Source organism: Vigna unguiculata, chromosome 1 (assembly GCF_037176805.1).
Source record: "Vigna unguiculata cultivar grain cowpea cultivar isolate G323 ecotype 2 chromosome 1, ASM3717680v1, whole genome shotgun sequence".
Classification (NCBI taxonomy): domain Eukaryota; kingdom Viridiplantae; phylum Streptophyta; class Magnoliopsida; order Fabales; family Fabaceae; genus Vigna; species Vigna unguiculata.
The window spans coordinates 37,922,662-37,983,609 of NC_140792.1; the positions used below are offsets into that span (position 1 = coordinate 37,922,662).

The window sequence follows — 60,948 nt, forward strand, 5'->3', positions numbered from 1 at the left end:
AAAGTATCACAACATTAAAATCGAAAATATTTTATTGCTTACAAAAGAGCAACAATACGTAACTATTTTATATGATTTCATCGACAAAAGCAAATGATTTTAAGCAAAGAAACAATTATATACATTCGTTTAAAAATTCAAAAGAGGAAATACCGACTAAAAGTATAAAACTCCTATCTATACATTCGTTTAAAAAATAAGAAAAGAAAATTAGAGTTGACTCAAAATGAAAAAAGTTGAATATAAAGCATCTATACTAAACAAACAAGTAAAACCTATATTACATTGAATATAAATAACAGTGCTTAATTACATAAATTATCTTTTAATTTATTTATTCATTTTATTTATACTTATCACAGGTTAATGCATTTTCATAAAAAAAATAAAATAAAGAGAAAAATGGTCAGTGTTTGAACCAGAATAACCCTGTCCTAATATATAATTTTTTCTACCTCGAACAGAATTATTTCTCATAAAGTATACCTAAAATTTACCAAAAGATACCATTTAACTAAATAAGTTAAACCGGACACGAATTAATTCATTTATCTAAAACTTTAAATTAAGTCAATAAGATAAAAATCACTTCAAATATTTTCTGTCGGAGCAAGAAGAAAAAAACATTTGTAACAGAAAAAAAGAAGTATGTATGTGCTCCGAAACATTATGAGAGTGCTCGAATTGGGCCGCACGAATATGACGGGTCGGTGTCGGGCGCCCATTCTAAAACCCTCGCTCTTTGCACTCACTGCTCTTCGCTTTTGTCTTCCTTCTCCTAAAACCCTCGCCTCTGTACTCCATAGTTAGGGATTTTCATTCTCCTCATCACTTCTTCAATGGCCACTCTTCTTCTCAGACACTCCTCTTCCACTTCTCGCCGCCTCTTCCCCTTAGCCTCTCAAATCCACTCTTCCGTATCTCGTTCTCCTCTCTCTACTCCCAATGACTCCACCTCCACCTCCTTTTATTCTTTCAATTCCAATCCATGGTGGAGATCCATGGCAACTTTCACCAGAACGTAACACTCTCGCTTTCTCTTTTTCGTCGCAAAATTTAAAATATACAAGTAACAGTAATCGTTATTAGTATGTCTTTTACTTGTTTTGTTCATCTTATTGTTATACTTTGCAGGAAGCCTCACGTTAATGTCGGAACTATTGGACGCGTGGATCATGGGAAGACCACGCTAACTGCGGCAATCACCAAGGTCTTGATTCACTCTTTGTTTAAATGTGTGTTGAGGTGGATGTTTTGGTGTTTATTACTCAATTAGGTTTGATCAGGTGCTTGCGGATGAAGGGAAGGCTAAGGCTGTGGCCTTTGATGAAATTGACAAGGCTCCTGAAGAGAAGAAGAGAGGAATCACCATTGCAACGTTATGGAATCGCACTCTTTTGGTCTTGCAATCGATTGTGTTATTTTCTGTTGATATGTATGCTTGCTCTATATTTCGGTTTTCAGGCTCATGTGGAGTATGAGACTGCAAAATGACATTATGCGCATGTGGACTGCCCTGGACACGCGGATTATGTTAAAGTAAGCTTTCGAATTTGGTTTAGTTTCTCTAAGAATGTTTTTTTTTTATTGGAGTTATCAATTACCTAACGGAAGCTGGGTGGCTAAGTTGTGGCGAACAAATTTAAGCAATTTTACCTTGTATAATAGTTAATTGTGGAATTTAGCATATTTTGGTGCTTGTGTAGCCTGACCTTCTTTTCAAAATGAGATGGAAAATTTATGCTAGGAATTTGGAAGTAGATTAGTTTGTAACAAAATATATTTTATAGGTATTGATTAGACTGTATATTGGCAACAACTGCATTTGTCAGATTCCTATTTTCCATGAATGCTGGTGGGTTTAGCATTCCAGCTTGCCTTGATGTACTTACTAGATGGTTTATCTAATGGTTTTATTTAGTTTAAATAACAAATTAATTCTTGTTCACTGTATGCTTTATAGTTGTCTGTTTTTTTTTTCAGAATATGATTACGGGAGCTGCCCAGATGGATGGTGGTATACTTGTTGTATCTGCACCTGATGGACCAATGCCTCAAACCAAGGAGCACATTCTTCTTGCTCGCCAAGTAGGTATTCTACTGATGTGGTTTGTATATATATACCTAGAACGTCTACACCTTTCTCCTTACTTATAGATTGACATATTTTATCTTTAAATGTATTATGCAGGTTGGTGTGCCATCTCTTGTTTGCTTTCTAAATAAAGTTGATGTTGTTGATGATCCAGAGTTGTTAGAGCTTGTAGAAATGGAGTTACGTGGTAGGGTGTTTCTCTAAGGCTTCTCTTCTCTTGTCCATGCTCAGAAAATGAATAAACCTGCTTAAGTTTCTGTAATCTTTGTGTTTGCTAAAATGTGTTTTTATGATAATGTTTTTTGCAGAGCTACTGAGCTTCTACAAGTTCCCTGGGGATGAAATCCCGATCATTAGAGGTTCAGCGTTGTCTACTTTACAGGGTACAAATGACGAGATTGGAAGACAGGCCATTCTAAAATTAATGGATGTTGTAGATGCATACATTCCTGACCCTGTTCGCCAACTTGACAAGCCCTTCCTAATGCCAATTGAAGATGTGTTCTCAATTCAGGTAAAAGGACCTGAACTTTATTTTTTGGGTTAATTTTTGAAGAAAGCAGATTCATTGAAGTAAAGATGGCCTTAGTTATAAAATTGTTACAATTTGTAATGTAAGTCTTGTGTTTTTATCATGTTCTATCACTTTCCATCTGCTCCAGTATAAACACCGTTTAGGTAACGACACTGTTTAAGAAGTACTATTTATTACTATTCTGTTTACGTTAAAATTGCTTTAAATTCCTTATATGCTCCTTCAGTTCACTCAAACTACAGCAATTATTGATGTGCTTAACATCATAAGCAGATGGGATTATGAACACTGGAGCATATGTGGAATAGATGTTTATAATACCGGTCATCTTTGTAACTGTGGTCACTTTAACAAATTCTTTCTTGTTCTTCTAAATCTCTAGTTAGGTGAAGGATAAAACTTCAAAATCTTAAATTTCAAATTCTTAATTCGGTCTAGGGTTTTTGAAGAATAAAAAAGGAAAGGAGGTAGCATTTGTTACGGCCTTACTCTTTGTAATGATATGACGCAGTGGTAATTTAAATCTTAACATAGTGCTTTAAAAACTATTGTCTCATATAATTGTTTTTTTTCCCTTAAAGAGAATATTAAAATTTCTATTTTCAACACTTAGTTCTCTCAAAATCTGCATTTGTTTCATTACATATATTGGATTGTATGGACATAAATAAATATGGGGGCAATGGTTTCCATCATTTCAGCTGCTTTATATTTTTCATTTGTGATGAAGGGACGTGGAACAGTTGCCACTGGCCGTGTTGAACAAGGCGTCATTAAAGTCGGTGAAGAAGTAGAGGTGTTGGGTCTAATGCAGGTATGTATGTTCATTGAGTCATTTCCTATATATAGCTGCCCTCTGATCCTTCCTGTTAATAAACTGATATTAATTATTCTTTCAATAAAAACACTACAGATTAATCAGAAACCTTTCATTAAAGACAAAACATCAATGTATATTAATTTCTTACAAACAAACAATAAACCAGTCGAAATTATTCCCCCCAAATAAACATTTCACATTTACTGTGCTTGAAATAGAAAAAAATGTAAAGTATAATAATGCTTGCATGGCTTAGGATCTTATTTTCATGTAGTATATATAACAGAATATTGGATGGACCCACATGTCAAATCACTCTCTTTGAGGTTCCCTGGTTTATCAATGGTCACCGTCTGTTGAAGGAACCATGCTTCCTCATGCTTGATGTACTTCTCAACTTCTTCTTCGAACTCTTGATAAAATTCGAAAACTGGTCGTTTAGGTTATCCCTAGCATTAGCCTCGTCATCATCTCGTAGTGGTACAGGTGTAACGTTGCTCTGCTCCCGACCGATGTGGGACACGGTTCTAAGTTTACCCTTGGCACGTCGAATGAAACTGTTGAAAGTTTCATCGTTATCAAGTGAGGTGTTATCTGAGTTCGCCGCACGACCATGTTGTCCCTTCCAAGCGCGTGTGGTCTCTACTGCTGGATTAACAGCACACCACCTCATCCTTGGATCATATCCAGCTTCACTTGAAGCAACTCTTGTTGCCTTTCCATGAACCTTTGAACATGATGAGTTCCTGTTCCATGATGCAGGTTGGTTTGAAAAGTGTTCGATGCAAGGTATATGGTTTCTCGACAAACTTGGTTAAGCTAAAATGATTATAAGTTGAGTTGGTGTAACTTGTTTTATAGTGTGTTATGAGGGTGTAAATGGAAGATTATGAACTAAAATAAGAAAGAAATAGTGACATGTTTTGAATAGGTATGTGTATGAGGACTAATTGTTTTTCGTAGGAGCTATCCAGTTAAGATTCTGAACAGCGATTAAGAAGAGCTTTTTCTAATTTTCCACGGAATATAATGGTGTCAAACTCCAAAACAACCAAGTACTGATGTATATACAGTAACATTGAACCATGGCCAAAGTTGACGGCTTAGTCCTAATCTTCTCAAGGAAATAAAATAAAAGGAAGAGATTTTCTTTAAGTACTTGATAATTCTATGGTTAGTATTGTATACTATTGTTTTAATTATCTGTTATTATCATAATAAAAAGCAAAAAAAAATAAACATAAACATTTATCTCTTTCATCAAAAATCAGTATCTTCCTCTCCCACCCTCACAAACATGAGAGTTTTCCATGGAGCAGCTAGATGGTATCAGATTCCAAGAGGACCCTTCTTCAGAATTAGCGAAATAAACAAAAGTTTCAGTTGCAGCTTTCAAGAATCACGTCATTCCCTATAAGATGCTTATGTGGTTATGGGTAATTATTATTCGTGTGTCTTTATGTGGAAATTAAACAACTCATCGCACTTGTTGAATTTTAAATTACGATCAGAGAGCCAGAATGTAAGTGGCTCTTACTATACCAAACATTAAAACGAATATGTTTCTGGAATTTTATTTTTGCATGTTCATGGTGTAGTGTATCAACCGTAGTTAAATTTATCTCAATCTAACGTTGCTGGTTGAGTATTGCTTCCACATTTATCTCAGTTAATAGATAGTTTAACGTTTTCATGTTCTTTCACAAAAGACAGAAAGAGAGGGGGGGAAAGCGAGTCCAAGTCATGCAGCTCGAAAGAAACAAAGTTCTAATTTTCAACTCACGCTAAAGATTTCTTCTTTCTTATACCATTTACTCTTCCCGGTTCCACCGCTGATTTATGTCACTACCACCATCTTTTAGAAAACAAACCATTATGTACAAACTTGACACTAAGGTTCGAAACTACTTTATTACACCTAACAATCACATGCAAGAACTTATCTGCTTTTTCATAATAGTAATGGGGTTTTGAATTTACCACCATTAATAAAACACTTGAAAATTAGTTCACTATGTAACCAAGTAGAGTTAACAATAAACTATACTTTGAAATGGCGTATTTTAGAGACTAGAAGAAAAAAAATTTCTTGCGAATGTTACTGTATTATAGTTAATGGGCTCCCTCTATTTAGAGAAGTAATATTTTTTTTTTGTTTTATTATTATATTAAATTTATAATTTTAGAATTTATAATTAGTTGGTCATTTAATAAATTATTAAAGAATATATTATGTTTAAAGTATTACTTCTCTGAATAATTATTTTATTCATTTGATTTATTATTAAACTGATTTACCGTAAAAATAAAAATATATTTCAACTCTAACCTTTAATATCTAATAAATTATTATTTTAGTTCTTAAATAGTATTATTAGTTTTTTAAATTTAAAATCTTCATACAAATCTCTAAAATGCTCGAATTCTATATTGAATCGATTTAACCCACGGTATGTATTTCTAAAGATTATTTTTAAAATTATTTGATTTTTAAAATAAATAGATAATTATTTCTTTTAATGTGTGTCCTTATACACATATGTTGTCTATTGTAATATTTATCTATTATAATATAACAACCCTGCAGAAGAGTGATACAAAATATCATGAGACGGACCTTCAAAGATAATGCATCAGAATTAATATACAAAATATGAACTCTTCTTTGATTGTTTTCAGGTTTAGCTGTTGAGTCAGGAAATCATAAGACGGGGCTGGAGGGCCACTGCAAGGTGACAAGATGAAACTGTCACAGCAAAGAATGGTCCATCTTGTAAGGGAAAGAGATTGTAAGAAGATTTGTTGCAGCTGCAGTTGAAGGGATTATATTTTGGCATTTTTTAGCTTAGTTCAAATACTACCAAATATATTCCAGTGATAAACAAGTGAAAGCAGTGATGCATACCTTTAGTCCCTCATTGAAAAGCCGTTAAAAAAAAAGCAGTCTTAAACGTTGACAATAAAGCAGCATAATAATGTCTCAATGGTTTCAACTTTCAAGTACCACCTAAGATTTACTAATGCAACCCACGTTCTTCTTGATTTTTTCTCTCTTAATAGTAGAAGGTGGAAGGGAGTAAAAGGAAACTCGATATCAATCCTACTTACGCACATACAAATTTGACTAATCAAATTAACTTACATAATTCACAACATAGAAACAGTCTAATTAATGCTCAGCGATTTAAAAGCTAAACAAGGCTGCTGGAAGATGAATACAGGCTAATTTTACAATTCAACGTTGGAGCATATCCCAGTTGGGGAACAAGTCAACAAGATCAAGAAAAGTATACTCTGCATACCTCTTTAAAGGAGCAGTCAAAGTGGATTGCTTATTTTCGTGTGGATCTTCCAAGGTTCTTATGACCACCAAATTACCATGGGAAAGAAAGATGCATAATCAAGAAACAGATACAATAAACGAGCCATCTTCATTACTACAATGAGACATTCCATGGTTATGCACAACACTATCTAAATAATTTCAGTATTAGAACCCTGTGGAAGAGTAAAAAAACAGAATTGAAGGTATGGTTATGCCTCCAGATAATGACCCTTGTATGCTACTAATAACTCCTATGCATTTTCTCTGAACTGTGATATATACTTGTCCAAGAACATCTCCTCAGACAAGCACAACACGTGAATATAACTGGGGACTTTCTTGCAGAGATTTTTTGATTTCAACAGTTGGAAGACTTTATATCGAGGAAGCACGCGATCCTCCATGCTGTACATTAAAATCTTAGGCTGGTGAATAAGGACTGACTTGGGCAGCATAACTGTATGCAAGAAGAATTTCATTCCAACTTTCAACTTCTTCTCTGATGTTCTAAACAAAGTCGGGGTTCTCTTGAACATTTGCAGGCCCTCATCCTTCGAAAAACCAAAACAATTAATTAGTTTCAACTTTCTCTCAAATGTTTTATCGCTCAAACAACTTAATGTATGAATTGCATGGACAAGCATTCTTGAATTTTCACGGAAACCCAAGTCTACAGCTCGAGAAACATTGTTTTCAATAGTAGACCGCTGTGCAACGAAAAGCCTTGGATGAAGTTTGAGTAGCAATGAAAGATGAGTCCCAAGAATGCCACAACTCTCCAAGAAGACGACATTCTCCATAATTCTTTTGTACTTTGGGAGTATCCAGGCACATCTGTGCAAAACAAGAATAAAATCTTTCTGGTCGTAGACAATTTTCCTAATAGCTTCAACTGAGGGGACCAATGTTTTCTTCAAGCTCTGAGTCAAAATGGAGGGATTCTTTGAAATGAAGCTGCATAACTCGTAACCCTGGAATCCAAACATCTGAAAGAGCTGAATTTTGGGTCTCAAGATTTTCTCAACGTTTGTAAACAGTATCTGGGGTCTTTGACGAATCAGGGAGAGAATCTGGCTTTGGGAAAAGCCTATTTGTTTGAAGAAAGTGAGCACTGATAAGGGGTTTTGAGGGAATCTGCACCCTGAAACACGTTTGGAGACATAAAGGGATTGGGTTCTGGAGAACTGCAAGTCGGAATTCAGGTAATCAATTATTGAAGTGGTTTCGTTGAAGTGTAGGCAACGGCTTTTGGTTGAGAAAGATAGGAAGAATGTCATAGACTGATAAGAGAATTGATTGAAAAGAGAAGATGAAACAGCATGGTGTGACTTGAGAGACTGCATTAGTTCTGTGATCGTAGATGAATGAATGCTTTGTTTAGAATCAACCAAAAAACAACGTATTTTTTAGGTTGTCTATTTCGAATTTAAAGTCACCAAACGTTGGCAGCCCTAATCAAGATAATCCCCAAATCTGATTCTCAAGGGTTTCGAAGAACCCTAAATCCCCAATTTCTTTAACCTTTCGTCTCTCGCTTGGATTTCAAACCCTTCTTCTTCATTGAGCACGGCCAAATCACGATGAAGAAGACTGAACCCTTTCTTGAAGTTGCGTTCTCGTTGACGGTGGGTTGCTTCGCGGGGGTCTGTCTGGTCTGGTTTTTTGCAGGTACCGTGGTGGCTGTCGCATTGGCGCAATCGACATCGATTTCTGTCACGGTGGCCTGCGGTTCTGTTTGGAACGGAGGTGGAGGATTCTCGCAATGTAGGTGTGTTCGCGTCTGGTTTCGCGTCTTCTCCGGGCAGCTTTTTTCGTCGCAGGTGGCTGCGTGGTGGCCGGCGCCGCAATGATGGGGATTTCGCGTCAGAAAGTGCCCTCGTCGTCGATCTGATTCGCAGTGGTTCTGCAACGCGTGGCTTCGTCAACGTGTGGTGGTTCGTCGTGGCAGCCTGGTTTCGCGAGACATATGCTGGCTCTGGTTTCGTCGCAACGGAGGTGGCTCGCAACACCGATCTGGTTGTGTTCGCGTAGGTGGCTCGCGACGGCGGCGATTTGGTTCGGGACGGCGGCTTCGCAAGCGGCAATTTGATTTTCCAGGCCCTTTTTTTGGCCGTCAATGGCTGTGGTTTGCTCTAAAGTGTTCCGGCAGAGATTCCGTTTAGGGGTTAGTTCATGCGCGTTGGAGAAGATAAAAACCTGATAAAATTTTTGTATTAAAATAAATACCTATAAATATTTAGTTTCAGTATAAATAAAATATTCAATGTTTTGGTAGTTTAATATTTTTTGTGAGTAAATTAAATCAAGAAGTTAACAAAATATTCAAGTTTAATACTTTTTGCATTTAATGATCATAGTTAGTGAAAAATGTTAAACATCAGTGTTTATGTATATCATGCGAATATTGGTTGTTCCAAAAGAAAATTAATATTTGGCCAGATTACATACATGTGATGGTAAAATGTGATAATTAGAAGGTTTTGTTTTGGTTGATGATAAATCAATCCAAAGATGAATAAGATGGGTTTGTTGTTTGACATACTTCATTATCAATGTTTAGTCGTTACAACAAAATATTCTTAGTAGTTAATATTATTTATATTGTTGTCCAAAGAATATTGATGATGCATTAGATGTCTTGAGATGTGTTAAACCATTATTTAAATATATTTATAATTATTTATTTTTATGATGTGACATGGGTGTTTTACTTTTTTAATAATATTTGCTTTATTAGGAGTTAGTCACTTTTATGGTTTATGTTTTATGTTTAAGTTTGTGTATGCCTACATTGTATTTATGCTTTCATAAACTAGCATGTTTGTCTCCTAAATTATTAAGCTTTCCAAGTTTATGCAAGGATCAAATGTGTTGGATTGATAGAAGACCAAGGAACAAACAACAAAACCCTAAGTTCAGCTCTGCACCTAGAGCTAAGCAACATTCGGGTTTGGCTGGATTCAGCCCAACCGGATTAATCGAGGATATGGGTAATTTCGGACATCACACAAACGTAAGCCAGCCCACACTTCACCGGAAGAAGACAACACCTTTGTGTGATAGGTAAGCGCAACACCTTCCAATGAGCACGAGGAATGAGCAAATTCTGAAGAAAAGAGAGAAGTTGTAGATAAAAGGTGAAGAGGTCGGGGGAAGAGAATATTATTTTTTTTATTCTTAAAGACATCATTTGTCCCAAGTTTCGTTTCTCTTTCTTCGATTTGGTCATATTTTTATGAAGGACAATGATATTTTGACAATTTTCTCTTATAATCTGATGTGACTTTTTTTATGTGTTAAAATATCATTTTATTTTTTTAAGTTAAAAAAATATTAATTTGTATAAATTATGATCAATTTGATTATTTTTTGTGACGACATTTAAATTGTTAACCAAAAGTGAACAACGACAATCATGTGTCATTTCGTTATTTTTTTTATTTTTTAAATTTTTTAAAAAATTTTAAAAAATTGTTCACATCCAAGTCAACATTATGACACATGGCAGTGTCATATGTCAAGCAAGTGTCATTACCACATACAAAGTCAGTATTATTGTCACATATTTTATATTTAATTCATACAAATTTTCGTTAATTTTATTCAAACAAATTGAATTGAATTGTCTTTTATTCTAACAAACTAAACTGAATTTAGTGAACCGAACAACGATATGAACCAACTGTTATGAACCAAACATTTTTTCTAATTACACTTTTGAATCAAACTATATTAATTTTAATTTGGACTATACTATTTTAACCGAATTGTACAATATCAATGTTGTTCATAAAGTGTTTTTAAAAATGATAATATTAATTTCAATTCACTGTCGTGCTAAATTTAAATGTATAGTCAAAGTGATTAACAGTACGAAGCAAAACTATTACATTTTATAAATTGTTTTCTACTTTTAATTTGTTTCATGTTTTCAAAGATTCGTATGAAAGTCAATTTCTCGAAGGAATTGGCTCAAAATAACAAATCCAACCAGCAAAGTATATGCTCAAATGAATCGAGAACAAATAGCTATACACAAAAAACAAAAACAAGAATAGTTATTTTCACCATCATATAAAATAAAAATCATATTAAAACGAGATAATAATTTTGTAAATTAAAAGGAAAAAAGAAAATATAATAGAAAAATACAGGTAAATATAGATTTAAGTTATATAAAATAAATATTAAATATGTTTGTACACCTAACACAATTTTTTGCATGATCAAGGTTCTAGTTAGAAGCTTTAACCTTTATTTATTTATTTATTAATATATATATATATATATATATATATATATATATATATATATATATATATATATATCCGAATTCAATTTTAACCATTTTTTCTAATATATAATATTATAAATAATCCATAGTTCAATATAAGTTGATACATTATATCAAGTTTTAATTTGTAATTTAATAACTTATAATATTTTTGTTGATATTGATATTTATTACATATTTTTTTGTATCATACATATTAATATGTATGATAAGAAAATATACAATAAAAATTAACATCAACAAAAATATTATAAATTATTAAATCTTGAAGTCTACCAAAATAATAGTGCAAAAATATGAGCACTTAAGTTTTGTAGGAACATGTCTAAAACTAAATCTTAGAAGTATAAGATAGTGATTGTCCATCATCAAGCAACTTCCCATCATTAAATTTTTCTTTTTTCTTTCACCATGATATTTCCATCAACCAATGGAGAGTTTAAAATAGAAATTGAATCATCCAATCAACCATTAGGCTCCCTTCAATTGAAGTCAAAGTATACTAATAAAGATTGATAAGGAGTAAAAGATGCAAAGAGAACATTGTCCTTTAAAAGTTTCTTAAAAAACAAATTTAATTGAAAAGTATCACAACATTAAAATCGAAAATATTTTATTACTTACAAAAGAGCAACAATACGTAACTATTTTATATGATTTCATCGACAAAAGCAAATGATTTTAAGCAAAGAAACAATTATATACATTCGTTTAAAAATTCAAAAGAGGAAATACCGACTAAAAGTATAAAACTCCTATCTATACATTCGTTTAAAAAATAAGAAAAGAAAATTAGAGTTGACTCAAAATGAAAAAAGTTGAATATAAAGCATCTATACTAAACAAACAAGTAAAACCTATATTATTTGAATATAAATAACAGTGCTTAATTACATAAATTATCTTTTAATCTATTTATTCATTTTATTTATACTTATCACAGGTTAATGCATTTTCATAAAAAAAAAAATAAAGAGAAAAATGGTCAGTTTTTGAACCAGAATAACCCTGTCCTAATATATAATTTTTTCTACCTCGAACAGAATTATTTCTCATAAAGTATACCTAAAATTTACCAAAAAGATACCATTTAACTAAATAAGTTAAACCAGACACGAATTAATTCATTTATCTAAAACTTTAAATTAAGTCAATAAGATAAAAATCACTTCAAATATTTTTTGTCGGAGCAAGAAGAAAAAAACATTTGTAACAGAAAAAAAGAAGTATGTATGTGCTCTGAAACATTATGAGAGTGCTCGAATTGGGCCGCACGAATATGACGGGTCGGTGTCGAGCGCCCATTCTAAAACCCTCGCTCTTCGCACTCACTGCTCTTCGCTTTTGTCTTCCTTCTCCTAAAACCCTCGCCTCTGTACTCCATAGTTAGGGATTTTCATTCTCCTCATCACTTCTTCAATGGCCACTCTTCTTCTCAGACACTCCTCTTCCACTTCTCGCCGCCTCTTCCCCTTAGCCTCTCAAATCCACTCTTCCGTATCTCGTTCTCCTCTCTCTACTCCCAGTGACTCCACCTCCACCTCCTTCTATTCTTTCAATTCCAATCCATGGTGGAGATCCATGGCAACTTTCACCAGAACGTAACACTCTCGTTTTCTCTTTTTCGTCGCAAAATTTAAAATATACAAGTAACAGTAATCGTTATTAGTATGTCTTTTACTTTTTTTATTCATCTTATTGTTTGACTTTGCAGGAAGCCTCACGTTAATGTCGGAACTATTGGACACGTGGATCATGGGAAGACCACGCTAACTGCGGCAATCACCAAGGTCTTGATTCACTCTTTGTTTAAATGTGTGTTGAGGTGGATGTTTTGGTGTTTATTACTCAATTAGGTTTGATCAGGTGCTTGCGGATGAAGGGAAGGCTAAGGCTGTGGCCTTTGATGAAATTGACAAGGCTCCTGAAGAGAAGAAGAGAGGAATCACCATTGCAACGGTATGGAATCACACTCTTTTGGTCTTGCAATCGATTGTGTTGTTTTCTGTTGATATGTATGCTTGCTCTATATTTCGGTTTTCAGGCTCATGTGGAGTATGAGACTGCAAAATGACATTATGCGCATGTGGACTACCCTGGACACGCGGATTATGTTAAAGTAAGCTTTCGAATTTGGTTTAGTTTCTCTAAGAATGTTTTTTTTTTATTGGAGTTATCAATTGCCTAACGGAAGCTGGGTGGCTAAGTTGTGGCGAACAAATTTAAGCAATTTTACCTTGTATAATAGTTAATTGTGGAATTTAGCATATTTTGGTGCTTGTGTAGCCTGACCTTCTTTTCAAAATGAGATGGAAAATTTATGCTAGGAATTTGGAAGTAGATTAGTTTGTAACAAAATATATTTTATAGGTATTGATTAGACTGTATATTGGCAACAACTGCATTTGTCAGATTCCTATTTTCCATGAATGCTGGTGGGTTTAGCATTCCAGCTTGCCTTGATGTACTTACTAGATGGTTTATCTAATGGTTTTATTTAGTTTAAATAACAAATTAATTCTTGTTCACTGTATGCTTTATAATTGTCTATTTTTTTTTTCAAAATATGATTACGGGAGCTGCCCAGATGGATGGTGGTATACTTGTTGTATCTGCACCTGATGGACCAATGCCTCAAACCAAGGAGCACATTCTTCTTGCTCGCCAAGTAGGTATTCTACTGATGTGGTTTGTATATATATACCTAGAACGTCTACACCTTTCTCCTTACTTCTAGATTGACATATTTTATCTTTAAATGTATTATGCAGGTTGGTGTGCCATCTCTTGTTTGCTTTCTAAATAAACTTGATGCTGTTGATGATCTAGAGTTGTTAGAGCTTGTAGCAATGGAGTTACGTGGTAGGGTGTTTCTCTAAGGCTTCTCTTCTCTTGTCCATGCTCAAAAAATGAATAAACCTGCTTAAGTTTTTGTAATATTTGTGTTTGCTAAAATGTGTTTTTATGATAATGTTTTTTGCAGAGCTACTGAGCTTCTACAAGTTCCCTGGGGATGAAATCCCGATCATTAGAGGTTCAGCGTTGTCTACTTTACAGGGTACAAATGACGAGATTGGAAGACAGGCCATTCTAAAATTAATGGATGTTGTAGATGCATACATTCCTGACCCTGTTCGCCAACTTGACAAGCCCTTCCTAATGCCAATTGAAGATGTGTTCTCAATTCAGGTAAAAGGACCTGAACTTTATTTTTTGGGTTAATTTTTGAAGAAAGCAGATTCATTGAAGTAAAGATGGCCTTAGTTATAAAATTGTTACAATTTGTAATGTAAGTCTTGTGTTTTTATCATGTTCTATCACTTTCCATCTGCTCCAGTATAAACACCGTTTAGGTAACGACACTGTTTAAGAAGTACTATTTATTACTATTCTATTTACGTTAAAATTGCTTTAAATTCCTTATATGCTCCTTCAGTTCACTCAAACTACAACAATTATTGATGTGCTTAACATCATAAGCAGATGGGATTATGAACACTGGAGCATATGTGGAATAGATGTTTATAATACCGGTCATCTTTGTAACTGTGGTCACTTTAACAAATTCTTTCTTGTTCTTCTAAATCTCTAGTTAGGTGAAGGATAAAATTTCAAAATCTTAAATTTCAAATTCTTAATTCGGTCTAGGGTTTTTGAAGAATAAAAAAGGAAAGGAGGTAGCATTTGTTACGGCCTTGCTCTTTGTAATGATATGACGCAGTGGTAATTTAAATCTTAACATAGTGCTTTAAAAACTGTTGTCTCATATAATTGTTTTTTTTCCCCTTAAAGAGAATATCAAAATTTCTATTTTCAACACTTAGTTCTCTCAAAATCTGCATTTGTTTCATTACATATATTGGATTGTATGGACATAAATAAATATGGGGGCAATGGTTTCCATCATTTCAGCTGCTTTATATTTTTCATTTGTGATGAAGGGACGTGGAACAGTTGCCACTGGCCGTGTTGAACAAGGCGTCATTAAAGTCGGTGAAGAAGTAGAGGTGTTGGGTCTAATGCAGGTATGTATGTTCATTGAGTCATTTCCTATATATAGCTGCCCTCTGATCCTTCCTGTTAATAAACTGATATTAATTATTCTTTTCAATAAAAACACTACAGATTAATCAGAAACCTTTCATTAAAGACAAAACATCAATGTATATTAATTTCTTACAAACAAACAATAAACCAGTCGAAATTATTCCCCCCAAATAAACATTTCACATTTATTGTGCTTGAAATAGAAAAAAATGTAAAGTATAATAATGCTTGCATGGCTTAGGATCTTATTTTCATGCAGTATATATAACAGAATATTGGATGGACCCACATGTCAAATCACTCTCTTTGAGGTTCCCTGGTTTATCAATGGTCATCGTCTGTTGAAGGAACCATGCTTCCTCATGCTTGATGTACTTCTCAACTTCTTCTTCCACTACGCCAAAATTGTCAATAGACAGCATTTTTTATATTAATAGATAGCGTTTTTTAAGCGCTGTCTATTAGAGCGGTGTCTATTAATAGATAGCGCTTGTAAAAAAGCGCTGTCTAATGACACCTTATACACAGCACTTGTTTAGACAAGCGCTATCTATATAATTTCTAACAGATAACGTTTTCTACAAAAAGTGTTATCTATCGGGACTGTTATAGACAACACTTGACTCAACAAGCGCTATCTATAAGAGCACTTTTCCATTAATAGATAGCGCTTTATTAATGGGAGGCGTTTTTAAATTCATCAATAGATGACGTTTTTTGAAACAAGCCCTCTGTATTGGTTTGATTTTTTTTTATTTATAATTATTTAACTTTTGTTCATTCCTTCTCATTATAATGTTACCTGTAGAAAAAATTTATGACAGCTATAACAACTAATAAAAAACTAACCAAATGTGATTCAGATTATAGAGTAACTAAAATGAAGGAGAATTGAAAATTCTCACACAGTTACACAAAACATAATGAAATTTATATATTTAAAAAAAAGTATGAACTTATTACATGAAAAAATAAGGAAGAGCTAAAATTTTTGGTTCTCATCCATCATGTCCCATTTTTGGCAGATTGTGGGGCCAAAATACTACATACAAAACATTGTTCCTAAACTTCCCTATTTAGGTATAAGGCAATATACAACTAACCTATAAACATTTACTAATGAGATAAAAACACCAATCTTCCCTGACTTCAATGATTTGGTTGTCAGAATATTGTTGACATCTGCAACTAGGAAAATACTACAACAAACAAAAATAAAATTACATTAGTCAATCAAAATCACCCCATTATCAAGAAATATACTCACTATTTAAAATTACACTGTGATTTGTGTGTACCAAAGTCAACAACTACAAATTTAAAACAAGAATAAGAATACAATTAGTAAAAATGAAAAACGGAAGAAGATAATACTTTCTGTTCGTATGTTTAGAATGTTTAAGCATTTGGTCAAATTATATTTTTAAATGCACTATCCATATAGTATTTACAACTAATAACTCACACATGAAAAAACAACACATTAACGGAAGAAATTTTAGTTTAAATATATATTAGTGTTGAATACATTTTAGTTTAAATATATATTAGTATTTAATACATTTTAGTTTAAATATATATTAGTACTTTAGTTAATTTTAAAAGTAACGTTTTATTATTTTAATTAGTTTATTTTATTATTTTAATTAGTCTTTTAAAATACGATTAAATTTAAAAGTAAAGTGTTCTTTTATAAATATAAGAAATAATACTTTAAATTTAATGATGTAATTAATACTTTATGTGGCTATAATTGCAAAAAAAGCACATGGTTGGATTGTGTCATAACTTAATTATCTCCGCTTATCACTGACAACTAACAACTTAAAACATATTTATGTACTACTTGAATATTACCATAGAAATTTGGAACCATTTTTGCCACATTCCTTTTACAGATTTCCTAAAAATGAAATGAAACTTGAAAATGGGAGAAAATAAAATTAAAAGTAAATTAAGAAAAGAATTAAGAAAGAAGATGAATAATTTATTTAATCAAAAGTTAAACTAAATGCATGATCAAAACAAGAATGGATAGCTGCCTAAATGAATGAATTTTCTTCACGGATAGAATGCACCTACCACTAATTCATATGCATGAGAGTAACCCAATTTCTACTGGAGAACTGAATTCACATGTTAAGCATCCCATCATGAATGGAATAAATTTGAAGTGCTGTCATGCAATTATGAATGCAAGAAAATTATGTGCACCCATTGGAATTCCTTTGAGATTAATTTCTTGATCAAACTGATATAAAATTCAGAATGAATGTGTAAACATGAGTTCAATATACTGGACAAAATTTAGACTTAACTACAATCCCAACCTACCTAATCCAATTCATATCAAGACATAATACAAGAGCCATGACAGATTCGGGATTCAAATCACAACAGCAAACCAATTCAACTCATCCACTTCTAGATGCAATGTTAAAGCTTGATATGCCATGTATATGAATTAAGTGGTATGCATAGAAAGCTCTAAAATAGAAACTCACAGTGGTTAAACTGCATAAACTTATCAAACTACTTGAAATATGGTGGTGTGGATGCAGAATGTGAGTGCAGATTAAATAGCATGAATGGATTATGAATGTAAATATTAAAATGAATTTAAGTACTGCGTGACAACAATAGATGAAATTATAGCAAAGTGCTACATGATAAAATGCAGAATATTAATTTCACCAGGAATGTCGTGTGAAATTATAGCAAAGAGTGTATATAACATATAGCAATAACAATTAAGCACGTGACAACAACAAAATACCATATTAAACTCACTATGCATTATTAGATTTGTTGTGATAAAGTGCTACTACATGACAAGAAAATCAAAGTCCATATTTTATATGCTAGCAGAGAATCAAATTTTGGCAGCAGAGAAATAATTAAATTCAGAACCAGATTTATGCATCAACATGATAAATGGAATGCTAAATGATGGAAGAAAAATGAAAAGATGAATTAAACTAATTGAGAAGAAGATTAACCTAGATGTAGTGCTAAGCTAAATAAGAAAATGCTTGGAATGTCATGATAGTATTCAATCAGTGCAAGATAGTGGCAAATAACACAAGACAATAGTGAATTTATCACATTACAGCAGCAGAGCACTCCCCATTAATTCATACCAGACCGTAGCATATGCAAAATGAGTTCAAAACAAATCATATGCAATTAAATAAACATTCCAACACCTAAATGAATAAATTTTTTTCACAGATAGAATGCACCTCCCACTAATTCATATGCATGAAAGTAATCCAATCTATGCTGCAAAACTGAATTCATATGTTAAGCATCCCACCGTGAATGGAATAAACTTTAAGTGCTATCATGCAATTATAAATGCAATAAAATTATGTGTACCTATTGAAATTCTTATGAGATAAATCTCTTGATCAAACTAATATGAAAATCAGAATAATGGTGTGAACATGAGTTTAATCAACCAATTCACAACAACAAACCAATTCAACTCATCCACTTCTAGATGCAATGCCAAAGCTTGATATACGATGTATGACTTAAGTGGATATGCATAGAAAGCTCTAAAAAGGAAACTCGTTTTGGTTAAACTGTATAAAGTTCCTAAACTACTTGAAATATGGTGGTGTGGATGCAGAATGTGAGTGCAGGTCAAATAGCATGGATAGACTATGAATATGAATATTAAAATGAACCTAAGTACTCTCAAATGAAGATGGATGCATTGATTTGAATATATATTTGATTTCATATAATCAAGCTTTCACCTTTCTTATACACTAATCATGAGAGTACGATCATATAATTACTTTTCTTTTCCCCCTTCTCTGATCATAATGAGTCCCCTAAGAATGGTTATTCGCTCCTCTCATTCTTCCTTCTAATTTTTATGCTTTTCTTCCAATTTTTGCCCTAAATTACAAAGTTTGGTATCCAAGTTTTTCTTCCAACGATGGCCAAAATAGATAAAAAGGAATAAAGAATGAACAAAATAGGAGGTAGAAGGAGAAAAATAAGAGAGTTTGGTACTCACTGCAGTGGTTGTTGGTCGTCGTCGTTCGTTCGCTGCCAGAATACGAGAGAAGTCGTCCGCCGCTGCAAAAATTGATGGAGAGCGCCCACTCGCTGTCGCAACACGGAATACTTTCCCAAACCCTTAATCGACAACACCCGCTTGAAGAATGAAAGCTATTGTGGTTGGAAAGGGATATGTTCTTGTGGTTGGAGAACGCAAATGCTACTACAGTAGGAGTCGCGGGTGCTGTTGCGTGAGGGTTGTAGAAGAGAAAACACGAAGTTATTGCGCAGGAGAATAATTTTTTTAATACATATGATGCGTGAGGGTTGTAGAAGAGAAAACGTGAAGTGTATGGCGCGGGGAAAATTTTCTTTAATACATATACGTGCTATTATACTTAAGCGCTCTCTGTTTTGAATACATAGAATACACTTTTTTATTTAAACGCTCTCTGTTTGATCTATTTAAAATGTTTAATTTTATTTTTAAAATAATTAAATATAAATAGCATTTATTTAAAAAGGCGCTATCTATGGGTATTCATTTAGACAACATTTATCTAATAAAGCGTCGTCTAATGTTCCACATTTCCATTTATAGCGCTTAATTAAATAAGCGTTGTCTAAAATGCGCTGTCTATTGTTAAATTTGGCGTAGTGTTCGAACTCTATATAAAATTCGAAAACTGGTCGTTTAGGTTATCCCTAGCATTAGCCTCGTCATCATCTCGTAGTGGTACAGGTGTAACGTTGCTCTGCTCCCGACCGATGTGGGACACGGTTCTAAGTTTACCCTTGGCACGTCGAATGAAACTGTTGAAAGTTTCATCGTTATCAAGTGAGGTGTTATCTGAGTTCGCCGCACGACCATGTTGTCCCTTCCAAGCGCGTGTGGTCTCTACTGCTGGATTAGCAGCACGCCACCTCATCCTTGGATCATATCCAGCTTCACTTGAAGCAACTCTTGTTGCCTTTCCATGAACCTTTGAACATGATGAGTTCCTGTTCCATGATGCAAGTTGGTTTGAAAAGTGTTCGATGCAAGGTATATGGTTTCTCGACAAACTTGGTTAAGCTCAAATGATTATAAGTTGAGTTGGTGTAACTTGTTTTATAGTGTGTTATGAGGGTGTAAATGGAAGATTATGAACTAAAATAAGAAAGAAATAGTGACATGTTTTGAATAGGTATGTGTATGAGGACTAATTGTTTTTCGTAGGAGCTATCCAGTTAAGATTCTGAACAGCGATTAAGAAGAGCTTTTTCTAATTTTCCACGGAATATAATGGTGTCAAACTCCAAAACAACCAAGTACTAATGTATATACAGTAACATTGAACCATGGCCAAAGTTGACGGCTTAGTCCTAATCTTCTCAAGGAAATAAAATAAAAGGAAGAGATTTTCTTTAAGTACTTGATAATTCTATGGTTAGTATTGTATACTATTGTTTTAATTATCTGTTATTATCATAATAAAAAGCAAAAAAAATAAACATAAACATTTATCTCTTTCATCAAAAATCAGTATCTTCCTCTCCCACCCTCACAAACATGAGAGTTTTCCATGGAGCAGCTAGATGGTATCAGATTCCAAGAGGACCCTTCTTCAGAATTGGCGAAATAAACAAAAGTTTCAGTTGCAGCTTGCAAGAATCACGTCATTCCCATATATATAAGATGCTTATGTGGTTATGGGTAATTATTATTCGTGTGTCTTTATGTGGAAATTAAACAACTCATCGCACTTGTTGAATTTTAAATTACGATCAGAGAGCCAGAATGTAAGTGGCTCCTACCATACCAAACATTAAAACGAATATGTTTCTGGAATTTTATTTTTGCATGTTCATGGTGTAGTGTATCAACCGTAGTTAAATTTATCTCAATCTAACGTTGCTGGTTGAGTATTGCTTCCACATTTATCTCAGTTAATAGATAGTTTAACGTTGTCATGTTCTTTCACAAAAGACAGAAAGAGAGGGGGGGAAAGCGAGTCCAAGTCATGCAGCTCGAAAGAAACAAAGTTCTAATTTTCAACTCACGCCAAAGATTTCTTCTTTCTTATACCATTTACTCTTCCCGGTTCCACCGCTGATTTATGTCACTACCACCATCTTTTAGAAAACAAACCATTATGTACCAAACTTGACACTTCTAGAACCAGTTATTTTGACTCAAATTCAAAATACTGGACCAGCTTTTATGATTCCCGTAAGTGTTTTTTTAAGGTGGGACGGTTGTTATTAGAGAGAACTTTGACTACACTAAGGTTCGAAACTACTTTATTACACCTAACAATCACATGCAAGAACTTATCTGCTTTTTCATAATGGTAATGGGGTTTTGAATTTACCACCATTAATAAAACACTTGAAAATTAGTTCACTATGTAACCAAGTAGAGTTAACAATAAACTATACTTTGAAATGGCGTATTTTAGAGACTAGAAGAAAAAAAATTTCTTGCGAATGTTACTGTATTATAGTTAATGGGCTCCCTAAATTTAGAGAAGTAATATTTTTTTTTGTTTTATTATTATATTAAATTTATAATTTTAGAATTTATAACTAGTTGGTCATTTAATAAATTATTAAAGAATATATTATGTTTAAAGTATTACTTCTCTGAATAATTATTTTATTCATTTGATTTATTATTAAACTGATTTACCGTAAAAATAAAAATATATTTCAACTCTAACCTTTAATATCTAATAAATTATTATTTTAGTTCTTAAATAGTATTATTAGTTTTTTAAATTTAAAATCTTCATACAAATCTCTAAAATGCTCGAATTCTATATTGAATCGATTTAACCCACGGTATGTATTTCTAAAGATTATTTTTAAAATTATTTGATTTTTAAAATAAATAGATAATTATTTCTTTTAATGTGTGTCCTTATACACATATGTTGTCTATTGTAATATTTATCTATTATAATATAACAACCCTGCAGAAGAGTGATACAAAATATCATGAGACGGACCTTCAAAGATAATGCATCAGAATTAATATACAAAATATGAACTCTTCTTTGATTGTTTTCAGGTTTAGCTGTTGAGTCAGGAAATCATAAGACGGGGCTGGAGGGCCACTGCAAGGTGACAAGATGAAACTGTCACAGCAAAGAATGGTCCATCTTGTAAGGGAAAGAGATTGTAAGAAGATTTGTTGCAGCTGCAGTTGAAGGGATTATATTTTGGCATTTTTTAGCTTAGTTCAAATACTACCAAATATATTCCAGTGATAAACAAGTGAAAGCAGTGATGCATACCTTTAGTCCCTCATTGAAAAGCCATTAAAAAAAAGCAGTCTTAAACGTTGACAATAAAGCAGCATAATAATGTCTCAATGGTTTCAACTTTCAAGTACCACCTAAGATTTACTAATGCAACCCACGTTCTTCTTGATTTTTTCTCTCTTAATAGTAGAAGGTGGAAGGGAGTAAAAGGAAACTCGATATCAATCCTACTTACGCACATACAAATTTGACTAATCAAATTAACTTACATAATTCACAACATAGAAACAGTCTAATTAATGCTCAGCGATTTAAAAGCTAAACAAGGGTGCTGGAAGATGAATACAGGCTAATTTTACAATTCAACATTGGAGTATATCCCAGCTGGGGAACAAGTCAACAAGATCAAGAAAAGTATACTCTGCATACCTCTTTAAAGGAGCAGTCAAAGTGGATTGCTTATTTTCGTGTGGATCTTCCAAGGTTCTTATGACCACCAAATTACCATGGGAAAGAAAGATGCATAATCAATAAACAGATACAATAAACGAGCCATCTTCATTACTACAATGAGACATTCCATGGTTATGCACAACTATATCTAAATAATTTCAGTATTAGAACCCTGTGGAAGAGTGAAAAAACAGAATTGAAGGTATGGTTATGCCTCCAGATAATGACCCTTGTATGCTACTAATAACTCCTCTGCATTTTCTCTGAACTGTGATATATACTTGTCCAAGAACATCTCCTCAGACAAGCACAACACATGAATATAACTGGGGACTTTCTTGCAGAGATTTTTTGATTTCAACAGTTGGAAGACTTTATATCGAGGAAGCACGCGATCCTCCATGCTGTACATTAAAATCTTAGGCTGGTGAATAAGGACTGACTTGGGCAGCATAACTGTATGCAAGAAGAATTTCATTCCAACTTTCAACTTCTTCTCTGATGTTCTAAACAAAGTCGGGGTTCTCTTGAACATTTACAGGCCCTCATCCTTCGAAAAACCAAAACAATTAATTAGTTTCAACTTTCTCTCAAATGTTTTATCGCTCAAACAACTTAATGTATGAATTGCATGGACAAGCATTCTTGAATTTTCACGGAAACCCAAGTCTACAGCTCGAGAAACATTGTTTTCAATAGTAGACCGCTGTGCAACGAAAAGCCTTGGATGAAGTTTGAGTAGCAATGAAAGATGAGTCCCAAGAATGCCACAACTCTCCAAGAAGACGACATTCTCCATAATTCTTTTGTACTTTGGGAGTATCCAGCCACATCTGTGCAAAACAAGAATAAAATCTTTCTGGTCGTAGACAATTTTCCTAATAGCTTCAACTGAGGGGACCGATGTTTTCTTCAAGCTATGAGTCAAAATGGAGGGATTCTTTGAAATGAAGCTGCATAACTCGTAACCCTGGAATCCAGACATCTGAAAGAGCTGAATTTTGGGTCTCAAGATTTTCTCAACGTTTGTAAACAGTATCTGGGGTCTTTGACGAATCAGGGAGAGAATCTGGCTTTGGGAAAAGCCTATTTGTTTGAAGAAAGTGAGCACTGATAAGGGGTTTTGAGGGAATCTGCACCCTGAAACACGTTTGGAGACATAAAGGGATTGGGTTCTGGAGAACTGCAAGTCGGAATTCAGGTAATCAATTATTGAAGTGGTTTCGTTGAAGTGTAGGCAACGGCTTTTGGTTGAGAAAGAGAGGAAGAATGTCATAGAGTGATAAGAGAATTGATTGAAAAGAGAAGATGAAACAGCATGGTGTGACTTGAGATACTGCATTAGTTCTGTGATCGTAGATGGTAGATGAATGAATGCTTTGTTTAGAATCAACCAAAAAACAACGTATTTTTTAGGTTGTCTATTTCGAATTTGAAGTCACCAAACGTTGGCAGCCCTAATCAAGATAATCCCCAAATCTGATTCTCAAGGGTTTCGAAGAACCCTAAATCCCCAATTTCTTTAACCTTTCGTCTCTCGCTTGGATTTCAAACCCTTCTTCTTCATTGAGCACGGCCAAATCACGATGAAGAAGACTGAACCCTTTCTTGAAGTTGCGTTCTCGTCGACGGTGGGTTGCTTCGCGGGGGTCTGTCTGGTCTAGTTTTTTGCAGGTACCGTGGTAGCTGTCGCATTGGCGCAATCGACATCGATTTCTGTCACGGTGGCCTGCGGTTCTGTTTGGAACGGAGGTGGAGGATTCTCGCAATGTAGGTGTGTTCGCGTCTGGTTTCGCGTCTTCTCCGGGCAGCTTTTTTCGTCGCAGGTGGCTGCGTGGTGGCCGACGCCGCAGTGATGGGGATTTCGCTTCAGAAAGTGCCCTCGTCGTCGATCTGATTTGCAGTGGTTCTGCAACGCGTGGCTTCGTCAACGTGTGGTGGTTCGTCGTGGCAGCCTGGTTTCGCGAGACATCTGCTGGCTCTGGTTTCGTCGCAGCGGAGGTGGCTCGCGACGGCGGCGATCTGGTTCGGGACGGCGGCTTCGCAAGCGGCAATTTGATTTTCCAGGCCCTTTTTTTGGCCGTCAATGGCTGTGGTTTGCTCTAAAGTGTGCCGGCAGAGATTCCGTTTAGGGGTTAGTTCATGCGCGTGGGAGAAGATAAAAACCTGATAAAATTTTTGTATTAAAATAAATACCTGTAAATATTTAGTTTCAGTATAAATAAAATATTCAATGTTTTGGTAGTTTAATATTTTTTGTGAGTAAATTAAATCAAGAAGTTAACAAAATATTCAAGTTTAATACTTTTTGCAGTTAATGATCATAGTTAGTGAAAAATGTTAAACATCAGTGTTTATGTATATCATGCGAATATTGGTTGTTCCAAAAGAAAATTAATATTTTGCCAGATTACATACATGTGATGGTAAAATGTGATAATTAGAAGGTTTTGTTTTGGTTGATGATAAATCAATCCAAAGATGAATAAGATGGGTTTGTTGTTTGACATACTTCAATATAAATGTTTAGTCGTTACAACAAAATATTCTTAGTAGTTAATATTATTTATATTATTGTCCAAAGAATATTGATGATGCATTAGATGTCTTGAGATGTGTTAAACCATTATTTAAATATATTTATAATTATTTATTTTTATGATGTGACATGGGTGTTTTACTTTTTTAATAATATTTGCTTTATTAGGAGTTACTCACTTTTGTGGTTTATGTTTTATGTTTAAGATTGTGTATGCCTACATTGTATTTATGCTTTCATAAACTAGCATGTTTGTCTCCTAAATTATTAAGCTTTCCAAGTTTATGCAAGGATCAAATGTGTTGGATTGATAGAAGACCAAGGAACAAACAACAAAACCCTAAGTTCAGCTCTGCACCTAGAGCTAAGCAACATTCGGGTTTGGCTGGATTCAGCCCAACCGGATTAATCGAGGATATGGGTAATTTCGGACATCACACAAACGTAAGCCAACCAACACTTCACCGGAAGAAGACAACACCTTTGTGTGATAGGAAAGCGCAACACCTTCCAATGAGCACGAGGAATGAGCAAATTCTGAAGAAAAGAGGGAAGTTGTAGATAAAAGGTGAAGAGGTCGGGGGAAGAGAATATTATTTTTTTTATTCTTAAAGACATCATTTGTCCCAAGTTTCGTTTCTCTTTCTTCGATTTGGTCATATTTTTATGAAGGACAATGATATTTTGACAATTTTCTCTTATTATCTGATGTGACTTTTTTTTTGTGTTAAAATATCATTTTACTTTTTTAAGTTAAAAAAATATTAATTTGTATAAATTATGATCAATTTGATTATTTTTTGTGACGACATTTAAATTGTTAACCAAAAGTGAACAACGACAATCATGTGCATTTCGTTATTTTTTTTATTTTTTAAATTTTTTAAAAAATTTTAAAAAATTGTTCACATCCAAGTCAACATTATGACACATGGCAGTGTCATATGTCAAGCAAGTGTCATTACCACATACAAAGTCAGTATTATTGTCACATATTTTATATTTAATTCATACAAATTTTCGTTAATTTTATTCAAACAAATTGAATTGAATTGTCTATTATTCTAACAAACTAAACTGAATTTAGTGAACCGAACAACGATATGAACCAACTGTTATGAACCAAACATTTTTTCTAATTACACTTTTGAATCAAACTATATTAATTTTAATTTGGACTATACTATTTTAACCGAATTGTACTATATCAATATTGTTCATAAAGTGTTTTTAAAAATGATAATATTAATTTCAATTCACTGTCGTGCTAAATTTAAATGTATAGTCAAAGTGATTAACAGTACGAAGCAAAACTATTACATTTTATAAATTGTTTTCTACTTTTAATTTGTTTCATGTTTTCAAAGATTCGTATGAAAGTCAATTTCTCGAAGGAATTGGCTCAAAATAACAAATCCAACCAGCAAAGTATATGTTCAAATGAATCGAGAACAAAAAGCTATACACAAAAAACAAAAACAAGAATAGTTATTTTCACCATCATATAAAATAAAAATCATATTAAAACGAGATAATAATTTTGTAAATTAAAAGGAAAAAAGAAAATATAATAGAAAAATACAGATAAATATAGATTTAAGTTATATAAAATAAATATTAAATATGTTTGTACACCTAACACAATTTTTTGCATGATCAAGGTTCTAGTTAGAAGCTTTAACCTTTATTTATTTATTAATATATATATATATATATATATATATATATATATATATATATATATATATATATATATCCGAATTCAATTTTAACAATTTTTTCTAATATATAATATTATAAATAATCCATAGTTCAATATAAGTTGATACATTATATCAAGTTTTAATTTGTAATTTAATAACTTATAATATTTTTGTTGATATTGATATTTATTACATATTTTTTGTATCATACATATTAATATGTATGATAAGAAAATATACAATAAAAATTAACATCAACAAAAATATTATAAATTATTAAATCTTGAAGTCTACCAAAATAATAGTGCAAAAATATGAGGACTTAAGTTTTGTAGGAACATGTCTAAAACTAAATCTTAGAAGTACAAGATAGATATTGTCCATCATCAAGCAACTTCCCATCATTAAATTTTTCTTTTTTCTTTCACCATGATATTTCCATAAACCAATGGAGAGTTTAAAATAGAAATTGAATCATCCAATCAACCATTAGGCTCCCTTCAATTGAAGTCAAAGTATACTAATAAAGATTGATAAGGAGTAAAAGATGCAAAGAGAACATTGTCCTTTAAAAGTTTCTTAAAAAACAAATTTAATTGAAAAGTATCACAACATTAAAATCGAAAATATTTTATTGCTTACAAAAGAGCAACAATACGTAACTATTTTGTATGATTTCATCGACAAAAGCAAATGATTTTAAGCAAAGAAACTATTATATACATTCGTTTAAAAATTCAAAAGAGGAAATACCGACTAAAAGTATAAAACTCCTATCTATACATTCGTTTAAAAAATAAGAAAAGAAAATTAGAGTTGACTCAAAATGAAAAAAGTTGAATATAAAGCATCTATACTAAACAAACAAGTAAAACCTATATTACATAAATTATCTTTTAATTTATTTATTCATTTTATTTATACTTATCACAAGTTAATGCATTTTCATAAAAAAAATAAAATAAAGAGAAAAATGGTCAGTTTTTGAACCAGAATAACCCTGTCCTAATATATAATTTTTTCTACCTTGAACAGAATTATTTCTCATAAAATATACCTAAAATTTACCAAAAGATACCATTTAACTAAATAAGTTAAACCAGACACGAATTAATTCATTTATCTAAAACTTTAAATTAAGTCAATAAGATAAAAATCACTTCAAATATTTTCTGTCGGAGCAAGAAGAAAAAAACATTTGTAACAGAAAAAAAGAAGTATGTATGTGCTCCGAAACATTATGAGAGTGCTCGAATTGGGCCGCACGAATATGACGGGTCGGTGTCGGGCGCCCATTCTAAAACCCTCGCTCTTCGCACTCACTGCTCTTCGCTTTTGTTTTCCTTCTCCTAAAACCCTCGCCTCTGCACTCCATAGTTAGGGCTTTTCATTCTCCTCATCACTTCTTCAATGGCCACTCTTCTTCTCAGACACTCCTCTTCCACTTCTCACCGCCTCTTCCCCTTAGCCTCTCAAATCTACTCTTCCGTATCTCGTTCTCCTCTCTCTACTCCCAGTGACTCCACCTCCACCTCCTTCTATTCTTTCAATTCCAATCCATGGTGGAGATCCATGGCAACTTTCACCAGAACGTAACACTCTCGCTTTCTCTTTTTCGTCGCAAAATTTAAAATATACAAGTAACAGTAATCGTTATTAGTATGTCTTTTACTTGTTTTGTTCATCTTATTGTTTGACTTTGCAGGAAGCCTCACGTTAATGTCGGAACTATTGGACACGTGGATCATGGGAAGACCACGCTAACTGCGGCAATCACCAAGGTCTTGATTCACTCTTTGTTTAAATGTGTGTTGAGGTGGATGTTTTGGTGTTTATTACTCAATTAGGTTTGATCAGGTGCTTGCGGATGAAGGGAAGGCTAAGGCTGTGGCATTTGATGAAATTGACAAGGCTCCTGAAGAGAAGAAGAGAGGAATCACCATTGCAACGGTATGGAATCGCACTCTTTTGGTCTTGCAATCGATTGTGTTGTTTTCTGTTGATATGTATGCTTGCTCTATATTTCGGTTTTCAGGCTCATGTGGAGTATGAGACTGCAAAACGACATTATGCGCATGTGGACTGCCCTGGACACGCGGATTATGTTAAAGTAAGCTTTCGAATTTGGTTTAGTTTCTCTAAGAATGTTTTTTTTTATTGGTGTTATCAATTGCCTAACGGAAGCTGGGTGGCTAAGTTGTGACGAACAAATTTAAGCAATTTTACCTTGTATAATACTTAATTGTGGAATTTAGCATATTTTGGTGCTTGTGTAGCCTAACCTTCTTTTTAAAATGAGATGGAAAATTTATGCTAGGAATTTGGAAGTAGATTAGTTTGTAACAAAATATATTTTATAGGTATTGATTACACTGTATATTGGCAACAGCTGCATTTGTCAGATTCCTATTTTCCATGAATGCTGGTGGGTTTAGCATTCCAGCTTGCCTTGATGTACTTACTAGATGGTTTATCTAATGGTTTTATTTAGTTTAAATAACAAATTAATTCTTGTTCACTGTATGCTTTATAATTGTCTGTTTTTTTTTCAGAATATGATTACGGGAGCTGCCCAGATGGATGGTGGTATACTTGTTGTATCTGCACCTGATGGACCAATGCCTCAAACCAAGGAGCACATTCTTCTTGCTCGCCAAGTAGGTATTCTACTGATGTGGTTTGTATATATATACCTAGAACGTCTACACCTTTCTCCTTACTTCCAGATTGACATATTTTATCTTTAAATGTATTATGCAGGTTGGTGTGCCATCTCTTGTTTGCTTTCTAAATAAAGTTGATGCTGTTGATGATCCAGAGTTGTTAGAGCTTGTAGAAATGGAGTTACATGGTAGGGTGTTTCTCTAAGGCTTCTCTTCTCTTGTCCATGCTCAGAAAATGAATAAACCTGCTTAAGTTTCTGTAATCTTTGTGTTTGCTAAAATGTGTTTTTATGATAATGTTTTTTGCAGAGCTACTGAGCTTCTACAAGTTCCCTGGGGATGAAATCCCGATCATTAGAGGTTCAGCATTGTCTACTTTACAGGGTACAAATGACGAGATTGGAAGACAGGCCATTCTAAAATTAATGGATGTTATAGATGCATACATTCCTGACCCTGTTCGCCAACTTGACAAGCCCTTCCTAATGCCAATTGAAGATGTGTTCTCAATTCAGGTAAAAGGACCTGAACTTTATTTTTTGGGTTAATTTTTGAAGAAAGCAGATTCATTGAAGTAAAGATGGCCTCAGTTATAAAATTGTTACAATTTGTAATGTAAGTCTTGTGTTTTTATCATGTTCTATCACTTTCCATCTGCTCCAGTATAAACACCGTTTAGGTAACGACACTGTTTAAGAAGTACTATTTATTACTATTCTGTTTACGTTAAAATTGCTTTAAATTCCTTATATGCTCCTTCAGTTCACTCAAACTACAACAATTATTGATGTGCTTAACATCATAAGCAGATGGGATTATGAACACTGGAGCATATGTGGAATAGATGTTTATAATACCGGTCATCTTTGTAACTGTGGTCACTTTAACAAATTCTTTCTTGTTCTTCTAAATCTCTAGTTAGGTGAAGGATAAAATTTCAAAATCTTAAATTTCAAATTCTTAATTCGGTCTAGGGTTTTTGAAGAATAAAAAAGGAAAGGAGGTAGCATTTGTTACGGCCTTGCTCTTTGTAATGATATGACGCAGTGGTAATTTAAATCTTAACATAGTGCTTTAAAAACTGTTGTCTCATATAATTGTTTTTTTTTTCCTTAAAGAGAATATCAAAATTTCTATTTTCAACACTTAGTTCTCTCAAAATCTGCATTTGTTTCATTACATATATTGGATTGTATGGACATAAATAAATATGGGGGCAATGGTTTCCATCATTTCAGCTGCTTTATATTTTTCATTTGTGATGAAGGGACGTGGAACAGTTGCCACTGGCCGTGTTGAACAAGGCGTCATTAAAGTCGGTGAAGAAGTAGAGGTGTTGGGTCTAATGCAGGTATGTATGTTCATTGAGTCATTTCCTATATATAGCTGCCCTCTGATCCTTCCTGTTAATAAACTGATATTAATTATTCTTCCAATAAAAACACTACAGATTAATCAGAAACCTTTCATTAAAGACAAAACATCAATGTATATTAATTTCTTACAAACAAACAATAAACCAGTCGAAATTATTCCCCCCAAATAAACATTTCACATTTACTGTGCTTGAAATAGAAAAAAATGTAAAGTATAATAATGCTTGCATGGCTTAGGATCTTATTTTCATGCAGTATATATAACAGAATATTGGATGGACCCACATGTCAAATCACTCTCTTTGAGGTTCCCTGGTTTATCAATGGTCACCGTGTGTTGAAGGAACCATGCTTCCTCATGCTTGATGTACTTCTCAACTTCTTCTTCGAACTCTTGATAAAATTCGAAAACTGGTCGTTTAGGTTATCCCTAGCATTAGCCTCGTCATCATCTCGTAGTGGTACAGGTGTAACGTTGCTCTGCTCCCGACCGATGTGGGACACGGTTCTAAGTTTACCCTTGGCACGTCGAATGAAACTGTTGAAAGTTTCATCGTTATCAAGTGAGGTGTTATCTGAGTTCGCGGCACGACCATGTTGTCCCTTCCAAGCGCGTGTGGTCTCTACTGTTGGATTAGCAGCACGCCACCTCATCCTTGGATCATATCCAGCTTCACTTGAAGCAACTCTTGTTTCCTTTCCATGAACCTTTGAACATGATGAGTTCCTGTTCCATGATGCAGGTTGGTTTGAAAAGTGTTCGATGCAAGGTATATGGTTTCTCGACAAACTTGGTTAAGCTCAAATGATTATAAGTTGAGTTGGTGTAACTTGTTTTATAGTGTGTTATGAGGGTGTAAATGGAAGATTATGAACTAAAATAAGAAAGAAATAGTGACATGTTTTGAATAGGTATGTGTATGAGGACTAATTGTTTTTCGTAGGAGCTATCCAGTTAAGATTCTGAACAGCGATTAAGAAGAGCTTTTTCTAATTTTCCACGGAATATAATGGTGTCAAACTCCAAAACAACCAAGTACTGATGTATATACAGTAACATTGAACCATGGCCAAAGTTGGCGGCTTAGTCCTAATCTTCTCAAGGAAATAAAATAAAAGGAAGAGATTTTCTTTAAGTACTTGATAATTCTATGGTTAGTATTGTATACTGCTGTTTTAATTATCTGTTATTATCATAATAAAAAGCAAAAAAAATAAACATAAACATTTATCTCTTTCATCAAAAATCAGTATCTTCCTCTCCCACCCTCACAAACATGAGAGTTTTCCATGGAGCAGCTAGATGGTATCAGATTCCAAGAGGACCCTTCTTCAGAATTGGCGAAATAAACAAAAGTTTCAGTTGCAGCTTGCAAGAATCACGTCATTCCCATATATATAAGATGCTTATGTGGTTATGGGTAATTATTATTCGTGTGTCTTTATGTGGAAATTAAACAACTCATCGCACTTGTTGAATTTTAAATTACGATCAGAGAGCCAGAATGTAAGTGGCTCCTACCATACCAAACATTAAAACGAATATGTTTCTGGAATTTTATTTTTGCATGTTCATGGTGTAGTGTATCAACCGTAGTTAAATTTATCTCAATCTAACGTTGTTGGTTGAGTATTGCTTCCACATTTATCTCAGTTAATAGATAGTTTAACGTTGTCATGTTCTTTCACAAAAGACAGAAAGAGAGGGGGGAAAGCGAGTCCAAGTCATGCAGCTCGAAAGAAACAAAGTTCTAATTTTCAACTCACGCCAAAGATTTCTTCTTTCTTATACCATTTACTCTTCCCGATTCCACCGCTGACTTATGTCACTACCACCATCTTTTAGAAAACAAACCATTATGTACCAAACTTGACACTTCTAGAACCAGTTATTTTGACGCAAATTCAAAATACTGGACCAGCTTTTATGATTCCCGTAAGTGTTTTTTTAAGGTGGGACGGTTGTTATTAGAGAGAACTTTGACTACACTAAGGTTCAAAACTACTTTATTACACCTAACAATCACATGCAAGAACTTATCTGCTTTTTCATAATGGTAATGGGGTTTTGAATTTACCACCATTAATAAAAGACTTGAAAATTAGTTCACTATGTAACCAAGTAGAGTTAACAATAAACTATACTTTGAAATGGCGTATTTTAGAGACTAGAAGAAAAAAAATTTCTTGCGAATGTTGCTGTATTATAGTTTATGGGCTCCCTATATGTAGAGAAGTAATATTTTTTTTTTGTTTTATTATTATATTAAATTTATAATTTTAGAATTTATAATTAGTTGGTCATTTAATAAATTATTATAGAATATATTATGTTTAAAGTATTACTTCTCTGAATAATTATTTTATTCATTTGATTTATTATTAAACTGATTTACCGTAAAAATAAAAATATATTTCAACTCTAACCTTTAATATCTAATAAATTATTATTTTAGTTCTTAAATAGTATTATTAGTTTTTTAAATTTAAAATCTTCATACAAATCTCTAAAATGCTCGAATTCTATATTGAATCGATTTAACCCACGGTATGTATTTCTAAAGATTATTTTTAAAATTATTTGATTTTTAAAATAAATAGATAATTATTTCTTTTAATGTGTGTCCTTATACACATATGTTGTCTATTGTAATATTTATCTATTATAATATAACAACCCTGCAGAAGAGTGATACAAAATATCATGAGACGGACCTTCAAAGATAATGCATCAGAATTAATATACAAAATATGAACTCTTCTTTGATTGTTTTCAGGTTTAGCTGTTGAGTCAGGAAATCATAAGACGGGGCTGGAGGGCCACTACAAGGTGACAAGATGAAACTGTCACAGCAAAGAATGGTCCATCTTGTAAGGGAAAGAGATTGTAAGAAGATTTGTTGCAGCTGCAGTTGAAGGGATTATATTTTGGCATTTTTTAGCTTAGTTCAAATACTACCAAATATATTCCAGTGATAAACAAGTGAAAGCAGTGATGCATACCTTTAGTCCCTCATTGAAAAGCCATTAAAAAAAAGCAGTCTTAAACCTTGACAATAAAGCAGCATAATAATGTCTCAATGGTTTCAACTTTCAAGTACCACCTAAGATTTACTAATGCAACCCACGTTCTTCTTGATTTTTTCTCTCTTAATAGTAGAAGGTGGAAGGGAGTAAAAGGAAACTCGATATCAATCCTACTTAGGCACATACAAATTTGACTAATCAAATTAACTTACATAATTCACAACATAGAAACAGTCTAATTAATGCTCAGCGATTTAAAAGCTAAACAAGGGTGCTGGAAGATGAATACAGGCTAATTTTACAATTCAACATTGGAGCATATCCCAGCTGGGGAACAAGTCAACAAGATCAAGAAAAGTATACTCTGCATACCTCTTTAAAGGAGCAGTCAAAGTGGATTGCTTATTTTCGTGTGGATCTTCCAAGGTTCTTATGACCACCAAATTACCATGGGAAAGAAAGATGCATAATCAATAAACAGATACAATAAACGAGCCATCTTCATTACTACAATGAGACATTCCATGGTTATGCACAACACTATCTAAATAATTTCAGTATTAGAACCCTGTGGAAGAGTGAAAAAACAGAATTGAAGGTATGGTTATGCCTCCAGATAATGACCCTTGTATGCTACTAATAACTCCTCTGCATTTTCTCTGAACTGTGATATATACTTGTCCAAGAACATCTCCTCAGACAAGCACAACACATGAATATAACTGGGGACTTTCTTGCAGAGATTTTTTGATTTCAACAGTTGGAAGACTTTATATCGAGGAAGCACGTGATCCTCCATGCTGTACATTAAAATCTTAGGCTGGTGAATAAGGACTGACTTGGGCAGCATAACTGTATGCAAGAAGAATTTCATTCCAACTTTCAACTTCTTCTCTGATGTTCTAAACAAAGTCGGGGTTCTCTTGAACATTTGCAGGCCCTCATCCTTCGAAAAACCAAAACAATTAATTAGTTTCAACTTTCTCTCAAATGTTTTATCGCTCAAACAACTTAATGTATGAATTGCATGGACAAGCATTCTTGAATTTTCACGGAAACCCAAGTCTACAGCTCGAGAAACATTGTTTTCAATAGTAGACCGCTGTGCAACGAAAAGCCTTGGATGAAGTTTGAGTAGCAATGAAAGATGAGTCCCAAGAATGCCACAACTTTCCAAGAAGACGACATTCTCCATAATTCTTTTGTACTTTGGGAGTATCCAGCCACATCTGTGCAAAACAAGAATAAAATCTTTCTGGTCGTAGACAATTTTCCTAATAGCTTCAACTGAGGGGACCAATGTTTTCTTCAAGCTATGAGTCAAAATGGAGGGATTCTTTGAAATGAAGCTGCATAACTCGTAACCCTGGAATCCAGACATCTGAAAGAGCTGAATTTTGGGTCTCAAGATTTTCTTAACGTTTGTAAACAGTATCTGGGGTCTTTGACGAATCAGGGAGAGAATCTGGCTTTGGGAAAAGCCTATTTGTTTGAAGAAAGTGAGCACTGATAAGGGGTTTTGAGGGAATCTGCACCCTGAAACACGTTTGGAGACATAAAGGGATTGGGTTCTGGAGAACTGCAAGTCGGAATTCAGGTAATCAATTATTGAAGTAGTTTCGTTGAAGTGTAGGCAACGGCTTTTGGTTGAGAAAGAGAGGAAGAATGTCATAGAGTGATAAGAGAATTGATTGAAAAGAGAAGATGAAACAGCATGGTGTGACTTGAGAGACTCCATTAGTTCTGTGATCGTAGATCGTAGATGAATGAATGCTTTGTTTAGAATCAACCAAAAAACAACATATTTTTTAGGTTATCTATTTCGAATTTGAAGTCACCAAACGTTGGCAGCCCTAATCAAGATAATCCCCAAATCTGATTCTCAAGGGTTTCGAAGAACCCTAAATCCCCAATTTCTTTAACCTTTCGTCTCTCGCTTGGATTTCAAACCCTTCTTCTTCATTGAGCACGGCCAAATCACGATGAAGAAGACTGAACCCTTTCTTGAAGTTGCGTTCTCGTCGACGGTGGGTTGCTTCGCGGGGGTCTGTCCGGTCTGGTTTTTTGCAGGTACCGTGGTGGCTGTCGCATTGGCGAAATCGACATCGATTTTTGTCACGGTGGCCAGCGGTTCTGTTTGGAACGAAGGTGAAGGATTCTCGCAATGTAGGTGTGTTCGCGTCTGGTTTCGCGTCTTCTCCGGGCAGCTTTTTTCGTCGCAGGTGGCTGCGTGGTGGCCGGCGCCGCAGTGATGGGGATTTCGCGTCAGAAAGTGCCCTGGTCGTCGATCTGATTCGCAGTGGTTCTGCAACGCGTGGCTTCGTCAACGTGTGGTGGTTCGTCGTGGCAGCCTGGTTTCGCGAGACATCTGCTGGCTCTGGTTTCGTCGCAGCGGAGGTGGCTCGCAACACCGATCTGGTTGTGTTCGCGTAGGTGGCTCGCGACGGCGGCGATCTGATTCGGGACGGCGGCTTCGCAAGCGGCAATTTGATTTTCCAGGCCCTTTTTTTGGCCGTCAATGGCTGTGGTTTGCTCTAAAGTGTGCCGGCAGAGATTCCGTTTAGGGGTTAGTTCATGCGCGTGGGAGAAGATAAAAACCTGATAAAATTTTTGTATTAAAATAAATACCTGTAAATATTTAGTTTCAGTATAAATAAAATATTCAATGTTTTGGTAGTTTAATATTTTTTGTGAGTAAATTAAATCAAGAAGTTAACAAAATATTCAAGTTTAATACTTTTTGCAGTTAATGATCATAGTTAGTGAAAAATGTTAAACATCAGTGTTTATGTATATCATGCGAATATTGGTTGTTCCAAAAGAAAAATAATATTTGGCCAGATTACATACATGTGATGGTAAAATGTGATAATTAGAAGGTTTTGTTTTGGTTGATGATAAATCAATCCAAAGATGAATAAGATGGGTTTGTTGTTTGACATACTTCATTATCAATGTTTAGTCGTTACAACAAAATATTCTTAGTAGTTAATATTATTTATATTGTTGTCCAAAGAATATTGGTGATGCATTAGATGTCTTGAGATGTGTTAAACCATTATTTAAATATATTTATAATTATTTATTTTTATGATGTGACATGGGTGTTTTACTTTTTTAATAATATTTGCTTTATTAGGAGTTAGTCACTTTTGTGGTTTATGTTTTATGTTTAAGTTTGTGTATGCCTACATTGTATTTATGCTTTCATAAACTAGCATGTTTGTCTCCTAAATTATTAAGCTTTCCAAGTTTATGCAAGGATCAAATGTGTCGGATTGATAGAAGACCAAGGAACAAACAACAAAACCCTAAGTTCAGCTCTGCACCTAGAGCTAAGCAACATTCGGGTTTGGCTGGATTCAGCCCAACCGGATTAATCGAGGATATGGGTAATTTCGGACATCACACAAACGTAAGCCAGCCCACACTTCACCGGAAGAAGACAACACCTTTGTGTGATAGGAAAGCGCAACACCTTCCAATGAGCACGAGGAATGAGCAAATTCTGAAGAAAAGAGGGAAGTTGTAGATAAAAGGTGAAGAGGTCGGGGGAAGAGAATATTATTTTTTTTATTCTTAAAGACATCATTTGTCCCAAGTTTCGTTTCTCTTTCTTCGATTTGGTCATATTTTTATGAAGGACAATGATATTTTGACAATTTTCTCTTATAATCTGATGTGACTTTTTTTATGTGTTAAAATATCATTTTATTTTTTTAAGTTAAAAAAATATTAATTTGTATAAATTATGATCAATTTGATTATTTTTTTTGACGACATTTAAATTGTTAACCAAAAGTGAACAACGACAATCATGTGTCATTTCGTTATTTTTTTTATTTTTTAAATTTTTTAAAAAATTTTAAAAAATTGTTCACATCCAAGTCAACATTATGACACATGGCAGTGTCATATGTCAAGCAAGTGTCATTACCACATACAAAGTCAGTATTATTGTCACATATTTTATATTTAATTCATACAAATTTTCGTTAATTTTATTCAAACAAATTGAATTGAATTGTCTTTTATTCTAACAAACTAAACTGAATTTAGTGAACCGAACAACGATATGAACCAACTGTTATGAACCAAACATTTTTTCTAATTACACTTTTGAATCAAACTATATTAATTTTAATTTGGACTATACTATTTTAACTGAATTGTACTCTATCAATATTGTTCATAAAGTGTTTTTAAAAATGATAATATTAATTTCAATTCACTGTCGTGCTAAATTTAAATGTATAGTCAAAGTGATTAACAATACGAAGCAAAACTATTACATTTTATAAATTGTTTTCTACTTTTAATTTGTTTCATGTTTTCAAAGATTCGTATGAAAGTCAATTTCTCGAAGGAATTGGCTCAAAATAACAAATCCAACCAGCAAAGTATATGTTCAAATGAATCGAGAACAAAAAGCTATACACAAAAAACAAAAACAAGAATAGTTATTTTCACCATCATATAAAATAAAAATCATATTAAAACGAGATAATAATTTTGTAAATTAAAAGGAAAAAAGAAAATATAATAGAAAAATACAGGTAAATATAGATTTAAGTTATATAAAATAAATATTAAATATGTTTGTACACCTAACACAATTTTTTGCATGATCAAGGTTCTAGTTAGAAGCTTTAACCTTTATTTATTTATTAATATATATATATATATATATATGAATTCAATTTTAACCATTTTTTCTAATATATAATATTATAAATAATCCATAGTTCAATATAAGTTGATACATTATATCAAGTTTTAATTTGTAATTTAATAACTTATAATATTTTTGTTGATATTGATATTTATTACATATTTTTTGTATCATACATATTAATATGTATGATAAGAAAATATACAATAAAAATTAACATCAACAAAAATATTATAAATTATTAAATCTTGAAGTCTACCAAAATAATAGTGCAAAAATATGAGCACTTAAGTTTTGTAGGAACATGTCTAAAACTAAATCTTAGAAGTACAAGATAGATATTGTCCATCATCAAGCAACTTCCCATCATTAAATTTTTCTTTTTTCTTTCACCATGATATTTCCATAAACCAATGGAGAGTTTAAAATAGAAATTGAATCATCCAATCAACCATTAGGCTCCCTTCAATTGAAGTCAAAGTATACTAATAAAGATTGATAAGGAGTAAAGGATGCAAAGAGAACATTGTCCTTTAAAAGTTTCTTAAAAAACAAATTTAATTGAAAAGTATCACAACATTAAAATCGAAAATATTTTATTACTTACAAAAGAGCAACAATACGTAACTATTTTATATGATTTCATCGACAAAAGCAAATGATTTTAAGCAAAGAAACAATTATATACATTCGTTTAAAAATTCAAAAGAGGAAATACCGACTAAAAGTATAAAACTCCTATCTATACATTCGTTTAAAAAATAAGAAAAGAAAATTAGAGTTGACTCAAAATGAAAAAAGTTGAATATAAAGCATCTATACTAAACAAACAAGTAAAACCTATATTATTTGAATATAAATAACAGTGCTTAATTACATAAATTATCTTTTAATTTATTTATTCATTTTATTTATACTTATCACAAGTTAATGCATTTTCATAAAAAAAATAAAATAAAGAGAAAAATGGTCAGTTTTTGAACCAGAATAACCCTGTCCTAATATATAATTTTTTCTACCTCGAACAGAATTATTTCTCATAAAGTATACCAAAATTTACCAAAAGATACCATTTAACTAAATAAGTTAAACCAGACACGAATTAATTCATTTATCTAAAACTTTAAATTAAGTCAATAAGATAAAAATCACTTCAAATATTTTCTGTCGGAGCAAGAAGAAAAAAACATTTGTAACAGAAAAAAAGAAGTATGTATGTGCTCCGAAACATTATGAGAGTGCTCGAATTGGGCCGCACGAATATGACGGGTCGGTGTCGGGCGCCCATTCTAAAACCCTCGCTCTTCGCACTCACTGCTCTTCGCTTTTGTCTTCCTTCTCCTAAAACCCTCGCCTCTGTACTCCATAGTTAGGGATTTTCATTCTTCTCATCACTTCTTCAATGGCCACTCTTCTTCTCAAACACTCCTCTTCCACTTCTCGCCGCCTCTTCCCCTTAGCCTCTCAAATCCACTCTTCCGTATCTCGTTCTCCTCTCTCTACTCCCAATGACTCCACCTCCACCTCCTTCTATTCTTTCAATTCCAATCCATGGTGGAGATCCATGGCAACTTTCACCAGAACGTAACACTCTCGCTTTCTCTTTTTCGTGCAAAATTTAAAATATACAAGTAACAGTAATCGTTATTAGTATGTCTTTTACTTGTTTTGTTCATCTTATTGTTTGACTTTGCAGGAAGCCTCACGTTAATGTCGGAACTATTGGACACGTGGATCATGGGAAGACCACGCTAACTGCGGCAATCACCAAGGTCTTGATTCACTCTTTGTTTAAATGTGTGTTGAGGTGGATGTTTTGGTGTTTATTACTCAATTAGGTTTGATCAGGTGCTTGCGGATGAAGGGAAGGCTAAGGCTGTGGCATTTGATGAAATTGACAAGGCTCCTGAAGAGAAGAAGAGAGGAATCACCATTGTAACGGTATGGAATCGCACTCTTTTGGTCTTGCAATCGATTGTGTTATTTTCTGTTGATATGTATGCTTGCTCTATATTTCGGTTTTCAGGCTCATGTGGAGTATGAGACTGCAAAACGACATTATGCGCATGTGGACTGCCCTGGACACGCGGATTATGTTAAAGTAAGCTTTCGAATTTGGTTTAGTTTCTCTAAGAATGTTTTTTTTTATTGGAGTTATCAATTGCCTAACGGAAGCTGGGTGGCTAAGTTGTGGCGAACAAATTTAAGCAATTTTACCTTGTATAATAGTTAATTGTGGAATTTAGCATATTTTGGTGCTTGTGTAGCCTGACCTTCTTTTCAAAATGAGATGGAAAATTTATGCTAGGAATTTGGAAGTAGATTAGTTTGTAACAAAATATATTTTATAGGTATTGATTACACTGTATATTGGCAACAGCTGCATTTGTCAGATTCCTATTTTCCATGAATGCTGGTGGGTTTAGCATTCCAGCTTGCCTTGATGTACTTACTAGATGGTTTATCTAATGGTTTTATTTAGTTTAAATAACAAATTAATTCTTGTTCACTGTATGCTTTATAATTGTCTGTTTTTTTTTTCAGAATATGATTACGGGAGCTGCCCAGATGGATGGTGGTATACTTGTTGTATCTGCACCTGATGGACCAATGCCTCAAACCAAGGAGCACATTCTTCTTGCTCGCCAAGTAGGTATTCTACTGATGTGGTTTGTATATATATACCTAGAACGTCTACACCTTTCTCCTTACTTCTAGATTGACATATTTTATCTTTAAATGTATTATGCAGGTTGGTGTGCCATCTCTTGTTTGCTTTCTAAATAAAGTTGATGCTGTTGATGATCCAGAGTTGTTAGAGCTTGTAGAAATGGAGTTACGTGGTAGGCTGTTTCTCTAAGGCTTTTCTTCTCTTGTCCATGCTCAGAAAATGAATAAACCTGCTTAAGTTTCTGTAATCTTTGTGTTTGCTAAAATGTGTTTTTATGATAATGTTTTTTGCAGAGCTACTGAGCTTCTACAAGTTCCCTGGGGATGAAATCCCGATCATTAGAGGTTCAGCGTTGTCTACTTTACAGGGTACAAATGACGAGATTGGAAGACAGGCCATTCTAAAATTAATGGATGTTGTAGATGCATACATTCCTGACCCTGTTCGCGAACTTGACAAGCCCTTCCTAATGCCAATTGAAGATGTGTTCTCAATTCAGGTAAAAGGACCTGAACTTTATTTTTTGGGTTAATTTTTGAAGAAAGTAGATTGATTGAAGTAAAGATGGCCTCAGTTATAAAATTGTTACAATTTGTAATGTAAGTCTTGTGTTTTTATCATGTTCTATCACTTTCCATCTGCTCCAGTATAAACACCGTTTAGGTAACGACACTATTTAAGAAGTACTATTTATTACTATTCTGTTTACGTTAAAATTGCTTTAAATTCCTTATATGCTCCTTCAGTTCACTCAAACTACAACAATTATTGATGTGCTTAACATCATAAGCAGATGGGATTATGAACACTGGAGCATATGTGGAATAGATGTTTATAATACCGGTCATCTTTGTAACTGTGGTCACTTTAACAAATTCTTTCTTTTTCTTCTAAATCTCTAGTTAGGTGAAGGATAAAATTTCAAAATCTTAAATTTCAAATTCTTAATTCGGTCTAGGGTTTTTGAAGAATAAAAAAGGAAAGGAGGTAGCATTTGTTACGGCCTTGCTCTTTGTAATGATATGACGCAGTGGTAATTTAAATCTTAACATAGTGCTTTAAAAATTGTTGTCTCATATAATTGTTTTTTTTTCCCTTAAAGAGAATATCAAAATTTCTATTTTCAACACTTAGTTCTCTCAAAATCTGCAATTGTTTCATTACATATATTGGATTGTATGGACATAAATAAATATGGGGGCAATGGTTTCCATCATTTCAGCTGCTTTATATTTTTCATTTGTGATGAAGGGACGTGGAACAGTTGCCATTGGCCGTGTTGAACAAGGCGTCATTAAAGTCGGTGAAGAAGTAGAGGTGTTGGGTCTAATGCAGGTATGTATGTTCATTGACTCATTTCCTATATATAGCTGCCCTCTGATCCTTCCTGTTAATAAACTGGTATTAATTATTCTTTCAATAAAAACACTACAGATTAATCAGAAACCTTTCATTAAAGACAAAACATCAATGTATATTAATTTCTTACAAACAAACAATAAACCAGTGGAAATTATTCCCCCCAAATAAACATTTCACATTTACTGTGCTTGAAATAGAAAAAAATGTAAAGTATAATAATGCTTGCATGGCTTAGGATCTTATTTTCATGCAGTATATATAACAGAATATTGGATGGACCCACATGTCAAATCACTCTCTTTGAGGTTCCCTGGTTTATCAATGGTCACCGTCTGTTGAAGGAACCATGCTTCCTCATGCTTGATGTACTTCTCAACTTCTTCTTCGAACTCTTGATAAAATTCGAAAACTGGTCGTTTAGGTTATCCCTAGCATTAGCCTCGTCATCATCTCGTAGTGGTACAGTGTAACGTTGCTCTGCTCCCGACCGATGTGGGACACGGTTCTAAGTTTACCCTTGGCACGTCGAATGAAACTGTTGAAAGTTTCATCGTTATCAAGTGAGGTGTTATCTGAGTTCGCCGCACGACCATGTTGTCCCTTCCAAGCGCGTGTGGTCTCTACTGCTGGATTAGCAGCACGCCACCTCATCCTTGGATCATATCCAGCTTCACTTGAAGCAACTCTTGTTGCCTTTCCATGAACCTTTGAACATGATGAGTTCCTGTTCCATGATGCAGGTTGGTTTGAAAAGTGTTCGATGCAAGGTATATGGTTTCTCGACAAACTTGGTTAAGCTCAAATGATTATAAGTTGAGTTGGTGTAACTTGTTTTATAGTGTGTTATGAGGGTGTAAATGGAAGATTATGAACTAAAATAAGAAAGAAATAGTGACATGTTTTGAATAGGTATGTGTATGAGGACTAATTGTTTTTCGTAGGAGCTATCCAGTTAAGATTCTGAACAGCGATTAAGAAGAGCTTTTTCTAATTTTCCACGGAATATAATGGTGTCAAACTCCAAAACAACCAAGTACTGACGTATATACAGTAACATTGAACCATGGCCAAAGTTGACGGCTTAGTCCTAATCTTCTCAAGGAAATAAAATAAAAGGAAGAGATTTTCTTTAAGTACTTGATAATTCTATGGTTAGTATTGTATACTGCTGTTTTAATTATCTGTTATTATCATAATAAAAAGCAAAAAAAAAATAAACATAAACATTTATCTCTTTCATCAAAAATCAGTATCTTCCTCTCCCACCCTCACAAACATGAGAGTTTTCCATGGAGCAGCTAGATGGTATCAGATTCCAAGAGGACCCTTATTCAGAATTGACGAAATAAACAAAAGTTTCAGTTGCAGCTTGCAAGAATCACGTCATTCCCATATATATAAGATGCGTATGTGGTTATGGGTAATTATTATTCGTGTGTCATATGTCAAGCAAGTGTCATTGCCACATACAAAGTCAGTATTATTGTCACATATTTTATATTTAATTCATACAAATTTTCGTTAATTTTATTCAAACAAATTGAATTGAATTGTCTTTTATTCTAACAAACTAAACTGAATTTAGTGAACCGAACAATGATATGAACCAACTGTTATGAACCAAACATTTTTTCTAATTACACTTTTGAATCAAACTATATTAATTTTAATTTGGACTATACTATTTTAACCGAATTGTACTATATCAATATTGTTCATAAAGTGTTTTTAAAAATGATAATATTAATTTCAATTCACTGTCGTGCTAAATTTAAATGTATAGTCAAAGTGATTAACAATACGAAGCAAAACTATTACATTTTATAAATTGTTTTCTACTTTTAATTTGTTTCATGTTTTCAAAGATTCGTATGAAAGTCAATTTCTCGAAGGAATTGGCTCAAAATAACAAATCCAACCAGCAAAGTATATGTTCAAATGAATCGAGAACAAAAAGCTATACACAAAAAACAAAAACAAGAATAGTTATTTTCACCATCATATAAAATAAAAATCATATTAAAACGAGATAATAATTTTGTAAATTAAAAGGAAAAAAGAAAATATAATAGAAAAATATAGGTAAATATAGAATTAAGTTATATAAAATAAATATTAAATATGTTTGTACACCTAACACAATTTTTTGCATGATCAAGGTTCTAGCTAGAAGCTTTAACCTTTATTTATTTATTAATATATATATATATCCGAATTCAATTTTAACCATTTTTTCTAATATATAATATTATAAATAATCCATAGTTCAATATAAGTTGATACATTATATCAAGTTTTAATTCTTAATTTAATAACTTATAATATTTTTGTTGATATTGATATTTATTACATATTTTTTGTATCATACATATTAATATGTATGATAAGAAAATATACAATAAAAATTAACATCAACAAAAATATTATAAATTATTAAATCTTGAAGTCTACCAAAATAATAGTGCAAAAATATGAGCACTTAAGTTTTGTAGGAACATGTCTAAAACTAAATCTTAGAAGTACAAGATAGATATTGTCCATCATCAAGCAACTTCCCATCATTAAATTTTTCTTTTTTCTTTCACCATGATATTTCCATCAACCAATGGAGAGTTTAAAATAGAAATTGAATCATCCAATCAACCATTAGGCTCCCTTCAATTGAAGTCAAAGTATACTAATAAAGATTGATAAGGAGTAAAAGATGCAAAGAGAACATTGTCCTTTAAAAGTTTCTTAAAAAACAAATTTAATTGAAAAGTATCACAACATTAAAATTGAAAATATTTTATTGCTTACAAAAGAGCAACAATACGTAACTATTTTATATGATTTCATCGACAAAAGCAAATGATTTTAAGCAAAGAAACAATTATATACATTCGTTTAAAAATTCAAAAGAGGAAATACCGACTAAAAGTATAAAACTCCTATCTATACATTCGTTTAAAAAATAAGAAAAGAAAATTAGAGTTGACTCAAAATGAAAAAAGTTGAATATAAAGCATCTATACTAAACAAACAAGTAAAACCTATATTACATTAATTATCTTTTAATTTATTTATTCATTTTATTTATACTTATCACAAGTTAATGCATTTTCATAAAAAAATAAAATAAAGAGAAAAATGGTCAGTTTTTGAACCAGAATAACCCTGTCCTAATATATAATTTTTTCTACCTCGAACAGAATTATTTCTCATAAAATATACCTAAAATTTACCAAAAGATACCATTTAACTAAATAAGTTAAACCAGACACGAATTAATTCATTTATCTAAAACTTTAAATTAAGTCAATAAGATAAAAATCACTTCAAATATTTTCTGTCGGAGCAAGAAGAAAAAAACATTTGTAACAGAAAAAAAGAAGTATGTATGTGCTCCGAAACATTATGAGAGTGCTCGAATTGGGCCGCACGAATATGACGGGTCGGTGTCGGGCGCCCATTCTAAAACCCTCGCTCTTCGCACTCACTGCTCTTCACTTTTGTCTTCCTTCTCCTAAAACCCTCGCCTCTGCACTCCATAGTTAGGGCTTTTCATTCTCCTCATCACTTCTTCAATGGCCACTCTTCTTCTCAGACACTCCTCTTCCACTTCTCGCCGCCTCTTCCCCTTAGCCTCTCAAATCCACTCTTCCGTATCTCGTTCTCCTCTCTCTCCTCCCAGTGACTACACCTCCACCTCCTTCTATTCTTTCAATTCCAATCCATGGTGGAGATCCATGGCAACTTTCACCAGAACGTAACACTCTCGCTTTCTCTTTTTCGTCGCAAAATTTAAAATATACAAGTAATAGTAATCGTTATTAGTATGTCTTTTACTTGTTTTGTTCATCTTATTGTTTGACTTTGCAGGAAGCCTCACGTTAATGTCGGAACTATTGGACACGTGGATCATGGGAAGACCACGCTAACTGCGGCAATCACCAAGGTCTTGATTCACTCTTTGTTTAAATGTGTGTTGAGGTGGATGTTTTGGTGTTTATTACTCAATTAGGTTTGATCAGGTGCTTGCGGATGAAGGGAAGGCTAAGGCTGTGGCCTTTGATGAAATTGACAAGGCTCCTGAAGAGAAGAAGAGAGGAATCACCATTGCAATGGTATGGAATCGCACTCTTTTGGTCTTGCAATCGATTGTGTTGTTTTCTGTTGATATGTATGCTTGCTCTATATTTCGGTTTTCAGGCTCATGTGGAGTATGAGATTGCAAAACGACATTATGCGCATGTGGACTGCCCTGGACACGCGGATTATGTTAAAGTAAGCTTTCGAATTTGATTTAGTTTCTCTAAGAATTTTTTTTTCTATTGGAGTTATCAATTGCCTAACGGAAGCTGGGTAGCTAAGTTGTGGCGAACAAATTTAAGCAATTTTACCTTGTATAATAGTTAATTGTGGAATTTAGCATATTTTGGTGCTTGTGTAGCCTGACCTTCTTTTCAAAATGAGATGGAAAATTTATGCTAGGAATTTGGAAGTAGATTAGTTTGTAACAAAATATATTTTATAGGTATTGATTACACTGTATATTGGCAACAGCTGCATTTGTCAGATTCCTATTTTCCATGAATGCTGGTGGGTTTAGCATTCCAGCTTGCCTTGATGTACTTACTAGATGGTTTATCTAATGGTTTTATTTAGTTTAAATAACAAATTAATTCTTGTTCACTGTATGCTTTATAATTGTCTGTTTTTTTTCAGAATATGATTACGGGAGCTGCCCAGATGGATGGTGGTATACTTGTTGTATCTGCACCTGATGGACCAATGCCTCAAACCAAGGAGCACATTCTTCTTGCTCGCCAAGTAGGTATTCTACTGATGTGGTTTGTATATATATACCTAGAACGTCTACACCTTTCTCCTTACTTCTAGATTGACATATTTTATCTTTAAATGTATTATGCAGGTTGGTGTGCCATCTCTTGTTTGCTTTCTAAATAAAGTTGATGCTGTTGATGATCCAGAGTTGTTAGAGCTTGTAGAAATGGAGTTACGTGGTAGGCTGTTTCTCTAAGGCTTTTCTTCTCTTGTCCATGCTCAGAAAATGAATAAACCTGCTTAAGTTTCTGTAATCTTTGTGTTTGCTAAAATGTGTTTTTATGATAATGTTTTTTGCAGAGCTACTGAGCTTCTACAAGTTCCCTGGGGATGAAATCCCGATCATTAGAGGTTCAGCGTTGTCTACTTTACAGGGTACAAATGACGAGATTGGAAGACAGGCCATTCTAAAATTAATGGATGTTGTAGATGCATACATTCCTGACCCTGTTCGCCAACTAGACAAGCCCTTCCTAATGCCAATTGAAGATGTGTTCTCAATTCAGGTAAAAGGACCTGAACTTTATTTTTTGGGTTAATTTTTGAAGAAAGCAGATTCATTGAAGTAAAGATGGCCTCAGTTATAAAATTGTTACAATTTGTAATGTAAGTCCTGTGTTTTTATCATGTTCTATCACTTTCCATCTGCTCCAGTATAAACACCGTTTAGGTAACGACACTGTTTAAGAAGTACTATTTATTACTATTCTGTTTATGTTAAAATTGCTTTAAATTCCTTATATGCTCCTTCAGTTCACTCAAACTACAGCAATTATTGATGTGCTTAACGTCATAAGCAGATGGGATTATGAACACTGGAGCATATGTGGAATAGATGTTTATAATACCGGTCATCTTTGTAACTGTGGTCACTTTAACAAATTCTTTCTTTTTCTTCTAAATCTCTAGTTAGGTGAAGGATAAAATTTCAAAATCTTAAATTTCAAATTCTTAATTCGGTCTAGGGTTTTTGAAGAATAAAAAAGGAAAGGAGGTAGCATTTGTTACGGCCTTGCTCTTTGTAATGATATGACGCAGTGGTAATTTAAATCTTAACATAGTGCTTTAAAAACTGTTGTCTCATATAATTGTTTTTTTTTCCTTAAAGAGAATATCAAAATTTCTATTTTCAACACTTAGTTCTCTCAAAATCTGCATTTGTTTCATTACATATATTGGATTGTATGGACATAAATAAATATGGGGGCAATGGTTTCCATCATTTCAGCTGCTTTATATTTTTCATTTGTGATGAAGGGACGTGGAACAGTTGCCACTGGCCGTGTTGAACAAGGCGTCATTAAAGTCGGTGAAGAAGTAGAGGTGTTGGGTCTAATGCAGGTATGTATGTTCATTGAGTCATTTCCTATATATAGCTGCCCTCTGATCCTTCCTGTTAATAAACTGATATTAATTATTCTTTCAATAAAAACACTACAGATTAATCAGAAACCTTTCATTAAAGACAAAACATCAATGTATATTAATTTCTTACAAACAAACAATAAACCAGTGGAAATTATTCCCCCCAAATAAACATTTCACATTTACTGTGCTTGAAATAGAAAAAAATGTAAAGTATAATAATGCTTGCATGGCTTAGGATCTTATTTTCATGCAGTATATATAACAGAATATTGGATGGACCCACATGTCAAATCACTCTCTTTGAGGTTCCCTGGTTTATCAATGGTCACCGTCTGTTGAAGGAACCATGCTTCCTCATGCTTGATGTACTTCTCAACTTCTTCTTCGAACTCTTGATAAAATTCAAAAACTGGTCGTTTAGGTTATCCCTAGCATTAGCCTCGTCATCATCTCGTAGTGGTACAGGTGTAACGTTGCTCTGCTCCCGACCGATGTGGGACACGGTTCTAAGTTTACCCTTGGCACGTCGAATGAAACTGTTGAAAGTTTCATCGTTATCAAGTGAGGTGTTATCTGAGTTCGCCGCACGACCATGTTGTCCCTTCCAAGCGCGTGTGGTCTCTACTGCTGGATTAGCAGCACGCCACCTCATCCTTGGATCATATCCAGCTTCACTTGAAGCAACTCTTGTTGCCTTTCCATGAACCTTTGAACATGATGAGTTCCTGTTCCATGATGCAGGTTGGTTTGAAAAGTGTTCGATGCAAGGTATATGGTTTCTCGACAAACTTGGTTAAGCTAAAATGATTATAAGTTGAGTTGGTGTAACTTGTTTTATAGTGTGTTATGAGGGTGTAAATGGAAGATTATGAACTAAAATAAGAAAGAAATAGTGACATGTTTTGAATAGGTATGTGTATGAGGACTAATTGTTTTTCGTAGGAGCTATCCAGTTAAGATTCTGAACAGCGATTAAGAAGAGCTTTTTCTAATTTTCCACGGAATATAATGGTGTCAAACTCCAAAACAACCAAGTACTGATGTATATACAGTAACATTGAACCATGGCCAAAGTTGACGGCTTAGTCCTAATCTTCTCAAGGAAATAAAATAAAAGGAAGAGATTTTCTTTAAGTACTTGATAATTCTATGGTTAGTATTGTATACTGCTGTTTTAATTATCTGTTATTATCATAATAAAAAGCAAAAAAAAATAAACATAAACATTTATCTCTTTCATCAAAAATCAGTATCTTCCTCTCCCACCCTCACAAACATGAGAGTTTTCCATGGAGCAGCTAGATGGTATCAGATTCCAAGAGGACCCTTCTTCAGAATTGGCGAAATAAACAAAAGATTCAGTTGCAGCTTGCAAGAATCACGTCATTCCCATATATATAAGATGCTTATGTGGTTATGGGTAATTATTATTCGTGTGTCTTTATGTGGAAATTAAACAACTCATCGCACTTGTTGAATTTTAAATTACGATCAGAGAGCCAGAATGTAAGTGGCTCCTACCATACCAAACATTAAAACGAATATGTTTCTGGAATTTTATTTTTGCATGTTCATGGTGTAGTGTATCAACCGTAGTTAAATTTATCTCAATCTAACGTTGCTGGTTGAGTATTGCTTCCACATTTATCTCAGTTAATAGATAGTTTAACGTTGTCATGTTCTTTCACAAAAGACAGAAAGAGAGGGGGGGAAAGCGAGTCCAAGTCATGCAGCTCGAAAGAAACAAAGTTCTAATTTTCAACTCACGCCAAAGATTTCTTCTTTCTTATACCATTTACTATTCCCGGTTCCACCGCTGATTTATGTCACTACCACCATCTTTTAGAAAACAAACCATTATGTACCAAACTGGACACTTCTAGAACCAGTTATTTTGACTCAAATTCAAAATACTGGACCAGCTTTTATGATTCCCGTAAGTGTTTTTTTAAGGTGGGACGGTTGTTATTAGAGAGAACTTTGACTACACTAAGGTTCGAAACTACTTTATTACACCTAACAATCACATGCAAGAACTTATCTGCTTTTTCATAATGGTAATGGGGTTTTGAATTTACCACCATTAATAAAAGACTTGAAAATTAGTTCACTATGTAACGAAGTAGAGTTAACAATAAACTATACTTTGAAATGGCGTATTTTAGAGACTAGAAGAAAAAAAATTTCTTGCGAATGTTACTGTATTATAGTTAATGGGCTCCCTATATTTAGAGAAGTAATATTTTTTTTTTGTTTTATTATTATATTAAATTTATAATTTTAGAATTTATAATTAGTTGGTCATTTAATAAATTATTAAAGAATATATTATGTTTAAAGTATTAAACTGATTTACCGTAAAAATAAAAATATATTTCAACTCTAACCTTTAATATCTAATAAATTATTATTTTAGTTCTTAAATAGTATTATTAGTTTTTTAAATTTAAAATCTTCATACAAATCTCTAAAATGCTCGAATTCTATATTGAATCGATTTAACCCACGGTATGTATTTCTAAAGATTATTTTTAAAATTATTTGATTTTTAAAATAAATAGATAATTATTTCTTTTAATGTGTGTCGTTATACACATATGTTGTCTCTTGTAATATTTATCTATTATAATATAACAACCCTGCAGAAGAGTGATAAAAAATATCATGAGACGGACCTTCAAAGATAATGCATCAGAATTAATATACAAAATATGAACTCTTCTTTGATTGTTTTCAGGTTTAGCTGTTGAGTCAGGAAATCATAAGACGGGGCTGGAGGGCCACTACAAGGTGACAAGATGAAACTGTCACAGCAAAGAATGGTCCATCTTGTAAGGGAAAGAGATTGTAAGAAGATTTGTTACAGCTGCAGTTGAAGGGATTATATTTTGGCATTTTTTAGCTTAGTTCAAATACTACCAAATATATTCCAGTGATAAACAAGTGAAAGCAGTGATGCATACCTTTAGTCCCTCATTGAAAAGCCATTAAAAAAAAGCAGTCTTAAACGTTGACAATAAAGCAGCATAATAATGTCTCAATGGTTTCAACTTTCAAGTACCACCTAAGATTTACTAATGCAACCCACGTTCTTCTTAATTTTTTCTCTCTTAATAGTAGAAGGTGGAAGGGAGTAAAAGGAAACTCGATATCAATCCTACTTACGCACATACAAATTTGACTAATCAAATTAACTTACATAATTCACAACATAGAAACAGTCTAATTAATGCTCAGCGATTTAAAAGCTAAACAAGGGTGCTGGAAGATGAATACAGGCTAATTTTACAATTCAACATTGGAGCATATCCCAGCTGGGGAACAAGTCAACAAGATCAAGAAAAGTATACTCTGCATACCTCTTTAAAGGAGCAGTCAAAGTGGATTGCTTATTTTCGTGTGGATCTTCCAAGGTTCTTATGACCACCAAATTACCATGGGAAAGAAAGATGCATAATCAATAAACAGATACAATAAACGAGCCATCTTCACTACTACAATGAGACATTCCATGGTTATGCACAACACTATCTAAATAATTTCAGTATTAGAACCCTGTGGAAGAGTGAAAAAACAGAATTGAAGGTATGGTTATGCCTCCAGATAATGACCCTTGTATGCTACTAATAACTCCTCTGCATTTTCTCTGAACTGTGATATATACTTGTCCAAGAACATCTCCTCAGACAAGCACAACACATGAATATAACTGGGGACTTTCTTGCAGAGATTTTTGATTTCAACAGTTGGAAGACTTTATATCGAGGAAGCACGCGATCCTCCATGCTGTACATTAAAATCTTAGGCTGGTGAATAAGGACTGACTTGGGCAGCATAACTGTATGCAAGAAGAATTTCATTCCAACTTTCAACTTCTTCTCTGATGTTCTAAACAAAGTCGGGGTTCTCTTGAACATTTGCAGGCCCTCATCCTTCGAAAAACCAAAACAATTAATTAGTTTCAACTTTCTCTCAAATGTTTTATCGCTCAAACAACTTAATGTATGAATTGCATGGACAAGCATTCTTGAATTTTCACGAAAACCCAAGTCTACAGCTCGAGAAACATTGTTTTCAATAGTAGACCGCTGTGCAACGAAAAGCCTTGGATGAAGTTTGAGTAGCAATGAAAGATGAGTCCCAAGAATGCCACAACTTTCCAGGAAGACGACATTCTCCATAATTCTTTTGTACTTTGGGAGTATCCAGCCACATCTGTGCAAAACAAGAATAAAATCTTTCTGGTCGTAGACAATTTTCCTAATAGCTTCAACTAAGGGGACCAATGTTTTCTTCAAGCTATGAGTCAAAATTGAGGGATTCTTTGAAATGAAGCTGCATAACTCGTAACCCTGGAATCCAGACATCTGAAAGAGCTGAATTTTGGGTCTCAAGATTTTCTCAACGTTTGTAAACAGTATCTGGGGTCTTTGACGAATCAGGGAGAGAATCTGGCTTTGGGAAAAGCCTATTTGTTTAAAGAAAGTGAGCACTGATAAGGGGTTTTGAGGGAATCTGCACCCTGAAACACGTTTGGAGACATAAAGGGATTGGGTTCTGGAGAACTGCAAGTCGGAATTCAGGTAATCAATTATTGAAGTAGTTTCGTTGAAGTGTAGGCAACGGCTTTTGGTTGAGAAAGAGAGGAAGAATGTCATAGAGTGATAAGAGAATTGATTGAAAAGAGAAGATGAAACAGCATGGTGTGACTTGAGAGACTCCATTAGTTCTGTGATCGTAGATCGTAGATGAATGAATGCTTTGTTTAGAATCAACCAAAAAACAACATATTTTTTAGGTTATCTATTTCGAATTTGAAGTCACCAAACGTTGGCAGCCCTAATCAAGATAATCCCCAAATCTGATTCTCAAGGGTTTCGAAGAACCCTAAATCCCCAATTTCTTTAACCTTTCGTCTCTCGCTTGGATTTCAAACCCTTCTTCTTCATTGAGCACGGCCAAATCACGATGAAGAAGACTGAACCCTTTCTTGAAGTTGCGTTCTCGTCGACGGTGGGTTGCTTCGCGGGGGTCTGTCTGGTCTGGTTTTTTGCAGGTACCGTGGTGGCTGTCGCATTGGCGCAATCGACATCGATTTCTGTCACGGTGGCCTGCGGTTCTGTTTGGAACGGAGGTGGAGGATTCTAGCAATGTAGGTGTGTTCGCGTCTGGTTTCGCGTCTTCTCCGGGCAGCTGTTTTCGTCACAGGTGGCTGCGTGGTGGCCGACGCCGCAGTGATGGGGATTTCGCATCAGAAAGTGCCCTCGTCGTCGATCTGATTTGCAGTGGTTCTGCAACGCGTGGCTTCGTCAATGTGTGGTGGTTCGTCGTGGCAGCCTGGTTTCGCGAGACATCTGCTAGCTCTGGTTTCGTCGCAGCGGAGGTGGCTCGCAACACCAATCTGGTTGTGTTCGCGTAGGTGGCTCGCGACGGCGGCGATCTGGTTCGGGACGACGGCTTCGCAAGCGGCAATTTGATTTTCCAGGCCCTTTTTTTGGCCGTCAATGGCTGTGGTTTGCTCTAAAGTGTGCCGGCAGAGATTCCGTTTAGGGGTTAGTTCATGCGCGTGGGAGAAGATAAAAACCTGATAAAATTTTTGTATTAAAATAAATACCTATAAATATTTAGTTTCAGTATAAATAAAATATTCAATGTTTTGGTAGTTTAATATTTTTTGTGAGTAAATTAAATCAAGAAGTTAACAAAATATTCAAGTTTAATACTTTTTGCAGTTAATGATCATAGTTAGTGAAAAATGTTAAACATCAGTGTTTATGTATATCATGCGAATATTGGTTGTTCCAAAAGAAAATTAATATTTGGCCAGATTACATACATGTGATGGTAAAATGTGATAATTAGAAGGTTTTGTTTTGGTTGATGATAAATCAATCCAAAGATGAATAAGATGGGTTTGTTGTTTGACATACTTCATTATCAATGTTTAGTCGTTACAACAAAATATTCTTAGTAGTTAATATTATTTATATTGTTGTCCAAATAATATTGATGATGCATTAGATGTCTTGAGATGTGTTAAACCATTATTTAAATATATTTATAATTGTTCCTGCAGAGAACAAATAAGAAGTCAGACACAAGAGTCACCTTACCATGTAGTCCGCTATCTCCTCAGTTGGCCTCTTCCATTCGATAGATGTCGGCTTAAACCCAGGAGGGGTTACCTGCAGAAGAATCTCCGAAGCTCAAGTAAGTCAAAGCTCTTAGAGAGTCAAATCAGCAATTAATGAAAGCGTACCTTTAAATGATGGGGTCCACGTGTATTTATAGAGCATTAATGACGTTTGACCATTTCATGGGCTGGGCCTTGACTTGGGCTCTAGCTTGGGCCCCAGCTTGGGCTCTAGCTTGGGCCCCAGCTTGGGCCATGAGTGGGCCTGGTCCTGAAACAGGTCTTAGGGGTCTATCGAAGATAGGGTATTGATGTTGGCTAACTTTCTAGACAAGTAGTCGGTTTCGGCCGGCTACCTGCCTAGATGGTTTGTACTGGTGGTGTCCGGGTACTAGATGGTATGTGGTTTTGACGTGTGTACTATTTACTTGATTGAGTTTTGGCTAGGTACGGTACACCAGTCCCCCAGCCTTGTCCGATATGGGTTGTCGGTCAAGGATGACATGTGTTGGTGAACTAGCAAAACCGACTAGGTGTGATACACCAGTCCCCCAGCCTTGTCCGATATGGGTTGTCGGTCAAGGATGACATGTGTTGGTGAACTAGCAAAACCGGCTAGGTGTGATACACCAGTCCCCCAGCCTTTAAGTGTGGTGAACAGTGTTAAGGCTTGGAAGTGTCAGAAGGTAGGTGAAAGGGCGTCAGGTGGTCACATCGTTAAACTTTTGGCGCCGTCATTTTTTATATGTCATATCTTTCATAATGATGGTGTCAATTGGTCTGGGGTTTCATTTTGGCGGGAAGGGTTTAAGTCGTTTGGGATCGTGGACTATAAATATGGGTTTGAAAGCAGCTGAGGGTTCACTTGGTTCATTTGCGAGTTTCGAAATCAGAGATCTTGTGCGCATCATATTGTCCGACTAGTTCCCAAATTCCGCCGACATCTTTCCGTAAAAACTCAAACAGGTATGTCTAGTAGCGATAGCTCATCGTTATCTACGTCTAGTAGTAGTCAAAGTACTGAGTCGGATAGGAGTAGAGATGACCGGCTTCGTGGAGAGGGTGTGAGTGCTGGAGTTAGCACAAGCGGGGTGCCAATGGAGGTGGTGAGGGAGGTCCGAGAAGATCCTCCTAAAGAGCTGGAGGAGAGTAACTGGCCGGCTAAGGGCGGTTATGCGTGGGTTGCATCCGATGTTTGTGATCAGTCATCACTGTTTAGGTGGTCTCGTCTGCTGAATTCTTGGCTTAACTGCACACCCGTCATATCTAGAGGGGTTAGTGGAGATATTGTCTCATTGGAGAGAGTGAGCGCTATCGACCGGGTATGCCACGGGCAAGAAGGGGCTACCGAGAAGTTCTTTTATATGTACATGTGCCATTTTTCTCAGCTTCATATACGACTACCTTTCGACGACTTTACTATGGGCGTGCTGCGGGCTCTGAATGTGGCGCCTACTCAGCTACACCCTAATAGTTGGGCTTACTTACAGGCCTTCCGCATTCTGTGCGAGTCGTTGTACTTGGAGCCTTCACCCTATGCGTTCTTATATTTTTATGATACTAGACCCCGGAGGCTGGCTACCTGGCTGTCATTGATCAGTCGTCCTAGCATTAGCAGATTGGATGCATTCTCCCAATCTTTCAAGCACTTCAAGGACGGATACTTCAAAGTTGTAGTGAAGGAGGGAGGCGAGCAGTATTTTCTGAATGCGGATGGGAGTACAAAATTCCCTTTTAGTTGGACCAATAACCCTTCGCGTTACAAGGATATGGGAGTGGAGGAGTGGTCGTCCGGAGACAAGGAGGTGGTTGGGATGTTATTAAGATTTGTGGATAAGTTGCCCACTAAGGGCTTAGTTAGGGTTTATAATTCGGTGCATCCGATTATAGATATTGAAGGTATCTGTTTATTACTTAAGTTGTGTTAATGATGCTAAGTTGTTTTGATCCGAGTTGTGATATGTTATTGCAGGGCATATGGCGCAATCTGGCAAGAAGAACTTGGCGCTCTTTCAGGCACTGAGGAAGGAGATGGCCGCCAAGGCTAAGGAGGCTGGGAAAGCTGGTGTTCCCAATCTGCAGGAATCTGTGGTGGAAGTGCATGTACATGGCGGCACGAAGAGGAGGGCTGAGCTTCCGCCTCGACCTGGGAAGGGTAAGGATGTAAAGAAGATAAGGGCAGCTATCCTCGGGTCAGGTGATGGGGCGGGATCGGCCAGCGGGGAGAAGTTGCCGGAGGCCGGGCTAATTGAGTTGCTGGAGATATCCGTGCGGAAGGACATCTCAATCAACCTGCCCGATACTGTTGTGAACTCTATTGACAATATGGAGGTTGATCATATTGTGAGAACCATGGTTGAATTTGGGAGTAAGGCATTGGTGTTGGGTAGGCGTGTGGGGTCCCTTTACAGAAGGGAAGTGAAGGAGGTGGGGGAGCTGCAGGGTAAGGTGGACAAGTTGGCGGAGGAGAAGGCGGCGTTGGAGAAGGAGAAGGAAGGGTGGGAAGCTGAGAGGAAGAGGTTGGTGTCTTGGAAGGTCCGTTGTTTAGATTCTGAGGAGAAATTGAATAAGCGTATAGGGGAGCTGGAAGAGGACTATGAGGATCTAAAGGACAAGTATGATGGGGCTGTCGGTGAGTTGGATGACCTGAAGAACAGTGTTATTCAGGAGCATATAAATGGCTTTGAGAAGGGGTTGCGGCAGGCGGCCTTCTTCTATAAGGATGTGGATGCACTGGATTCAAGGTTTGATGTAGATAAAGATGTGGTTGGTGGAAAGCTGGTAGGGGAGGATGAAGAGGGTGGGGAAGAGGTTGGGAATGAGGCGGCCGAGGCAGAGAAAGATGCGGATGTGACCGTGGAGGGTGATGGCAACCAAGCAGCTTAGGATGTAGTTTTTATATTGTTCTATTTCGCAATGAATCCTAAGTCTGTAATAACTCGTACAATATTTTGATTTGTTTTTAATGTGATGCATCTTGTGGATATATATGTTTTGTGGTTGTTTGATGATAGAATGTGATAGGAATATGCGATATGTTGTGTTGTATGCGTATTTAACTAGGGGAACATTGTTGGCGTTTGTATGTTAGCCACGAGTAAAGGGTGTTCGACCCAGGCCGCTTACTTGTGGTAAGGGTGGGGAACTTAAACGAATCAAACACAAGTAAAGGGTGTTCGGCCCAAGCCGCTTACTTGTGGTAAGGGTGGGGAACTTAAACGAATCAAACACAAGTAAAGGGTGTTCGACCCAGGCCGCTTACTTGTGGTAAGGGTGGGGAACTTAAACGAATCAAACACGAGTGAAGGGTGTTCGACCCAGGCCGCTTACTTGTGGTAAGGGTGGGGAACTTAAACGAATCAAACACGAGTGAAGTAGTATAGAGTCATAAAATAGGGAACCACTCATTTTATTTATTCAAATGGGGGTGCCTCGTTAAAACCTCCTTGGCCAAAACCCTCCTTAGGGAAAAAAGACCAAGTGAGGAAAAAGAGTACACCCGTGGTTACAAGTATGGATCCGCTTATGATACATGTTCAACTGAAATAAAACTTGAGGTGGGATACATTCCATGTGTTGGGGATTTCTTCCCCAGATAGTTGTTCTAAGCGATAAGCCCCACCTCCTGTGTCTTCTCGTATGCGGTATGGGCCATCCCAATTGGCGGAGAACTTGCCATCCTTCTTTCTAGCACTGCTGGCCATTCTCCATACTAAGTCTCCTATGACAAACGAACACGGGTGCAGGTTTGCGTTATATTTCCTGGCGGCTCGTTGTTTGGCGGCGAGATTGCGTATTTGGGCTTTTTCTCTGAGTTCGGGAAGGAGGTTGAGATGCAAGGCCATGTTTTGGTGGTTATGAGCTGGGTCGTATAGTTCTCGGCGCAGGGATGGTTCGCCAATTTCTACCGGTATCATGGCGTCTGCGCCGTAGACCAGGCTGAAGGGGGATTCGTTAGTTGACGATTGCGGGGTGCATCTGTAGGCCCATAGTACTTCAATTAACTCTTCTGGCCATCGGCCTTTAGCGGTATCCAATCTTTTACGCAGTTCCACGAGGATAACTTTGTTTGCCGCTTCCGCCTGCCCATTGGTTTGTGGGTGTTCTACTGAACTGGTGATATGTTTGATGCCCAAACCGGTGTAGAATTTGGCTAGTTCTTTGTCAATGAATTGTCGGCCGTTATCTGTTATGATGGTATGCGATATACCATATCTGCATATGATGTCCTTCCACACAAACTGCTGGACTTGCTGGGCCGTGATAGTGGTCAATGGTTTGGCTTCAATCCACTTGGTGAAGTAGTCGACGGCTACGATTAGGAACTTAACCTGTCCTTTGCCGGGTGTGAATGGGCCTAGGATGTCCATTCGCCATTTAGCGAATGGCCAGAGGGATAATATGTGATGTAGCTGTTCTTGTTTTTTATGTATAAGGTTGCCATGCTTCTGACATGGTTTGCACTTTTTGACGTAGTCTTGGCAGTCCGCCTCTATTGTAGGCCAGAAGTATCCGGCTCTGAGAATTCTTGTGGCCATGGTGCGCGCGCCTGAATGATAACCGCAGATTCCTTCGTGTAGTTCCTTAATGACGTACTGGGCTTGTTCTGGCGTGACACATTTAAGTAGGGGCTGGCCGTATCCGCGTTTGTAGAGATCGTCGCGTACCATAGTGTACCTGGCGGCTTTGGCCAGCCAAGTTTTGTCCGCGTCGGCCGGGGGGTTGCCAGTTTTGAGGTATTGAATGTAAGGGGTGGTCCAGTTTGAGTTTTGGGTAGGGGTGAGATTGTCTGATGGGGTGTGAGTTAACGTTTGGCAAGTGTGTGTGACGGAGGGTGCGGATAGTGTTTGTTGTAGCAAGGACCGGTTGCGGTTTTTGAGTTTGGTGCTGGCTAATTTGGAAAGGATGTCGGCTCTGACATTGTCGGTTCTGGGTATGTGTTCGACGCGGACTAGTTCGAAGGCGGATTAGATGATTGCGCGTACCAAATGGTAATATTGTTGGAGGACGGGGTCTTTGATTTGGAACTCGTCGTTCAGATGACCTACTGTGAGTTTGGAGTCGGTTTTACATGTTAGCTTTTTGACGCCTACTTCTCGGGCTAGAGAGAGACCGGCCAGGATAGCTTCGTACTCAGCTTGATTATTCGATGTTTTGAAAGCAAAATGAAGAGATTTCTCAATGAGGATGTCGTTGGGGCCTTCCAGTACGATGCCGGCACCTGCACCCCTTGGGTTCGAGAAGCCATCTACATGAAGCGTCCATTGGTCCTCGATAGGTGTTTGTTGTAGGTCGTTGACAAAGTCCAAGAGACATTGGGCTTTGATGGGGCCGTGTGGTTCATAGCGGATGTTAAATTCGGAGAGCTCCACGGCCCATGACGACATGCGCCCGGCTAAGTCTGGTTTTTGCAATATTTTCTGGATTGGATAATCGGTCTTGACGGTTATGGTGTAGTTTTGGAAATATGGACGTAAGCGGCGTGCGGCGTGGACCAAGGATAGGGCTAGTTTCTCTACCATTTGGTATCTGGTTTGGGTCTTGGAGTGTCCTGCTTACAAAGTAAACAGGGTGTTGGGTGCCTTCTGCTTCTTGGACAAGGGCAGCGCTGACGGTGTGATTGGTGGCCGTGATGTATACCAGCAGGGGTTGGCTGGTGTCAGGTTTGCAAAGGATGAGGGGTGAGGTTAGGGATGCTTTGAGCTTGAGGAAGATTTGTTCACAATCTTCAGTCCACGTGAACCGGGCAGATTTCTTTAGGAGCTGAATTATGGGTTGA

The 60,948-nt window shown here is 35.1% G+C and overlaps 6 protein-coding genes and 3 pseudogenes across 6 annotated transcripts; 5 read left to right on the forward strand and 4 right to left on the reverse strand.

Annotated features, from left to right (window-relative positions):
- Positions 1 to 839: 839 nt before the first annotated feature.
- On the forward strand, positions 840 to 4,278 carry LOC146888959 (elongation factor Tu, mitochondrial-like; annotated as a pseudogene).
- Positions 4,279 to 6,984: 2,706 nt separating this feature from the next.
- On the reverse strand, positions 6,985 to 8,118 carry LOC114172675 (uncharacterized; annotated as a pseudogene).
- Positions 8,119 to 13,656: 5,538 nt separating this feature from the next.
- Positions 13,657 to 16,225, forward strand: LOC114172676 (elongation factor Tu, mitochondrial-like). The gene is made up of 5 exons (XM_085666848.1): positions 13,657 to 13,737; positions 13,841 to 13,931; positions 14,053 to 14,258; positions 15,011 to 15,094; positions 16,142 to 16,225. Exons 1-5 carry the CDS (start codon positions 13,657 to 13,659, stop codon positions 16,223 to 16,225), a joined length of 546 nt encoding a protein of 181 aa, XP_085522974.1.
- Positions 16,226 to 23,036: 6,811 nt separating this feature from the next.
- On the reverse strand, positions 23,037 to 24,170 carry LOC114172674 (uncharacterized; annotated as a pseudogene).
- Positions 24,171 to 28,480: 4,310 nt separating this feature from the next.
- On the forward strand, positions 28,481 to 31,918 carry LOC114172441 (elongation factor Tu, mitochondrial-like). Its single transcript, XM_085666850.1, has 10 exons — positions 28,481 to 28,662; positions 28,776 to 28,851; positions 28,928 to 29,020; positions 29,106 to 29,180; positions 29,623 to 29,727; positions 29,831 to 29,921; positions 30,043 to 30,248; positions 31,001 to 31,084; positions 31,453 to 31,800; positions 31,853 to 31,918. The coding sequence occupies exons 1-10, from the start codon at positions 28,481 to 28,483 to the stop codon at positions 31,916 to 31,918; spliced, it is 1,326 nt and encodes a 441-aa protein (XP_085522976.1).
- Positions 31,919 to 34,740: 2,822 nt separating this feature from the next.
- On the reverse strand, positions 34,741 to 35,874 carry LOC146888960 (uncharacterized). Its single transcript, XM_085670590.1, has one exon. It carries the CDS (start codon positions 35,872 to 35,874, stop codon positions 34,741 to 34,743), a length of 1,134 nt encoding a protein of 377 aa, XP_085526716.1.
- Positions 35,875 to 40,210: 4,336 nt separating this feature from the next.
- Positions 40,211 to 43,647, forward strand: LOC114172677 (elongation factor Tu, mitochondrial-like). Its single transcript, XM_085666852.1, has 9 exons — positions 40,211 to 40,392; positions 40,505 to 40,580; positions 40,657 to 40,749; positions 40,835 to 40,909; positions 41,353 to 41,457; positions 41,561 to 41,651; positions 41,773 to 41,978; positions 42,731 to 42,814; positions 43,582 to 43,647. Exons 1-9 carry the CDS (start codon positions 40,211 to 40,213, stop codon positions 43,645 to 43,647), a joined length of 978 nt encoding a protein of 325 aa, XP_085522978.1.
- Positions 43,648 to 46,407: 2,760 nt separating this feature from the next.
- Positions 46,408 to 49,204, forward strand: LOC114172678 (elongation factor Tu, mitochondrial-like). The gene is made up of 9 exons (XM_085666854.1): positions 46,408 to 46,589; positions 46,703 to 46,778; positions 46,855 to 46,947; positions 47,033 to 47,107; positions 47,549 to 47,653; positions 47,757 to 47,847; positions 47,969 to 48,174; positions 48,926 to 49,009; positions 49,109 to 49,204. Exons 1-9 carry the CDS (start codon positions 46,408 to 46,410, stop codon positions 49,202 to 49,204), a joined length of 1,008 nt encoding a protein of 335 aa, XP_085522980.1.
- A 3,720-nt stretch (positions 49,205 to 52,924) lies between these two features.
- LOC146888961 (uncharacterized) lies at positions 52,925 to 53,760 on the reverse strand. Its single transcript, XM_085666860.1, has 2 exons — positions 53,144 to 53,760; positions 52,925 to 52,964 (listed from the first exon to the last, which is right to left on the reverse strand). The coding sequence occupies exons 1-2, from the start codon at positions 53,758 to 53,760 to the stop codon at positions 52,925 to 52,927; spliced, it is 657 nt and encodes a 218-aa protein (XP_085522986.1).
- Positions 53,761 to 60,948: the final 7,188 nt, after the last annotated feature.

Coding starts and splice junctions, on each gene's coding strand:
- LOC146888960 (XM_085670590.1), bottom strand. CDS start 35,874: ATGGAGTCTCTCAAGTCACACCATGCTGTTTCATCTTCTCTTTTCAAT.
- LOC114172677 (XM_085666852.1), top strand. CDS start 40,211: ATGGCCACTCTTCTTCTCAAACACTCCTCTTCCACTTCTCGCCGCCTC. Junction 40,393..40,504: donor ATGGCAACTTTCACCAGAAC/GTAACACTCTCG, acceptor TTGACTTTGCAG/GAAGCCTCACGTTAATGTCG. Junction 41,652..41,772: donor TGTAGAAATGGAGTTACGTG/GTAGGCTGTTTC, acceptor TGTTTTTTGCAG/AGCTACTGAGCTTCTACAAG.
- LOC146888961 (XM_085666860.1), bottom strand. CDS start 53,760: ATGGAGTCTCTCAAGTCACACCATGCTGTTTCATCTTCTCTTTTCAAT. Junction 52,965..53,143: donor TTGCTACTCAAACTTCATCC/AAGGCTTTTCGT, acceptor TTTCGAAGGATG/AGGGCCTGCAAATGTTCAAG.
- LOC114172441 (XM_085666850.1), top strand. CDS start 28,481: ATGGCCACTCTTCTTCTCAGACACTCCTCTTCCACTTCTCACCGCCTC. Junction 29,021..29,105: donor GAGGAATCACCATTGCAACG/GTATGGAATCGC, acceptor TTCGGTTTTCAG/GCTCATGTGGAGTATGAGAC. Junction 30,249..31,000: donor AAGATGTGTTCTCAATTCAG/GTAAAAGGACCT, acceptor TTTGTGATGAAG/GGACGTGGAACAGTTGCCAC.
- LOC114172678 (XM_085666854.1), top strand. CDS start 46,408: ATGGCCACTCTTCTTCTCAGACACTCCTCTTCCACTTCTCGCCGCCTC. Junction 46,779..46,854: donor TAACTGCGGCAATCACCAAG/GTCTTGATTCAC, acceptor AGGTTTGATCAG/GTGCTTGCGGATGAAGGGAA. Junction 46,948..47,032: donor GAGGAATCACCATTGCAATG/GTATGGAATCGC, acceptor TTCGGTTTTCAG/GCTCATGTGGAGTATGAGAT.
- LOC114172676 (XM_085666848.1), top strand. CDS start 13,657: ATGGATGGTGGTATACTTGTTGTATCTGCACCTGATGGACCAATGCCT. Junction 13,932..14,052: donor TGTAGCAATGGAGTTACGTG/GTAGGGTGTTTC, acceptor TGTTTTTTGCAG/AGCTACTGAGCTTCTACAAG. Junction 14,259..15,010: donor AAGATGTGTTCTCAATTCAG/GTAAAAGGACCT, acceptor TTTGTGATGAAG/GGACGTGGAACAGTTGCCAC.